The sequence below is a fragment of the Mytilus californianus genome, unplaced genomic scaffold (assembly GCF_021869535.1).
Source record: "Mytilus californianus isolate M0D057914Y unplaced genomic scaffold, xbMytCali1.0.p SCAF_3, whole genome shotgun sequence".
Lineage (NCBI taxonomy): Eukaryota > Metazoa > Mollusca > Bivalvia > Mytilida > Mytilidae > Mytilus > Mytilus californianus.
The window spans coordinates 111,452,377-111,524,465 of record NW_026262679.1 but is presented as its reverse complement, the minus strand read 5'-3'; the positions used below and the strand labels follow the sequence as shown (position 1 = coordinate 111,524,465).

General features: G+C 33.2%; 3 protein-coding genes across 4 annotated transcripts in view; 2 read left to right on the top strand and 1 right to left on the bottom strand.

Annotated features, from left to right (window-relative positions):
* LOC127735841 (eukaryotic translation initiation factor 3 subunit J-like) overlaps window positions 1-9,972 on the bottom strand; it is a 17,438-nt gene extending 7,466 nt beyond the window's left edge. The window contains exons 1-5 of the mRNA XM_052246233.1: window positions 9,829-9,972; window positions 9,662-9,738; window positions 5,447-5,501; window positions 4,310-4,395; window positions 3,233-3,341 (exon numbers count right to left, since the gene is read on the bottom strand). Coding sequence (XP_052102193.1) covers window positions 3,233-3,341; window positions 4,310-4,395; window positions 5,447-5,501; window positions 9,662-9,738; window positions 9,829-9,844 — 343 coding nt within the window. The 5' untranslated portion in view covers window positions 9,845-9,972. The remainder of the gene's footprint in view (window positions 1-3,232; window positions 3,342-4,309; window positions 4,396-5,446; window positions 5,502-9,661; window positions 9,739-9,828) is intronic.
* A 104-nt stretch (window positions 9,973-10,076) lies between these two features.
* LOC127735836 (protein FAM221B-like) lies at window positions 10,077-20,663 on the top strand. Its single transcript, XM_052246224.1, has 8 exons — window positions 10,077-10,173; window positions 12,247-12,330; window positions 13,918-14,044; window positions 14,767-14,907; window positions 15,178-15,288; window positions 15,922-16,125; window positions 19,029-19,148; window positions 19,528-20,663. The coding sequence occupies exons 2-8, from the start codon at window positions 12,283-12,285 to the stop codon at window positions 19,722-19,724; spliced, it is 948 nt and encodes a 315-aa protein (XP_052102184.1). The 5' UTR covers window positions 10,077-10,173; window positions 12,247-12,282; the 3' UTR covers window positions 19,725-20,663.
* Window positions 20,664-35,750: 15,087 nt separating this feature from the next.
* Window positions 35,751-71,823, top strand: LOC127735829 (aldehyde dehydrogenase, mitochondrial-like). 2 transcript variants are annotated; one of them, XM_052246214.1, is made up of 14 exons: window positions 35,751-35,936; window positions 43,663-43,767; window positions 44,380-44,520; window positions 47,244-47,323; window positions 51,615-51,664; window positions 55,277-55,338; window positions 57,496-57,624; window positions 58,732-58,845; window positions 62,697-62,799; window positions 63,415-63,599; window positions 63,858-64,022; window positions 66,161-66,318; window positions 67,904-68,018; window positions 71,326-71,823. In XM_052246214.1, the coding sequence occupies exons 1-14, from the start codon at window positions 35,814-35,816 to the stop codon at window positions 71,356-71,358; spliced, it is 1,563 nt and encodes a 520-aa protein (XP_052102174.1). In that variant the 5' UTR covers window positions 35,751-35,813; the 3' UTR covers window positions 71,359-71,823. The 2 variants fall into 2 exon arrangements, with proteins under 2 accessions (XP_052102174.1, XP_052102176.1); XM_052246216.1 differs by lacking the exons at window positions 35,751-35,936; window positions 43,663-43,767 and adding an exon at window positions 43,829-43,835.
* The last annotated feature ends 266 nt before the right edge of the window (window positions 71,824-72,089 follow it).

Genomic DNA, 72,089 nt, shown 5'->3' with positions numbered 1-72,089 from the left:
GAACCCCCTTATGATTCATCGCCCCCACACTCAATCCCAGCTTTCCCTTTGTGGTATGGTACCTTGCAGTACAATTTTAGAGAGATCCATTCACTTGAACACAAGTTATTGTCTGGAAACTAGAAAAATGTTTGTTTTTTTGTCCCTTTTTGGCCCCTAAATCCTAAACGTTTAGGGCAATTACCCCCAAACTCCAACCCAGCTTTCCCTTTGTGATATGGAACCTTGAAGTACAATTTCATAAAGATCCATACACTTACAAACAAGTTATTGTCCTGAAACTAGAAAAATGCATTTTTTGCCCCTTTTTGGCCCCTAATTCCCAAAATTTGGAGGAAATTACCCCCAAAAATCAATCCCAGTATTCCCTTTGAGATATGGAACCTTGTGATACAATGTCAGAGAGATCCATACACTTACACACAAGTTATTGTCATGAAACTAGAAAAATGCTTGTTTTTTGCCCCTTTTTGGCCCCTAATTCCTAAAATTTGGAGGCAATTACCCCCAAAATCAATCCCAGCATTCCCTTTGTGATATGGAACCTTGTGGTACAATGTCAGAGAGATCCATATACTTACACACAAGTTATGTCTGGAAGTTACAAAAATGCTTATTTTTGGCCCCTTTTTGGCCCCTAATTCCTTAACTGTTAGTACCATAACCCCCAAAATCAATCCCCACCTTCCTTTTGTGGTATTGAACCTTATGGTAAAATTTCATTGAGATCCATTTACTTAAACTAAAGTTAGAGTGCGAAAACTAATGTGTATTCGGACGACGACGCCGGATGACGACGACGACGCCAACGTCATACCAATATACGACCACAAAAATTTTTTTGCGGTCGTATAAAAACCACATGATTTATTTAATTTAATGTTTTATATAATAATCTGTGACGTTTAGCGGTAGTCCGAAGCCCAGTCAAAAAAAAATCTCATCTGACTTTTGCAGAAGCACTGGTGATTGCCCCATAGGTCAAGTGAACATCTGAAATCGTTTGCGAAATTGTAGCCGATATTTTATTGAATCTATGTTGTAGACTCTGAGAACAAGTTACAAAATTGTCGTCGACCTTGTTTCATCTGTTAACTGACGAAATCAAGAACGAGGCTCGACCATGTGCTTTCAATAAACACAATCTTCAAATGCTAATGTATTTTTTTCTAACGGCACGTAATAGTCAAAGTTGTGACTGAGAGCAAAAACGAAAATAGATGGATCTGTGCCATTTTCAGTCAATGCTTACAAATGACCTACAATTGGCTGATGCAATAAAGCGCTGATAAGATCAAGCTTAAATCTAAAAGGCGCTTGAAATACAGTATAAATTTGTGTTACTGTCAAGCGCTCAGACGATTTTTTAAAACCCGACTCTGATCAGGGCAAATTTCCGAAAATTTCTGGTCGCCAGACCTTCAATATTCTAATACCGTAATCGGGCTTGTATAGTTCACACTGGTACATAGTCCGCACCCCCTTCTCCCCACGAAATTTCAGGTAAAAAAAACTTTTTGTAACTGTTAGAAAAGGTTTAATGAAACTCCGGTAATTTTAAATCGTGTGTGGTCGTTTGCGGTATTTTCTTGGAAAAACCTATTTTCCAGCACCAAACAGAAGCTGAAACTGCTTGTAAATGGTTCTAAAACAGTTCACGCTGGTTAAAATAAGTCTAAATCACACAAAAAAACAATTTAGAAACTTGTGCATGTTTAAACCGGAAGTTTGAAAAGCACGTGTAAAAGATGAAAAAATCTGGTGAGAGTTGAAATCCGTACATAATAGATATCACTATAATACGACTTAAAAAGTAAAACAGTTCCCTCCTTATGTAAAACAGTGTTTAATATATCTTTCACATTAATGTTTGAAGGGTCTTAAGCTAATACAAAACATATCTGCCAATAGGAAACACCAAAACGGAACGAATAATAACCGATTACGTTTTGTAGTTTACACATCGTAAGCTGCTTTACGGTTGTCTTTTTTTACTTTTTTTGTACGATTTCATTCAAGCAGATACCAGTTTATATTTAGCAATGCATTGAAAAGAAACAAGAATTTTGTAATGAAGCATTTAATTTTTAAATTTATCAGTATTAAAATGATATTGAATAAAAATAACTTTTTAATATGGATTGGGTAAAATTTTTGGTTTGAAAAATGATCGCCCTCTACAATGTCAATAACAAATATGGCGGAACGTAAACAAACCATATCGCGAAATTGAAGTTTTCTCTCTTATTTCTTGCTTATTGTACTCTATAGTCCGCACCCCTGCTGTCAGGGTCAATTTTTGAGAATAAAACCGCGGACTATACAAGCCTTTTAACGGTAGCCCAAATGGCGACCATATATGAATTTTTGGTCGCCAATCAGCTTTTAAAGTCGCCCAGGCGACCATTTCAGAAGACTACATTGAGGGCTGAATAATAAGCCAAAGTAGAAGTTTTATCATGAAATCAAACATTTTGAAGAATTTCATAACAAGTATTCTTCTTTTGTAACTGTTACCTTTGACCTCAAAATCAATAAGCTTTGTCCCTTTCCTTCTATCTACTATTGTATAAAACTTATTAAAATCAAACATGTTTCACATCATATTTCTATATTTTCAGTATATTTTTTGCATCTGTGACCTTGACAATTGACATTCTGATCTGAAAATCAATGGGGCTCTTCCTTTCCCTATAATTTCTGTCTACAAAAGTTTCGTTTTAATCCAACAATGGAACTTGTTATCGGAAATAAATTTCTATTTTTAATAACAGCAACCTTGATCTTTGACATAGCAAACCATCTATAGGCTTCTTCTCCTTTCTAATATCTCCCATCAATATAAGTTCCATTCCAATCCATCAAGGGATAATGTGGTAAGCATTTGTTTCAGAACCCACAGAGGGAAGGATGATAGACGACAATGTGCTCCTGAATTTTTTTTTAGGAGCACAATAAAGCTGATGAATGGAAATCTTTTCTTTACATACATAGCCTTGAATGCCTTTTTGTTTTTTTATTAAATCAGATGTTTGCTATACTTGAGGAGTCAGTGGCGGTTCCAGGGGGGGTTCTGGGAGTTGGATCCTTTTAAAAATGGCTGGATCCACCCCTTGGAGTAGAAGCAGAAATGATGAAAGTGTCAATGATCACCTACAAAAACTGATTTGGGGAAAAAGTATTATCTTTTAGACTTTTTATTTCAAACCCTGCTAGCCCTTAATATAATTACCAAAAGCTTCTTTGGCTAACTGTAAATCTGATTCTTCTTGTAATCTCTGCTTTTTCAATTTGTCTGCAATTTCCTCTTCTGGTGTTAATTTCCTATTTTTTTCTTGTTCCTGAAAAAAACATGTTCACTTAAAATTATCACAACATACAGTGATTTTAGACTATTAAGTCTGAGGAAATTGAAAACCTAAGTTTATCTAAACATTTTATATTTGTCAACTATAACATATTACACTGTAAGATTTATCCCAAGATTAAATTTCCAGAGTTTATGGTTTTTATATTACATACAAAGGTGATTCTGTTTATAAACTTTATTCTTGTGTTGAGCAAAACAATTTGAAAAGGTTAACTGCAGGCAAGGTTGACAACAGTCTGATTTACAACCCTGTCATATTAATTAAACCTATTAAATAAAGGAAGATATTTCAGAGTGAGTCGACAGAAGTCAGTGTGAAAAACAAATCACCAAGAGAGATTTTCAACTGAAACATGTTGTGTGTTGGAAAGAAAATGGAACAGACAAAAAATGCATGTAGACCTAAACTACCCTCCTTTTGAGAGGGGTATAATTGTTTTAGTCTCTCTTTTTTTTTTCATCATTCAACGGAAAAAGCTATAACTGCACCTCGAGATACATTTTCCCCTCACAATATCTCACATTCTAGTGAAAGTTTCGAAAAAACTTTTGTTTTTTAAATGACCATATTACGCAATGGCATGCCAATACAATTTTTTTTTTCGGTCATGTTTGACATTTGAAATTGTGTCTTTACTGTTGTAGAAGTTATAAGAATGCACCTGTTGTCGTGCTATGCACATGTTGTTGTGCTATGCACTTGTTGTCGTGCTATGCATAACAGTTGTAATTCAAAGTATCAGAAGGAAAGAAATATGTCTGATAAATCTGAAAAACTAACACACATTGTTGAGCTGTTGACCAAATATGAAGTCTTTTTGTTGAACAGTTTCTGAGGAAAGTGTGACAAAATATCTTAAGATCATTCAACATATCTACACTTGTCTGCTAAAAAATATAAGCGAATCTTTATACAAGGAGAAAAAAAGTCATAATTACAGCCTCTTCCGCAGCAAGTTTAGCAGCTTGTTTTTCTGCTATTCTGTCTGCTAATTTCTTTTTTTTTCTCTGGAAAAGCTTTCCTTCTGAAAGAAATTATGTATTTTATCAGAAGAATTCTTAAATTCTAGTCTATGTAGGAGTCTAATAGTGCAAATGCTTGGTTATAAAACAATATTTACTTACTTTCACAGAACAGCATCCATGCATGGTGGGCCAAACACTTGTAGCAATGGTAAATCATGTTTACACCAAAAAAAAAGCTTTTAAAAAAATCCTGTGGAGAGCACCGCATTGAAATTAAAAGCATATGGAATCATGGTAATTGGTGGACCAACACCTTTGAACACTTATCTTAATATCGGCCAAAATGGAAAGTATCAGATATATATATGGTTTATTGATTTTGTTGATACTGCAACAAATACACCAATTCATCACTTACATAATGTATTCAATTTTTTATAAAACAAATTTAAGTGACATAAAAAGTCATGCATTCGTGTGACTATTGTAGAATCATTTTATTTCACTAGATCTACAAAGGTTTGTGATGAAAAACTTCTTTTGTCCTCATTCATAATGGACTTTTCTATGCGGTATGAGTTTTGCTCATTGTTGAAGGCCTCCATCAACATATACATGTTGTAGTTTGAAGCTTCTTGATCATTTGATCTCTGGTGGAGAGTTGTCTCATTAGCAATGATACCACGTCTTCTTTTTTTTTTTTTAATACATGTACACATAAGCTTGCCATCACATTGGTAGCTGCACTGTGCTGGTTTTTTATTATGACAAGTTTTATGACATATGGTCTGGATAGGGAAAGGTTGTGGTTTTTGAACATGTCAAAACTGGTTCAATTTTGTGCCAATACCAAGATCAGGGTATCTGGATCATGTGTTGTTTTGGTCTATTTTTTCTTCAATCAGGCACTAGTGGTTGATGTGGTATGTTGTACTGTCTAGTATTTTTGTGTTTTGTGATCTCTGTTATCCTTTTATGTTATATATTATAATTAGTTAATTTTCTCATAGCCATTGTCCCAGTATTTTAATGGACATGGTGCAATTCAAAGAGGCTGTACAATGTAGTGTGTGTTTCATTTGAATTTTTGTTTAAGGACAATCAACATACCCCCATCTTTTTGTTCTGACTTCTTTTCTTCATCATCGTCATCCTCCCAATTATCCTGTAAACAAAAGTTTAAACTTGTATTAAGCACATTAAAACTTACCAGATGCAGAACATATTTATTGGCAAATCAGTGGTGGTGAAATATTTGTTGTAAATTTTACTTGTCCTGAAAAAAAGTTACTTGCCCTGAATTTCCCAATAATATTGAAGTATTCTATTGATGATGATGATGATGGATGGATGCTTAACGTCCTGCAGCAAATTAATATGCATATTCAGGACGAGAACATGTTAATGAAATATGAATATTTACCATGCTTTGTACTAGACTGACATGCTGAGCCAGATTTTAACGTGCTAGTTCACAAGGTAACAGTCCTCAGAAAGACATGTCACCTTACCTGGACACATTATTCTGACTCCGAGCCGACCAGTCTTTGCTCTTACTCCTTAATGCTGCATGCTTAGCGGAGAAGCAGCAAATACCAATTTTACCCGGCCGGGTTCGAACCCACGACCTCCCGCATTTGAGGCGAACACGCTACGACGAGACGGTAAGTTCTCTACTGTAAGCTTGTATGATTCTAAAACTGTTTTGTATCGCAATATAAATGATATTTGTGATATTTGTTTATGTGTATAGTATGGGGTTAACATCAATGAAACAGAAACCCAAAAGCAAAACAACCAAAACAAATCTAGAAGGCAACTAATGTTTGTCCATTTCCCCAGACACCTGTTTAATTTTACTGTTTTCTTTCAATTGACAAGCTTGGTGTATTGCAGAACATTAATGGCCCACCAAAGTGTCCCTTCTAATTATTAATTTGCCAACAATTGAGTAAGACTTGATCAGCAAGTTGTTGGTGTTTCCTACAAATTAATTTATTCTTCAGAGGTTTTATCACTGGAAAGCCTGGTGAAATTTGTAACCCACGACGTCTGGATTTCTCGTTGCCGTATTCCTCGTCTTTCTCTGCCTGTGTTTTCCATTTTTTTCTTCATTTTGTCATTTTCATTCTTTTCGTCTTGATTACGCAGTCAAGGTGTTTTTATCACGTATTTATCCATCTCGATAAAACTCAATCATGAAAAATTAAAATAACACTTCCGTTAGATGGCGGATAAAACCTAATCACCGATCCCTGGTCCATGGAGAAAAATAATATTATCATGGTTATGTTTGTAAGACCCAGATTCGCATACTTATCTTTATAGATCTATTTCCGGGTTTCTCAATACTTGTTGTCATGAACATTGATGTTTTGACTTAAAATTATGTTTTTCTTATGTTGATCATTGGTTTCTTTTACATAAAGTAATACATCTTAATAAGTTGTGAAAATAATTCTATATTTTTGATTAAATTGAACTGTGTCCAGTGTATTTTTTCACTTGTTCACGGGCAACCTAGATCAAAATATTTACTTGTTCGGTAGTTCAAATGTACATGTCGGGCGAGTCGGGCATAGAATTTCTACATCCCTGGGCAAATTGTTTCTAACCAAGATAAACTAATTTTTCCTTCCAAAAATTTCATTTGTCACATTTGGTTTGAAGGCACTTTCAAATTTATGTAGGAAATGTAGGGTTACTCTCCTGGACTTTTAGTGATTTCAAACTTTAACCCTTTAAATTACTGTGAAAGTACTTTTATTCGTGGGGTACCAATTTTCGTGGTTTTCGCTTATGGCTTCCGCCTTTATCCACTATTTAAGTGTCCAATGAAATATAACAGTTGTTGTCCAAATCAAGACATTGAAAGATCCCCATGTAGATTTGACTACATGGATATGGACTTGTAATCCAGAGAATACATCGAATATCAGCAAACCGATATGAACTATATATACAACTTCAGATTCTATTGGCCTGTAGAGATGATTTTTACAAGACTGGGCTGGTGGGCCTGTGGTTAAGCACGATGACTGCAATTACACTTGTGCAACAATAAAAATATTTTCTTTGCAATTTCCTTCAGTCAGACAATTTGTAAGCATGCATAGATGAATCAGCTCATTTCTGAAAGCAATTATTTTATTAACAATTTGATGAATGTTGTCAGTAATTAAAGAAGGACAAGTAAGTGAAAATGAACACCTTATTTTGCAATGTGCCACAAATCATTATAAAACAACATATGATTATTTTCAAGAATCTTTGTTTCTGATGGCCTCAACTTACTCGATTTTTTTTCAGGAAACTGAAATCCACGAATTTAAGAACCCACAAACATGTAACTTTTGCTCAAACCACGAAAATTGATACCCACGAATAAAAGTACTTTTACAGTATGTTTATTGATAATAATATAAACGAATTAAAAGCATCAATGTAAAAGGATGTTCTTTATATGATTTTGATTTTCTTGGCAAATACATGTACCAACAAAATATATTGAAATCTATTAACTACAAATGTGTAGTTATAAAATCTTTGGTAATATAGTATAACTATATTTAGTTATTTTAGAGGAGATTGAACAAACAGCTGATAAATCTTCAATCAGATAGAATCCCTAAAGAAAATACCTCAGGTATGCAATACACCTTATCGTTATTTAGTCCAATCCATGAAAAACAGTTATTTAGACAACTTCCTGTTGAGGTCAAGCGGAAAAAAACAAAGGTCATCAGCAATGAGCTGAGGGAGGAAAAAGTTTGGAAAGCGGACATTTTAAAATTTTGAGGTTTAAGAAGCAATTTTTAAAAGACAAATTAAAGTCATTGAAAATGCTTTGTTTGATGTGTTTCTGATGGTTTAAACATGTCTCTATGAAAAGTTTAATGCACAATACATTGTTTGAACAAGGCCCCATATAGCTCCAACAGGTTTGAAAAGTTGTGTAATTTTAGAACTTATCTGGATAAGCAATATGCTTTTATTTAAAAATAAATGGGGAATGTGTCCATGGGACACAAATGATGCCCCCGCTTGCATATAACGTTATAAAGGGACATAACTCAAGAATGATAAAAGTGACGCTACCCAAATTTATGCTTGATCTGAGTTTTGTGGTAATAAGCATTGTGTATTAGTTTCATAACATTTGGTTGAGGCAATCTTAAGTTAGAGAACGGAAATGAAAAAATTCAGCAATTTTTCCATTTGTAAAGAGGCATAACTCTAGAAAGGTAAAAGAGACGCCACTCAAATTCAAACTTGATCTGTGTTTTGTAGTACATGTAATAAGGATTGTGTATAAGATTCATAACATTTGGTTGAGGCAAACTAAAGTTAGAGAACTTAACCAATTTCGGGACGTACGTACAAACGAACAAGGATAAAACTTAATGCCCCCTCCGCTACGGCGGGGGCATAAAAAAAAAAAAAAAAAAAAAACACTCTGTCACATTCACATGTGGAACAAGAGGTAAACATATACAAAATACAATCACATACATAAAACAACTCTAAAATGGAATATATTAATAATTACTATACTTTATAATACTTTAATTAACTTTGAAACAAATAAAGACACATTTTTTAGGACCTTTAAATTACCCAATGATAGTAATCCTTTCATTTCTGCTGTGCTCGGATATTTAACATAGTACTGATCATGAGAAATGTGTAGATTTCTGATATTTTTTTACTAAGATGGAATTGCATTCAAATAATTAATGGTATTCATTACCAATAGCATTTGAACATATTTATTAAAATATCCTGAATACAGTTAATAGGGCTAAACAAGTGAATCTGTGAGCTACTGCTCACTAATGATACCCCTGTCCCGCTAAAAGTAAAAGGTAAACAGGAAGTGTTGAATCTGAAAATGCATCACACGGTATAGCTGACTCATATAAACCCTGAAACCACATTTCAGAAATCCTTGAAATGTAGTTCCTGAGAAGGATGCGACGAAAAATATTCATGGGATGGACGGACGGACAGACGGATGGACTGACAGACAGGTAAAACAGTATTCCCAAACTTTTTTAAAGCAAGGTATAATAAGAAATACCAAGGGCAGCACAGTCAAAAATTCGCTCTGGACACCCAGTCCCAAAAGGATTACAAAAGGGTTTAAAATTTTATAAACAAATCTAACAGCTGTCACATGTAAAGAAAGCTCCCAATAAGGATGATCAATTGTTATGCCAAGTCTGTTTAATAAAAATTCCAAATCATGCATTTATGTTTAATTATCTTCTCAACACCAAATGTAGAAAAACATGTAATTTGAAACGTGTAAAAAAAATTATAAACCTTGACATCATCTTCATCCTCCCCTTCCCACTGATCTGTAGTCTTCACAGGTAATTCCGGCTCAAAATCTTCGGCATCTACAAAATATAAAATTATCCAATAATAAAATTCATTTAAAATGTAAAAAAGATTTTTGTAACACATAAATATGTTCTCCACATGTTTACCCCATTCGTCAGACATCTTGAAGTTCTAAAAATAGTGATTATTTGCGCGGGAATGCAATTTCTTTGGATGGTTGTATAAAATTTCTAATGAGTTACAGTATTATTCAATATTTTTCGTATAATCTAAGAAATACTCAATACAGTAATTTGGAAAATATTTATTTAATTATTTTAGACTGGTTTTAAGAATATAAGATTATAAAAGGACAAATAACTTCAAGCTGGCAGGAAACCAGAATTTCCAAGGTGCGTGACTGCTTTGTTTACAAATGGATGACGGAGTGAAATGACTCAGTCGTAAAATATTTAAATTTCTGTTTAAAAACTTGTACAGAATCAAAAAGAGTATGACAAATTTTGATTTTACTTTCGCAATACGTTGATTCTAATTGCTATCATCCCGTCAAACTATTTGATTTTAGAATCTACAGTCTGTACAGATATAAAAATGATAAAAACAAAAACAAAAATTTGATAATCACCAAAAGTTGATGGATAATTAACCAATATAGAGTTGATTTTTTCTGAATGAGTTACACCAATTGGCGTAAACGGTTTCTATTATTAGCAAGAAGTGACAAGAAGAAAAAAATTAGCGACAAGAAGAAAAAGTTAGCGACAAGAAGACAAATTAAGTGCAAGAAAGTTTATAAACTATCAAAACAATAAATTTATAAAAAAAGTCAATTAATTACAGGTTATTATAATTGTTTCATAAACTTTAAAATTTTGTTGCATTTAGTAGCTTGTACATCTTGTAGTGAATTTTGAGTAAAAAAAAAATATTTTAAAGAATTTATGAATCTGAACATTTTGTTACAATCCTAGAATCATGATGGTGTCCTTGATCTGTATAATAAAAATACACGTATATTAAAAAACACACTTTAATGAATATTTCTATATTTATTTGAAATAATATTTAGATTTCTTGATGCTAAATTTGTTTTCTTGTCACTAAATTATTCTTCTTGTCGCTAAATTATTCTTCTTGTGGCTTCTTGACACTTCTTGTTGCTAATTAGTGAGACCCAGCATAAATGACAGGAAAAAGCATGAATTTGAAAGTTGTCTATTGTATATCAAAAGAAAATGGAGAATTTCATGCTATTCACATCACAGGCCCTTGGGACATAGACCCCATATTTTTCTGGTGTCTAACTCTTTGGAATAAAGGTTCTTTAATATTTCAACTTATTTAATGAGTTCTTGATCTTATCCATACAATATATATTTTTATATATGCTGCCCCTCTATAGACCAAATTCAAGTTCCTTTTTATGAATGAGTTATATGTCGGTTGTCCTGAGGTCAATTGGCTTACATATAAATGACATCATTGAACAAGTGACTCTTACTCTGACCTAATAACATTAGCATGCCTCGGAGACATCAGAAATGTACAGGAAAAAGCAGGATAATGTGCTAGTCTTCTTTTATTATCTTCCAGAATATGTAACACCATAACTGTTATTATAATATCATGTAGATAAGGGAAAGAACATATTAAATAAGTTGAAATATTAAAGAATAAAGACTAAATAAAAGATATAAAGAAGGGCATATTACAGCTTGATCTTCTACATTAATATTTCAATATTTTCTATATTTAGCTCAATAAAGGACCATATAAGGCTTTTACCATCCATAGACTTTTTGTATTAGGTTTTGCTATCCAGCGGTGTGTTTTGGTCTGTTTTTCAAATACTATAAGCAGTAGGTCAACTATATGTGGTGTATGGAAGGATTGTATGTTGTACATGTCTGTCTGGCAGGTATAATCCAACCTTGACCTCATTTTCATGGTTCATTGGTCAATGTTAAGTTTTTGTGTTTTGGTCTGTTTTTCAATTACCATAAGCAAAATGTCAACTATATTTGGTATATTGAATAATAATATAATTGTAAGGTGTACATATCTGTCTGACAGGATTATCTGACCTTGACTTCATTGCCATGGATATTTAAAAATGTTAAGTTTTTGTGATACTTGTAGTAAAACCTTTATCTTTAAGACTTTCTATATGAAATAAATGGTCAGTAAAGCAGGCGAGACATTTCAGTGTGTGCACTCCTGTATTTTATTTTTTATTTCACCTAGAATTCTTTTCCATTTTGAAATATTTCATTTTCTAAGTTCCAGAGTGAAAAAAAATCTCGACTCCTTCATGTCCTTTAAAGCTATGTTATCTTGTTGATTAAATCTTCATAATAAAATATTTGTTTTAATTTAGTCAAACACACTAGCCCAGGCCAGTGATAATGGACTTGGGCCAGTAACCAGTTTCTTGAAAAGGAGTTACAAGCCTCATAAATATAAATTGATATTTTGAAAAAAGTTGTTTTAGAGACAATAGGCCAACAAGTTTTTTGTGAGTCTGGGTTTTTTTCATATTCTGACTTCAAATTTGTTTTCAGGTTGTATTATTTTGCTGTAATTAACAGAAGGACAGTATGAGTAAACAACCGGTTCCCAAACCAACTGGTACTAAACCAAAACAGGTAATACATAGAAATTATTTGTTATATCCATCAATACAAATTCATGATAGTCACCAGGAGTTCCTGGATAACTTGGTTACCACAGACCTTTGTCATGTTTGTTAAGTATTTGACAAACTCTATCACTTACTGGTATATTAAACAGTTATTATAAAGGAGATTTAGGTAATACATCAATGAAAAAGCAACAATGCAAGACAAAACACCCTAGATATCAATGTATGGCCTTCTGATTACAAGAACAGCAATAGACTAGTGTCCATGCCATATATTACATATTTATTGAGTGTAGACTACCAAACTATATATCGCCCTGAGTGTAGACTACCAAACTATATATCGCCCTGAGTGTAGACTACCAAACTATATATCGCCCTGAGTGTAGACTACCAAACTATATATCGCCCTGAGTGTAGACTACCAAACTATATATTGCCCTGAGTGTAGACTACCAAACTATATATCACCATGAGTGTAGACTACCAAACTATATATCGCCCTGTGTGTAGACTACCAAAGATCTGCCATCAGCACCAAATTCATTATTAAAGGGGCCAAAGAAAAAGAGCACAGACTGAGACAGGGTTCCAGACTTTTGACAAGCGCAGGGTCAATTAGTTTTTTAAGTAATCAACCCCTCTGTTTTTTATCTATAATAGATGGAATAAGAAAAGGGTTCATAGAAGACAGTACAATTTAAATGGGCAAGCACATGTTTACTTGCCCATTTTTAACAATGACTAGAGTAACTTGTGTACAACCCATACTGTGGTGGTATTTGTGCACTGACCAGATCTCATGTACTTGGGGATCGCAATACTGGAATAAAAATGTTGTGAAAACCTTTAAGGGACCCTCAGATTTTGTCATAAAGAGATGCACCTTCAAAATTTTTTGAGGCAAACATTTAATTGATTGATGCAATAGATATCAGAATAGCAAATTGAGCAAAGCTTTGTCAGAACCTTGTAAGCCTAATGTAGGCACAGGAATTGCATTTCAATCAGATGCTGAAGAAAATCGTAGTATTATATCACATTTATTAATGCCATTGAAACTTCATTTTCCAGTCAAAGGTCAACATACAAAAATCAAAATTGATTGCGCTTTCAGTCATTAGTTGACAGGTTAAGATTGAGTGAGGTTTATTGTCCTTGATGACATATCGCGCACATTGAGCCATATGAAATAATCAGTAGGAAATCTGTTAATTCATTGATTGATAAATTTGAATTTGTGATATTTTATGTCTTCCAATTACTGGTATGATAATATTGGTTGACTCTGTATTTTGAATGGAATTTGATGGATCAGTTTAACTTGGAGGCAGAATGTCTTGATGCAATAGAGTGGATATTTGAAACAGATCAAAGAAATGCTCATTTGTCAGTTTGAATAAATAATCCACAAAATTCTTCATTTCTGTAAAGAAACATATAAAAATGTTAAATTGCTGTTTAAAAAAAAAAAAAAAAAGCAGAAACTTTAAATTATAAAAGTTTGAAACCTTTGAAATTCATAATAAACAGTATCAAAATGTATATTAAAATCATCTCCCTTTTAAGACATGCTGTTCTTATATTACAGACTACTGGTGCAGGTAGAGGTTCTCCTGCAGGAAGGGGAGCTCCGTCAGGTAGAGGAAAAGCAGTATTACCACGAGGCATGCAACCTATTGCCATGAAAAAACAAGATGGAATGTTAGTTCCTGAAGGTAAATTTGTTTGTTTGATGGGAATTTACATTATATCTTGTAAAAAAAACAATGCATAGTATGAAGTACAAATTCCAATGAATTATATATTGAATTTTTTTAGTATCCAATGATCTGTTGATTGTTTAGTATCATTTTGACACCATATTTATATGAGAAACTACAAAGAAAAGATGATTGTCAGAATAATTCTCCACTTTTGATGAAAGTAATTAATAGCTTTGAAAATCTCTGTATTTTGAAGATATACATGTATAGACCATATTTATATAAAGGCCTAAAGTTGTTATATTCAATCATTAGTAAAAAGAATTAATATAAGCTGAAAATTTGTTTCCAGGTCAAATAATGATTCAACTATTATAATATTTTCAAGCCAATTTATGTATATGTATAAATTGAATTAATTTAAAATAAAATATGCTTACACTAATTATTTGTTAAGATTTGAGCTTTCTTATCAATGTTATCCATATCAATTTATCTGTTTTTGGTACTTTATTATACTAACCAAGAAATTCAACAAACAGACGACAATAATAAGAAAAAAAATATTAAAAGAAAAACATATAATAGAGGCTTTTATAAATATAGCTGTGACTATGAAATTGTCTCCCCTAATTGATTTAATTAATTCAGGGGAAAACTTACTTATGTCAGTTGGTGTATAACAAACCATTCTTACATCATGTTTAATACCAACCACTCTTGATTATTTTTAGGATACACCATGAGAAAAATTGAACCAGCCAAGAATTATGATGTTGTGTCATTTGCCAGAGCCATGAATCAAGATTTTGCTCCAAGACTTAAGAAGTTATTTGATCCAGAAGTTGAGGCTGCCTTAACTGCTCAGAAAACAGGTCAACTCAGAATTATCTCCCCTTATTTTTTTTTTTTTGTATGGATTATTGCTGAGTCTTTATCTCATTGTGGTGAATCTGATTTAGAATTTTAATTGTTAAAGAAATGTATAAAAATACTGCCACATATATAGGTATTTTCATTCTCTCAGATAATTTTTAAACTGCATAAACTTTAAAAAAAAAAAAAAAAGTTTTTTTTGTTTTATTCATATAATCCTTAAAATAAAGCGATTAAGTGATTTTTTATTTATATTTGATGTTATTTAGGAATCTATATTGGATGGAGGTGCCCTGAGTTTAAACATGACTGTCAAAGGGTTAATGATTATTCCAAATGTTTCTGTGGTCATTTGTTGAATGGGCATGCAAATTACACAGGTATGATGTATATGTATTTACAGTTAGGGATGATATAGGACACTGAAGTCAAGTTCCTCCATGTTTAAATGTATGATTATCATGAATTATTTCTTAAATTTGATTATTTGAAGAATATACAAATGAAATGCTATAAATAAATAGTTATCAAATATGGAAACTTGATTTAATTTAGAAAACCTGAAAATGAAAGAATGCTTTTTTTCTAACAACAGGAGAAAAGCCCAATCATTTATTAGGTAAATGGAAATGTCCATTTGACAACCAATAGAATTTACAAAAGAGTAGGTTTATGGGTTTTTAAAATTTCCTTTTTTTAATCTGGCCAAAACACTACAAATTTTACATAGAAATAGTTGATATTACTGTTAATAGAAAATAACTTATTTTTGTTACATCACATTATAACCTACAAAGTTATGACCACATAATTATGACTTATTTTATGATAAAGTCAAAATCCAAGGCCATATTTTTCCAAAAGTGAATCTGGTCTTTTTGCACTCTATTGTCACTGTTCATATTTACATTAGCATAAAACATGACAGTGACCTATATGTATACCAACAGTGACCTATATGTATACCAATAGTGACCTACATGTATACCATAGCTTCTTACTCTTCATTTTAGGAAAGAGTGTACAGGTACCATGTCGACAAGGGGGATGTAAATGTAAAGGTTTTGCTTGGACTCCGTCCCGTCCTGAAGATGTAGGGGAATTCTGGCATCAACGAAGAAGGGATTTTGATCCTAGTACATGGAGAGCTAAATGTCGTTGTAAACACACACATGAAGAACATGAACCTACAGGGATGAGAAGGTGTAAATCTAGAGGTTTGTTCCATACTGACTGATGATTTAAGATTTTAATGTCAACTAAAAGTGATTTATGTTTTTAATGTACCTGAAGAAAGATGGGAACAACTCTGTATGTGTTGAGCAGATGGGTATATGTTTAACCCCGCCACATTCTTTATGTGCCTGTCCGAAGTCAGGAGCCTGTAGTTCAGTGGTTGTCGTTGGTTCATGTCTGTCATATTTGTTTTTCATTAATTGTTTTGTTATAAATTAGGCTGTCAGTTTTCTCAATTGAATTGTTTCATATTTTTCATGTCAGGGCCTTTTATAGCTGACTATATGGTATGGGTTTTTCTCATTGTTGAAGGCCGTACGGTTGCCTATAATTGCTTACATCCACTTTATTTGAACTTTGGTGGATAGTTGTCGCATTGGCAATCATACCTCATTTCCTTATTTTTATATATAAATCTTTCATGATTCAAACTTCTGTGTCATTTGGTCTCTGGTGGAGAGTTTTCTCATTGGCAATCATACCACATTTTCTTATTTTTATATATAAATCTTTCATGGTTCATCCATACATCTGAACTTCTGTCTATACACTGGTATTTGTATTTTTTTATAACCTTCTCTTAAGAAGGTGGGTATACTGATTTTTTGTCTGTCTGTCAGATTTTCCATTTGTATCACACATTTCGCTTTGTAACTACAAACCGAGCTTCCTAATATTTGGTAGCAAGCTTCATTTGAGCATGCTTTACCAAGTGGTGCATTTGCAGATTTATTACTCATTAATTTCCTGTTCAAAAAATAATTATATACTCTTTCATGTATGATAATGGCTGTGTATGAGATTTATAATGAAATTTTAGCAGTAACTACAAATCAGGGCTCTCTGAATTTCAAAATAAGCCTTGTGTGAGCAAGTATTATAACTGAGTTGATGTTACCATATTTTTTTCATTTTTAGCTCACCTGGCCCGAAGGGCCAAGTGAGCTTTTCTCATCACTTGGCGTCCGTCGTCCGGCGTCGTCCGGCGTCGTCCGTCGTCGTCCGTCGTCGGCGTTAACTTTTTACATTTTGAACTTCTTCTAGAGAACCACTGAATGGAATGAAACCAAACATGGCATGAATGTTCCTTATGAGGTGCTCACCAAGTGTTGTTACTTTGTAGCCGATCCATCATCCAAGATGGCCGCCAGCGGGGGACTTAGTTTAACATAGGACCCTATGGGAAATGCATACAATTGACTTCTTTTAGAGAACCACTGAATGGAATGAAACCAAACATGACATGAATGTTCCTTATGAGGTGCTAACCAAGTGTTGTTACTTTGTAGCCGATCCATCATCCAAGATGGCCGCCAGCGGGGGACTTATTTTAACATAGGACCCTATGGGAAATGCGTACAAATGACTTCTTTTAGAGAACCACTGAATGGAATAAAACCAAACATGGCATGAATGTTCCTTATGAGGTGCTGACCATGTGTTGTTACTTTGTAGCCGATCCATCATCCAAGATGGCCGCCATCGGGGAACTTAGTTTAACATAGGACCCTATGGGAAATACATACAAATGTCTTCTTTTAGAGAACCACTGAATGGAATGAAACCAAACATGGCATGAATGTCCCTTATGAGGTTCTGACCAAGTGTTGTTACTTTGTAGCCGATCCATCATCCAAGATGGCCGCCAGCGGGGGACTTAGTTTAACATAGGACCCTATGGGAAATACATACAAATGTCTTCTTTTAGAGAACCACTGAATGGAATGAAACCAAACATGGCATGAATGTTCCTTATGAGGTGCTGACCAAGTGTTGTTACTTTGCAGTCGGTCCATCATCCAAGATGGCCGACAGCAGGGGACTTAGTTTAACAAAGGACCTATGGGAAATACATACAAATGTCTTCTTTTAGCGAACCACTGAATGGAATGAAACCAAACATGGCATGAATGTTCCTTTTGAGGTACTGACCATGTGTTGTTACTTTGCAGTCGGTCTATCATCCAAGATGGCCGACAGCAGGGGACTTAGTTTAACAAAGGACCTATGGGAAATACATACAATTGTCTTCTTTTAGAGAACCACTGAATGGAATTGAACCAAACATGGCATGAATGTTCCTTATGAGTTGCTGACCAAGTGTTGTTACTTTGCAGTCGATCCATCATCCAAGATGGCCGCTAGGGGGGGGGGGCCTTAGTTTAACATAGGACCCTATGGGAAATACATACAAATGTCTTCTTTTAGAGTAGCACTGAATGGAATGAAACCAAACATGGCATGAATGTTCCTTATGAAGTGCTGACCAAGTGTTGCTACTTTGTTGCAGATTTACTGTTCAAGATGGCCACCAGGATATTTTATTAAATAACGGGACCAATATTAATCAAAATTTGGCCTCAATCATTATTTGGGTATCTGTTATGATTTTTATCTATCTTTACATGATTTCTAAAACCAAAGTAGAGTCAGGTGAGCGACACAGGCTCTTGAGAGCCTCTAGTTAGTTGAGCCTTCTTCATAATTCAAGTATACATATTCCTTATCATTTTTTGGGGTGAACTGTAATGCTTATAACTGTTATAAATATATATAGAAATTCCTATAGGTAGTAGTTAGGGAATATGAACAACCACTGTAGTTATAATTGTTTAAGAGTAATAAATAAATTTTTTGTTCAAGGTGTCAGAAAACAAAGCACCTTTTAGGAATTTACAATTCAGTGAACAAGTTTTGGATTCTGTTGTCCACTAAAACTCCACTTTTTCCCCCAAATAATAATAAATTATCATATATTTGTATGGTGGCAAGTTTCAAACCATACAATAATTATAAGTCTATTGACTAGTGTGATTTGTATATCTACTAACCAACTGTGCAGTATAATCATATTTTTAAGATTTTAAACACACTGCCTTTTCAGGATGTTCTTGTGGCCATTTTGATTCTAACTTTCTGTGTGCTGCTTGTGATAACCATTGGGAAAGACATGACACTTTCTTTGAAACAGAAGATGTCAGAAGACAAAATGGACTTCCTGTTGGTTAGTATTCTTTTTAAGACTTATACTACAAACCAACTAATTTTCATTTGCAATTTATTTAAGCCAAGTTTGCATTTAAAAAGATAATGCAAATATAAACTGTAGTGAATATGTCAAACTTGGATCTCCTCTTATATGAGATAGAAAATTGCAAAAATACATTGTAACAAAGTCTGTAAAAGGGGCTAGTCACTAACAAAATGTCAACGAAAAAAACTTGGTTTACAGTAAATAAATACATGTATCATCAAAATTTCTAATTTTTCAATATCATGGCATACCAGTCTGTAAAACAGAAATATGAAGACAATGTTTATTTTTATTCTGAGCCATAAGTATCATTTTTGTCACTCTCTATTATGATTATATATGTTTACAGGAACTGACTATATACCATTTGCTGAAATGCCAGATCTGAGAAACATAGCTTTGACAGGAGATGAAAATGATGATTCTAAATATTTGGCCTTGACCCAAGGTGAAGGGTCAATACCACAATCCAAAGGACCAATGGGAAATGATACTCCAGTGAACTTTGGCGGAAGTAAGAGTGGATTTAAACCTGTCTATGATTGATTTATATTTAGATTAGTTGCAAACTGTTTTTGTTGCCTATATGACAAGTAACAGATAACTGTCAAATCTCAAAAATGACAAAAATCATTAATACTATAAAAGCTAAAGAACTGAAACCTTGCTAATGGTATTGATTCCTTCGTGACAGGAAGTAAGGAGTGTGACAATTTTCAATGTTATCCTCCATAAAATTTATGATTTTAAGAACCAAAATCATTTTTTCATTTGGGATACACAATAGAAAAAATGGACTTTGACAAAGTGATTTGTCTATGATGTCTTTGCAGAACAATACAACATTATTGGGCCAGAGTATTAACCAGGTAACATATGCTTGATAAAATATTTAATATTTCTCCTTAAGTAAATCGTTAATAGAAAGTTCAGAAAATTTCAGTGAAATTATTATAGATCTTTCTTGTTTTAGATTTGTAGTTGTATATTGTGCACTGTTATATCTTTTAAGTACTTTACAATTATGTTTGCCAGGTATATACATTTAATCATGCACCTGCTTTCAATGTATTCATTTTTAAAATGTACTATGCTATTATTTCCCTTGTTAAATCTTTGTTAAGTGCAATTCTGAGATTTTACATTAAAAACCGATTTTACCTTATTTTTTATCCAGATCACAATCATACAAATTATTTCCAGTTAAGGTTGCATCTTACCCTTACTTTGTCAACCTCCTGAATTTGTATTTTCAAACTTTGAAGACCATCTGAGGAATATTTCATGCAGAAAAAATACTGAAATTCAGATTCTTGTTTTTTAAAGTCTGAAACAATGCACATAGAGCTTTGTAACTTTTGTGTTAAATACATTTAATATTTGTTCACTGCAAAAACACTGCTTTATTATCTTTATACAGATTTTACATTGTTATTATTAAAGTAGTTATTTATATTATTTTTTATTAAAATCTTTGAAAAATAATTGTAAATCTACTTTTATTTTTACACCATGTTGTTTGTAATCAGTGGTATATTATTGGTTCGTTGTGTCTTACTGTTTTGAACCATTCTCTGTATAATCAGTTGAATAGCAAGTAAGTAAAAAAGTTAATTGAAGGAAAGCCAACCATTGGTTTATCTTCAATTACAATTGATTGATTGATTGGTGTTTAATGCCACTTTCAACACTATTGTGCTATTTCGTGGAGGTCAGTTGTTATTGGTGGAGGAAGCCAGAGTGCCCCGAGAGAACCACCGACCTTTGGTAGGAAAACTGACAATCCTAGTCAATTAAGATTGAAGTCAAGTGCACCTGCCCCGTGCGGGATTCGAACTCACAACCTCAGTGTTGACTGGCTAGTGATACAGTAGTTAGACTACTTAGACCACTCGGCCACCGAGGCCCCTCTTCAGTTACAACAGATCATATATAACAAATAAAAAATAAACAACTGCAGAAACAAAACATTGCATAATAAAATAAGAAAATTTGTATTGTTGATACTACAAAAGACACTAACAGAGTTATCTTTCTTGTTCAAAATTTTAAATCATTAAAGAAAACAGCAGTTATCTCCCTTATTACATATCAGTGAAAATGAATTCAAACTAAGTATTTAAATATATTCATATTAAGTCAATAATAAATATTATGTCATCAAAATAAAGAGATGTGGGCATGGTATGATTACCAATAAGAGTTCAAATGACGTAGATGTAGCCATTTCTGGTCAAAGTAAGATTTTTACACCATATATGTAACAAATGGAAAATGAAAAACTACAATTAACAACTCTTATTATTACTGCTGATAGGATGGTTGATGCTAATAGAGTTATGTCCCTTGTTAGATATATTAAAGTATCAAAGAAAACACAAGCTATCTCCCTTATCACCTATCTCTGAAAATGTTTCCAACCTATGTATATATTATAATATTCATACTAAGTAAATAATAAACACTTATTGACTATTTATAAGGGTAATAACAAGTTTGTTGTCCCTGACATAACAACAATTGCTGAGGTCAATAATTGCTAATTGAGGGACAACAAACTTGCTTTATTACACAAACAACACACCTTTTAAAGAAATCCAAAAACACCACCTGGCAGTATAAAGTAGTCACGTATACATGCACATGATGTACCGGTATGGAAAGAAATTTTAGTCCTTGTGTTATTTGAAAATATTAAGCCTACATGCAGTGTTCAAAAGCAGAGATCCTTGTGTTAAAATTTCACTGCATATGTCCGGTAACTAAAATTGATATCACCTTTCAACAAAGTACTAACAAGTATCACCATTTAACAGGGCCTTAAATTGACTTGTATCACAGCATGGCAGGGTTTTAACTTGACTTGTATCATCATGTAACAGGGCCTTTATTTGACTTGTAATACCATGTACCAGAGCTTTTAATTTGACTTTTATCACCATGTAACAGGGCTTTAATTTAACTTGTATGACAAAGTAACAGGGCCTTTGCATCACAGCATGGCAGTGTTGTAATTTGACTTGTATAATCATGTAACAGGGCCTTTTATTTGACTTGTATCACCATCTTACCGGCCTTTTAATTTGACCTGTATCACAGCATGAGAGGGTCGTAATTTAACATGTATTACACCATGACAGAGTTGTAATTTGGCTTGTATCACCATGTAATCAGGCCTTTGATTTGACTTGTATCACAATGTAACAGGGCTTTAATTTGACTTGTATCACAATGTAACAGGGCTTTAATTTGACTTGTATTACCATGTAACAGGGCTTTCTTTTATATGTATAACCATGTAACATGACTTTTTCACTTTTATCACAATCTAATTAAAATGTAGACCTCTGATTTCATTATCCTCATATACGAAAACACAAGTTAATATGGATCAGAATTTTGATTAGATTGACTTGTATCACCATGTAATAAGGCCTTTAATATGAATTGTATCACCATGAAACAGGGCCTTTAATTTGACTTGTATCACCATGTAACACCTTTAATTTGACTTGTATCACCATGTAACAAGGCCTTTAATTTGAATTGCATCACCTTGTAACAGGGCCTTTAATTTGACTTGTATCACCATGTAAAAGGGCCTTTAATTTGAATTGTATCACCATGTAACAGGGCCTTTAATTTTACTTGTATCACCATGTAACAGGGCCTTTAATTTGAATTGTATCACCATGTAACAGGACCTATAATTTGACTTGTATCACCATGTAACAGGGCCTTTAATTTTAATTGTATGACTATCACCATGTAACAGGACCTTTGATTTGACTTGTATCACCATGTAACAGGGCCTTTAATTTGAATTGTATCACCATGTAACAGGACCTTTGATTTGACTTGTATCACCATGTAACAGGGTCTATAATTTGAATTGTATTGCCATGTAACATGGTTTTTAATTTGGCTTGTATCACCATGTAACAGGACCTTTAATTTGACTTGTATAACAGCATGACAGGGTAGTAATTTGACATGTATCACAGCATGACAGGGTCGTAATTTGACTCATATCACTATGTTACAGGGCCTTCAATTGACCCCCGCGTGATGCATTGCGGGGGAACATAGAAATACCAGGCATTTGTTTGTCCATCCGTCTGGTCTTGTTAGCGCTCTCACATGTACAATTCTTGCCAGATTTTTATAATAATTATATCATAGATTTATATCAGCAATGTCTCGGACAAGTTTGAAAATCAGTGCCGATCAACTATTCTAAGAGTTATGCTCCTCAGAAACATTAATCATATGGAAAATTGCTCTCATTTGTACAATTCTTGCCAAATTTTTATGAAATTTATATTGAAGGTTTTGATATATATCAGCAATGTCTCCAACAGTTGGAAATTCAGTGCTGATCAATCATTTTCAAAATAGTTTATGGTGAACCACAAGTGGTAGGTCCATGATATTTGGTATGCAGTTGTATTAGTATTGTCACATCTCATTTCCATGGAGATTATTTGGCCCTGCCCCCTCAGTCATGGTTTATTGACTTTGAAACTTTTGCTTAGTTTACATGTATTAGTTTGTGATCAGGTCAGTTTAAAAAGTTTTAAAGAACAACAATTTTTTTTTAAGTTATTGCCCTTGGACAGATAAAATATGTGCAATGCCAGGGACATTGGAACTCTGTTCTTTTATTTGACTTGTATCACCATGTAACAGGCCTTTAATTTGACTTGTATCACCATTTAACAGGGCCTTTAATTTGGCTAGTATCACCATGTAACAAGACCTTTAATTTGACTTGTATCACAGCATGACAGGGTAGAAATTTGACTTGTATCACAGCATGACAGGGTCGTAATTTGACTTGTATCACTGTGTAACAGGGCCTTTAATTTGACTTGTATCACCATGTAACAGGGCCTTTGATTTGACGTGTATCAACATGTAACAGGGCCTTTATTTTGATGGTGGAGTTCGGTCTAAGTCTTCAATTTTCTATGTAGTTTATTTTCGTTTTTTGTCATGGAGTTGATAGTTTCCCACTCCTTATGAGTTTTAAATCTCCCCTTGGTATCTTACATGTTTTTTGCTAAACACCATTCCTGTCCTACTTCCATGACAAATATTTTGTTGTCCCAGCAGACAAAGCCCCTTACAACATCGTTTTGTTTGTAAATCACATTACATAAACTGCTTGAAAATGAAATTAAAGGTATTGACAATTCACTTTGAAACTTAGCACGGCACTTACCAAAGAGGAGATCTTTAACAATCATTGGTCTGTTCTATGTTACTTTGGAATTTCTACCAAAGATCAAGAACTGGGCCATCTTTCACTGTACTGGATACCAAACTTACATATATTAACATTAGCAACACGACAGTTGCCACATGTGGAGCAGGATCTGCTTACCCTTCCGGAGCACCTGAGATCACCCCCAGTTTTTAGTGGGGTTCGTGTTGCTTAGTTTTTAGTTTTCTATGTTGTGTTTTGTGTACTATTGTTTGTCTGTTTGTCTTTTCTTTTTTAGCCATGGCATTGTTAGTTTATTTTCGATTTATGAGTTTGAATTTCCCTCTGGTATCTTTCGCCCCTCTTTTATAACAGTGTGGCAGGGCCTTACTTTGACGTATATCACTGCGTGACAGGGTAATAATTTTATTTGCATCACCGTTTGACTTTAAAGACTTTAATTTGAATTGTTATTCTGTGGAATATGCCAACAATTTAGCATATCTGTGTTCCCACGGCCTGTATCACTCTGCTTAGAGCTTCATACAATTGCACATCACGGCTTTGTGACGTCAAATACGTTGACCTGGCCTTAATCACTTTGACACGGATAGCCCGGCAGATTACGTCAATATTCAGTAAATTGTTCAGTTTGTTGTACAATCATAAAAATTTGCATGGGTACTCCCCTTAGGATACTTGTTTAAAAAAAACCTGTTAGCTATCTTTTTTTTATCAAAATGGTGGCCATTTTCAAGATGACCGTCAATCCTGGTTTAAAATAAATCTTAATATAAAAGTAGTATTAACAGATTAATGTTATTATTTACGAAAAGACACATCTTCCTCTGCCTCATTTTTATTGTAAATACGTGAATTTTCAGTTATATTCTAAGTAACTTTTTTATTTGCCACAAACTTACTGTTTACAATTCATAAGGCAATACAATTTGAAATTGTATAAAGTTCAAGATTTGTATCCTTTCAATTTTGTCAGGAAACCGCCATTAACATAACCAGCTTTTAGTTTAAAGTGGCAAGAGGATAAAATAATTATAGCATTCTATTGAAATTGTGAAGATAAATTTGATAAGGATGTCAAGTGTGACCCAATTGAAATCCAAATATCAAGCTCATTGGAACAAATGTTGCCTTTGTCAGACAGACAAAAAAGGTGAAGATCTTAAATCTCTACCAACTCACTATTCATGCAGCAAAGAAAATGATGGCTACTACATGATCGCAACAAATATTCCACTCTTTCAAGCCATAAACCAACTTCTGATTATTTTAAATCTCATCAGATAAGATGAAGGAGATGGTATTGAAGACACAACGAGTCGGAACAAAGCCAAATATATCACCAGGACCGTAGGTTATTGTTCAATGATACCAAGCTAGACAGGGCAAGGAAGAGGTCAGCTATAAGTATGATCTCTCCAGACGATAGACAAAGCAAGGTTAGAAGCATTGAATGTAGTGTGTGTTTTTTATGCGATGAGGTAAATCCAACATCTGAGCTGCGACAAGCCATGACAATGCAGCTTGATAAAATGTGCCCGAAAATTCATGATTTAAAGCTTATGACTGTACTTATTGGAGGAGATGTTGTTGTACAAGAGCTGACGTATCACTATAATTCTTGTCTGACAGCTTTGTACAACAAAAAGAAGGATTACCTTTTAACAATTGAAAATCAGAATGACAGCGAACTGTCTGAAGAAATGAGAGGCGAAGGATACCAAAGGGACATTCAAACTCATATAAAAAATTATCCACTTGTGTTTTCAGAGCTCCTCACCTACATAGTGGAGACACAACCAAGTAGTGATAATCCTGCTGTATCCCGTATTGCAGATCTAGTCAGTCTCTACACACAACGACTTGAACAAATAGGAAAGAAAACACCTGGGCTCTCGGTCATAAAACTTTACTCAGTACTCGGAGTACAAAATTTGTGCTCGAAACACCCAATCCATGATTTTGATTGGTTGATTTCTGAGTCTGAGTACGAAAATCGTGCACGAAAGTTGAAACTTTTACAACATAATAGCTATGCTAAGTACAGATAAGGAGCAGCAACTCGCAGGCATTAAAAAGACCGCGAAACCCAATTTGCTGTGTTTTTGGGGATGTATGTCTATGCCAAAACTAGAAAAAGGCTCTTTGTAGAAATGCTGCACGAACATGGCCATAGCATTCCATATGATCGAGTGCTTGAAGTATCAGCACAACTAGGAGATGCAGCAGTAAGTAAATACATGGAGGAAGGAGTAGTTTGTCCGACAGTCATGAGGAAAAGGTTGTTTACCACAGCTGCTATGGACAACATTGACCATAATCCTACTGCAACGACAGCAACTTCTTTCCATGGAACAAGCATTTCACTCTTCCAGCATCCATCAGCTTACGATGCAGTTGAAAAGCACGAGTCAATTTACATTAAAGACAGCAAGGTAAAGAGAGTATTTTTAACTTCCTGATTCTTTCACCAATATCTACCCTGCCGAATAGAGGCATCTGATGAAGACGACAACATAACATGGTCGGCGCACCATGCCTCTAAGAAAAGAGGTCCAGTATCTGATGTGAGTATAACATCTCTGTTACCTCTCCTCCATGACCAAACCCATTAAGTGGCCACAATACGGCATGTCATGCACAAGATTAAAGACACGGTTGCATATCTGAGTCCATTTCAGACTCCTGTTATTGCTGCTGATCATACAGTGACATTGGTCCGAAATGTATGGCGAAGATAAGTTTGTCATTATGTTTGGGGTCTGCATATTGAAATGGCAGCATTTAAGTCCACTGGAAACCTCCTCTAAAATAGTGGATGGGCAGGAGCCATTGTTGAGGTAGGGAATGCTTCCTCGGGGACAGCAGAATCCTTTCTTTTTTTGCTTCAAGTGTCACTAGGACACGGCAAATGCACCAGATTACAGTTAGCACACTCTACAACCTACTTAATGAAGCCTACAAGTGTTACTGTTCAGACTCAGAGGCCAGTGAACAAACACAGGATGTGCTAAGTATCGTAGACTAGTGCGTAAGACGCAAAAACTGAAGTCCACAATTTCAGTTCTGGAATCTGGTGTTGACAATGGAATTAACAATTTTGTCCCTGGTCCGATCATCTCGAGAAGCAGACTTTTCTTTATACCGTTAATCATTGTGCGAGTTGTTAGCATTCTTTTTTGCCAACAACAATGTGAACTATGCACAATGGCTTTCCATTCACCTCAGAGACATGATGTTACTTGAGCATACACATCCTCAGCTGGCTGCAGAGTTCCATGACGGAAAATTTGTTTTCTCAAATTTTATCGTGAATTTTCAGCGTTGGCTATTGACAAAGCACATGAGCAAGCGAATGCTTAAAATATCAAAGGTGATGGTGGTGCCATTGATGTGGCAGAAGACCCATCTGCACTACGACGTTGGATGGTAGCCGGACCTGAAGTCATTCACTCGGTTGCTCAGTATGAATCGGTATCTGAAGCCAAGGATGTCAATGAAAGTACCTGATATCACGAACAGACAGAACACACACACAAAACTTTCCTCGAAGCTGTAAACTGTAATGAAAGTTATGGGCAATCCATTTATGGAAGAGACCGCTGAACTTTTTACACTAGATACAAAAAGTGTTGCCTATCCTCGTGCCGCTCAAATGGTTGCTTCTCATTTTGATAATGGTAAAACTCGCTTCAATTAGTTCATGAAAGGGCTGGATACAGAGGAGTGTTCATTTTATCAGCCAATCAAGAAGAACAAGACAGATTTCTTTCGGCAAAAGCCAGAACAGAAAGCAGGGGATTCAAAGTAAAAAAAACTTAAAGGATGACTGTCGTCTGTTCTCTACACTTTTCATATCCTGTCAGTCTAGAGAATGTGACCTGATGGAATTTTTTCAGCATTAGAATCAGTCTTTTCCCGCTGCACTGAATGATAATGGTAATCTTCACAGCTGTCAGAAACCGCAGCTTGCGAAAATACTGGATACTCACTTTACTCCTCCTGATACTGAGCCAGAAGCTGGTGTCATCATTTTGGACGGATCGGCTTTAATCAATGCATTGCCTCCAAGGATATCGAAGACTTTTAAGGAATATGCAGCATTAGAGATAGTTCCAAAAGTACAAACATATAGTTGTACTTACACAAGAACAGATATTGTGTTTGGTGTATACTGGTCCTCTAGTTTAAACCTGAAACACGATCAAAGCGAGGCATAGGCGCTAGACGCAGAGTGACTGATAAAGGGAAAATCCCACAAAATTTGCGAAGCTTAATGAGAGACAACAGCAGCAAGACTGAGCTATTTAACTTTCTGGCGGATATCATTGTGAAGATGTGTTAACAAAATAATACAGTCATAGTCACTCAAGAAGAGAGTGTTGTCTGCAATTAGTCAATAAGTCTTGGAGGACTGAACACTGCAATCACTAGGAAGTAGACAAACGAATCTTGCAGCCGATGGTAACATAATCATTTTGATTAAAGCCAGCGACACAGATGTCATTGTCATTGCGGTCAGTGTTCTGCCAATTCTGCAGGTCTTGGTCTAGAAGAGCTGTAGGTAGCATTTGGTCAAGAACAAAACTTGAGGTGGATTTCCATACATGATACAATTATGTCAGTTGGCTCAGAAAAGTCCAAGGGCCTTCTATTTTTCCACGCTTTCACTGGCTGTGATGTCATATCTGCATTCCGTGGTAAACGAAAAAGGAGTGCATGTCTTCAACAATGAGGAAAGCCCATACCGCATAGTAAGCTATAAAAGGCCCCGAAATGACAAATTTATGTAAAACAATTCAAATGAGAAAACTAACGGCCTAATTTATGTACAAAATAATGAACGAAAAACAAATATGTTACACAGTAACAAACAACAACCACTAAATTACAGGCTCCTGACTTGGGACACTGAGGCACATACATAATGTGGCGGGGTTAAACTAGTTTGAAGGCGTCACCCCCCCCCCCCCCCCCCTAACCTGGGACAGCGCTGTAACAGCATAAGAACAAACTATAAAAATCAGTTGAAAAAGGCTTAACTCATCAGATGGATACAAATAGAAATATATCTAACAAAAACACAGAGTGGGCGTGGCAGGGTACTTATACATCCCCACAGCAAAAATACACTAAGTACAGATCTGAGAGTACTCGCAGTTACTGACAGCTAGTTCAAAGCGAATAACAACTAATTAAAAAATCATGCATCTAAGACTGATATATCAATCAGTACAATCAGAGTTTGATTTCCATGCATAGTCGTGTTAATTGATGTGTTCGAGTATTTGGTTTTGCCAGTTGTTTATTGACTTTTCTTTTTTGAATTTTTCTTGGATTTCGGTATTTTTGTTATTCTACTGTTTTACTTTAATTTGAAAGAAAGTAGATTGTAAAAAAAAAAATTTTTAAAATGAATATAACCCATAAAATTACAAAAAACCCAATTATTAACTAATAAATACAATTGTTTTCATTTATGTTGATATACATACAATGATCATGTTTAATATCTGAACAAAAACCGTTTAGTTAGTCATGCATGTCAATTTGAATGGAAAAAATAGTTATTATTATTACCTAGAATGGCGGCCGTCTTGAAAAATGGCCGCCATTTAAAATTTCAAGTGGCTAACGGGATTTTCCGATTAAGTAGACTCAAAGGAGTCTCCATGTCAAATGTGGTTCTTGTACAACAAAGTAAACTATTTCTTCACTAATCTGCCGGGCTAGAACATATCATCGACGTCGTTATGAATGAACCGACGTTGATAAGTTTGACCCGAACTTGTCACGTCATCTTCCGGTTTGCTGGTGAAACAAAGAAAACACTTGTTTCATCGTGCAAATACATAAATACAATCCGATAAATCGATTATCAGGTTAATTGTCTGCATATTGATATTGTAAAATATCAGCTGTTCGACACAATATGAAGCATTTTTCAACAACTTCTGTCACGAAGCTGAAAGTTTTTTCTGGATGATAAATATAGGCATATAAAAGCTCTCTAGAATTTTAGATAGAAATCCTTGGGATTCTAGATTGAGATTAAAAAAATAACAGAGAGAAAAAAAAACTTAAACAACTTGTACGTAAAAAAAACAAAATACTAAACAAAATACTTGACCGTATATCTGAGAACAATTCTTCGGAATTTTGGAAATCTGCAGGACGAAGCGAAGGAAGGCTCCAAAATTTCAAATGATGAATGGTTGGTGTACTTTAAAAGTTTAATGAACTTACACCATTGGAATAATTTCGAGGAAACGTTAGTAGCATTGATTGTAATAATGATTGTTGAAATGGTAGTATTACTGCGGAGGAGGTGTTAAAAGTTGTAGAAAACTTAAAGTTAAAAAAATCTGCTGGTTGTGAAAGTATAAAGAACGAAATGATTAGAGTGTCATGTGGTAAATTAGTTAATGCGTATGTGTTAGTCTTTAATTTGCTATTGAAAAGGGGCATCGTTCCTTCTATATGGAGAGAAACTATCATAAAGGATGGTGTTATACTTGTCCTTCCAACTACAGGGGTATAGATCTTTCTATTTGTTTAGGTAAAAAAATTGAAAATATTATCTTCCAGATTAGAGAATTTTCTTTGAAATAATAGCTAGTAACAAATAAGTTTAGGAAAAATGGCAGACCAATGGAATAGAGAATGGAAACGGATAATGTGTCAAAGAGACAACAACCCGACCAAAGAGCCTTAGTAATCACATTTTAACATTAAAACTCTAATTTACAAGACCTTTAAAAATCTAAACCTCTCAACACTTGTTTTGTAGATATAAGAAAAACGTTTCAACTTTGACGCAACCAATAGAGATGGCCTTTCTCATCAGTTACTAAAATATAATATAAAAGGGCGAGACAAAAGTATTGCTTTTCCAGCGGCGACGGCGGCGAATGCGTCAACAATTGTTAAGTTTCCTGCTTAAGTTAGTTTGATAGGAACTACTTGTGAAAGATCAATGGCATTTTCTATAAAGTTGCATTACTATCAGTACATATCAGTTTGACGACTATTTCGAGGCCACACCCCCTAGGTGATGGTCCAGCAACTTTTAATTTATAAGCAATTTTCATTGTTAAGTTTTATGTTTAAGTTAGTTTGAAAGGAACTTCTTGCGATAGATCAATGATAAGTTGTATAAAGTTGCATTACAATCAGTACATTTCAGTTTGACGAGGCCCTACTCTCTAGGTAATGGTCCAGTGACTTTAAAATAGCCATCAATTTTCAATGTTAAGTTTTCTGCTTTATTTAGTTTGATAGGATCTACTTGTAAAAGATCAATGATATTTTGTATTAAGTTGCATTATTATCAGGTCATATCAGTTTGACGACTATTTCGAGGTCCTACCCCCTAGGTCATGGTCCAGTGACTTTGAATTAATTAGCAATTTTCAATGTTAAGTGTTTTGCCTACGTCAGTTCGTTAGGAACTATTTGTGAAAGATCAATGCTATTTTCTATAAAGTTGCATTACTATCAGTACATATCAGTTTGACGAGTAATTCGAGGCCCTACTCCCTTGGTCATGGTCCAACGATTTTGAATTAATTAGCAATGTTGCTGTCCATCAGATTGTCTTTTTTCAAATTTTCTGCCGACAGGCGAGACATAGCTCTGTGTCAACAGTTTTTTTGTATTGTAAATGATAAGTACAAAGATGTCTCTTTCTCAGTAAGATTAAAACAGGGACAAACACAAAATGTTCCTTAAATGTATGATTAAAACAGGGTTGTATATGAAGCCCTACATTATTCTCATTGTATATTAATGAACTGATTGAAATGTTTGACAACATATGTGATCGAGCATGGCTAGATGATAATCAAGTGTCTTGTCTTCTTTATTCAGACGATTTAATAGTTATACCAGAATCTGCATGATGCCTTCAAAATGCTTTAGATAAATTTAAATATATTTTGTGATTAATGGAATCTATCTGTTACTCCAAAACCAAGATTATAATATTAAATAGAATAGGGAAAATAATCTAAAAACACGAATTCTACTACAATTATAAACTACAAGATGAATATAAGTGTTAAAACCATCTGGATCTTTTACTTCCGCAATTGATCAGCTATCTAAGTCTAGCAATAAAAGCTATATTTTGTATCAGAAATTATTATTTTCTGAAAAGATGAATTTTCAACCACATTTAAAGCTTTTTTATTCTTGAGTTCAACCTATTTCATTATATATCAGTGGGGTTTGGACTACTGTTAGTTGAGTGAAACAAAATACTACCATCTAGTCAAACTGTACTTACTTTATTACAAATAAGATTCAAATCAAAATTTGCTAAATTGTCAGTCCTTAAAAATACAATTAATTAGTGAGAGTATGGTAAAAAATTAAGCATACAGTGAAAACTTTATCCTGTCTAATGATGATGGATGGCTGCCTAACGTCCAGCGGCAAATTAATATGCATATTTTCAGGACGAGAACATGTTAATGTAATATGAATATTTACCCGGCTTTGTACTAGACCGACACGCTGAGCCGGATTTTTAACGTGCTAGTTCACAAGGTAACAGTCCGCAGGAAGACATGTCACCTTACCCGGACACATTATTCTGACTCCGAGCCGACCAGTCTTTGCTCTTACTCCTTAATGCCGCGTGCTTAGCGGAGAAGCAGCAAATACCAATTTTAAAATCTTTGGTTTGACCCGGCCGGGGTTCGAACCCACGACCTCCCGCACTCGAGGCGAACACGCTACCATGAGACCACCGAGGCGGTTATCCTGTCTAATGGTTTTTGTAGTAAAATAAAAGTGTCATTAGGTAAGTTTGGTTTTCGGCATGTTTGGGGAAAAACAAAATACCATGTCAAAGACAAAAATTATTTTTTTTAATTCAAAAGAAGTTAGAGGAGGAAATCACAAGATCCTGGAAAGAAGCTCTCTTTGTGACTCTGATAATGATAGTCATAGTAATAAACTAAGAACGTATCGCAAAGTTAAAATTAATTTTGAAATAGAAAAATATCTTCTAGAAAGTGTTATTTCTAAAATGGTAAAGATTAGAATTAGTAATAGTAATTTACTAATAGAAGTTGGCAGATATACTTGAACGCCTTAACACCACTTTGCAGAGATGGAATTGAAGATGAACTCCCGTGATTTCCTCATTAAATGTAAAGCGTTGAAATTAAATAGAAGTATACTTTTTTGTACTTTAAGAGATATAGTTCCATCGTTTGTTAATATGGACGAACAAGAAAAAAAAATGTTTCATTTTGAAAAGTAATGATACTGACATTTGTACTGTATGTGTAGTTTTGATAAAAGAATTTAAAGTCTCGAAGAAAAAGGAAAAAAAAAGCAGCAACAAACAAATAAAAAAAGAGGATTGAATGAACGTTTCGTTAAAAAATTGATATAAAAAATCGAAACAAAAATCAGTCTGGAAATTGTGGGGAAAAAACATAAGTGTTATTAAGTTACGCACTAAAGCATGTATGCTCTGGGAATAGTATACTGGCAATATATTATGTCCCTGGTATGCTTAAGCACAGGTACTTGGGAACAGAGCAATTTTGTTTGTCCTCTCGCTTTTTTTTCCAAAATCTGCTATTTTTCGTGTTCTCAGTTTTAATTAAAACAAAAACATTGTCTTGTCTCAAAGTACCTGTGTGCTGGAGCTGAAAAAAAACCATAAACACTGAACCACTCAGTAATTTTTAATTTGATGTAAGTAAGTAAATTTAATTAATAGATTCGGCGCATATATACCGGCAGCTAAGAATAAACATAAGCTAAAGTTGTTAGACAATTAGAAGAACAAATAGTAATTTTCCATTAAAGGGCTCCGAGCGATAAGGACACAAGAGAGGCTGCCGGTCAAGATTTTGCCCTTTTAACTTAATGTAATCCTATTTTTATACCATTTAATTTGTTATTAAATTGTCTTTAAAAATCATGTTCAAGATTTTGACCGGGCTTTATACTTTTTTGTGAATTTTAGTTCAAAGTTGAAATTTTGACTTCTTCATTTATATACAAGAGAGGTTTCCGGTCCAGATTTTGCCCTTTTCATCTAATGTATTGCTAATTATTTTTATAGCATATTATTTGTTATTAAATTGTCTATAGAAACCGTTTTTAAGATTTTGACCGGGTTATATGTTTTTTCGTGAATTTAAGTTTAAATGTTCGAAATTGGATTACCAGCGTCACGCCTAACAAGGCTTCCAGTCAACTTTTTGGTAATAATGATTATCAAAAACTTATTTTTTTTTTATTTTAACTTATGGAATATCATATAAGCTTTCAAAATCCGTTTCAAATGTTAAATTATCTTAAGTAGTTCCAGAGAAATCACTTATAAAATATCAATTTTACCCTTCCGTGTTTTCCCAATTTTTATACCTTCCCGCCTATTAATATCTTTTGTTGTTATATAACATATAAATAAAACGTGATGTGGTACAGATTGCAGTCTTGTAATTGACAGCTCCATAGGCTTACATGCAAAACAGCTGATCTTCAAAAATTTGTATTTAAAAATGCTACATAGAAAAAAATTTCATGCACATATCATGCATTTAGTAATGTTATACTATGATTTCATGCAAAAAAGGGCAAATAAAATGTTAATCAACCTCGAAGTCAAAACTTCATTTTTCTACTTTCTGTTTGCTGTTTTCATCCGACCGCACCACTTCTAATTCTCCTTTTTAAATATGACTAATGAAGCAAGCTTTAAATTTTTATATACCTGTGGTGCCGAGACTGATATAATTAAAATTATTGTAAAATTCATAAGCACCATGTATAATTCTAGAAATGCTTTATTGAGTACTTAATAACTTTGTGGTACCACCTCCTCAGCAGAGATTATATACATTCATTTATTATTGTAACAATATTTTCTTTTAATAATGGAGGGGATACACAGTTATATATATAATGTTTATAAATGTGGTCAGATTATGTTTGTGTGTTTATGTATAGTCAATGTTTATTGTCTTGGCAACAATCCTATAATTTTGGATTTTGAACCAATAAAATTATCTTATCTTATCTTATCTTATCTTATCTTATCTAGTAAACATGAGATCCTTCCACCTTCCTGGTTTAATTTCTGAAAAAAATATGCAATATTTTTGTTACATTTAAACTGAAGTAGTAATACAAGACTGGTACTTACATGTTAACAAATTAATTTAACGTGAAAACAATCATTCTCATTGCATCCACATACAATAAACATGTGTAATTCCACTTTCACACGTTCCGACGACATTTTTTCGGTTTGAATTAACGCGGACGTCGGAGGAAACACCCATAACTTTATAGCACTTGAGTGCTTTGAAACATTTAATATTACCTTGACCCCAAAAGGTCGTGTTGTTCTGTTTTTTGCTTTGCAGGATTTAAACGACATGGCAGTACTTTTACGAACAAGATTTGCACGTCGGTTGGTGAACTGTGCACTTAAGTATCAGTCAGCATGTATGTCAAGTGTTCCAGATCCGATAACGAAGCCCGACATTAAGTATGCAGGGGTAAGTAAAAAATATGCTGTGCTGCAATTTTTTGCGGAAGATAGATAAAACTTTTTTTTTAGAACGCAATTTAAACGAATTTATATTAATCATGATTATAAACTGGATACCAGTGATTACTTGGAATTCTTTAAAATAAATAACGTAAAACATGGAAAGGTTGACACCGCAAATATTGTCAGTCCGGTCAAAGTCTGACTTCTTATTTTATATTTAACTTAATTATTAGCGAATTAATATATCAGAGTGTGATGTCTCTAAGCATTGAAAGCTATTCCCACTCTCATTTTTTTTTTTGTGTAAATGCAATTTAATTGTTAAAAAATGTATTTTAAAACTCTACACAATTCATCTTTTATCATGATTTTTTTAGGGGAGGAAAAGGGGGGTCATAATTTCCTTCAAAGTAAGACAGTAAAAGTATTAAAAAAAATGCATTTATTAATTTTGTTAAGTTTTATTTGAGTAATCAAGCAATTGGCATTGCACAATGTCATGGTTTTCCTAGACTGTTTTATTACATTTTTACACCACCTGTTCTGATTGATATTTTTAATAGACTTGGAAGCATGATTTATTAGTTGTAATTGGCTTTAAACCTTATATCAGTAGTTTTTGTCTTTAGTCTTTTTGTAATATGTCAACTGTTTGTATGATAACTCAAATTTGGTTTAACCAATTATCATAAAATTTAAACAACATAACTGTTAAATAGAATTGATGGACCAGCAACAAACAGCTGTTTAACAACTAATGAGTAAACTAATCTATAAACAAGACCAGTCCTTGCCTTCCGTTGTACATTATGAGTAGTACATATGTTTTTCTTTACTTTCTTTTCTTTAACAAATTTTGCAAGGAACAAATTGCATTTATATTGTCAGTCATCTCTGGGACATAATATATTGAAGTATAATAGTCCAAGGTCATCTTTATCAATTTAGTTGTAGTCAATTATTTGCTTTATTTTTTATGAATATTATTGTAAATAATTGAAGAAAAAAACAAATATTAACAAGTGTGTTGTAAGTCAGTTAGTTAGATATTATGTCATATTTGTTTTTCTTTTATTATTATGTAATAAATCTGTTGGTTTTCACATTTGAATTGCCTCACATTTTTTCATGTCGAACCTTTTACAGCTCACCATCCCTTATCCATTTTTGTGCTCATTGTTTAAGGCCATTCAGTGACCTTTAGTTGCTTACATCCACATCATTAGAACTCTTGTGGATAGTTGTCTAATTGGCAATTATAACACAGAACTCCTTATTTTTAATTTTAAAGGGCCCACTGTATTGAGCTACATATACATGTAAGGTTAATGCATATGACTTTTTACAAGTCCCACTCCTAATGTTGTATTGATCCCCCCATCCCCTCTCTTCTAAAGTTCTGGATCTGCTTCTGGATAAAAAAGTAAATTTTATTGTGTATGGTACTTGGGATTTAGATTGCTTAGCTATTTTTTTTAGATAAAATAATGTTGTGGGATTTTAACTGTATGACAAAGTGATGTATTTATAAGCAAACATGTAGTATTGTTAACAATATTGATTTCTTTGCTTTTGTCTCCTCCTACTTTATTTCATTTATTGTTATAACCTTTTCCAATGTTTGAATATGAAGAACAAGGCCAAGAACATTCTATCTGCTTTTGAAGTTTTTTTTTTACCAAAATACACTGTGACAAAGAAACTATGTTTGTTTTGTTCCAAGTCAATATTATTTGCTTTGTTTATAATTACAACTTTAAATAGTATCTCATGTTAACAAAAGCTTATTATATTAGTAGTTTTTGAAAATTTAAATTTTGGAAAAGTATACCATCTATTCATCCTTACTGTTTTATTAAGATTGATATTAACACTTTATAGATTCAGTGCATGAGAAGCACTTTTCTGGATTTTAATACCTTAATAGATTGATGCATTTTTTTTCTTATTTTTTATCCCAGTGCATAAAATTTGTTTTGTAGAAAAGGTGTATTCACTAATTTTTGTCCATCTGTGAGTCCATCAGTAGCACATATTTATGGAGCTTGTGTCTCTAATACATATATATAAATAAGAGCACAAACATTTGATTTTAAGGTGAGAGGTTAGAATAGAAAATCAAAGAATGGCATGATAAACTTTGCAGATGTCAGCAGAACTTTTGAATATATCCTATATCATCAGTCATTGATACACACTATTTATTGAGGTCTCAGGATAGTATGGGAGAACGAAGCTTAAACACTGTGAACCTATTACCCAATAGTTATTAGTAACCCACTTTCATTGCTTCAGATGCAATAGGACCTGCGCTCCCTATTGCCAATCAAAACAATTGATTTGATATTGTGTACAAGAGATTTTTTATGCCCCACCTACGATAGTAGAGGGGCATTATGTTTTTCGGTCTGTGCGTCCGTTTGTTTGTCCGTATGTCTGTCCATTCGTCTGTCATTCCGTTCGTCCGCCTGTCCCGCTTCAGGTTAAAGTTTTTTGTCAAGTTAGTTTTTGATGAAGTTGAAGTCCAATCAACTTGAAACTTAGTACACATGTTCCCTATGATATGATCTTTCTATTTTTAATGCCAAATGAGAGTTTTGACCCCAATTTCACGGTCCCCTGAACATAGAAAATGATAGTGGGAGTGGGGCATCCGTGTACTATGGACACATTCTTGTTGTCTGCTGTTCTGATTCCCATTGTAATACAAAGGATTTTTCCATTTGTGAACAGCAGATTTTTGTCTGCTGTTCTGATTCCCATTGTAATACAAAGGATTTTTCCATTTGTGTACAGCAGATTTTTGTCTGCTGTTCTGATTCCCATTGTAATACAAAGGATTTTTCCATTTGTGTACAGTAGATTTTTGTCTGCTGTTCTGATTCCCATTGTAATACAAAGGATTTTTCCATTTGTGTACAGAAGATTTTTGTCTGCTGTTCTGATTCCCATTGTAATACAAAGGATTTTTCCATTTGTGTACAGCAGATTTTTGTCTGCTGTTCTGATTCCCATTGTAATACAAAGGATTTTTCCATTTGTGTACAGCAGATTTTTGTCTGCTGTTCTGATTCCCATTGTAATACAAAGGATTTTTCCATTTGTGTACAGCAGATGTTGGTCTGTGTTATCTTTTGCAGTTGCATTGCCAATAGTAGGTGTCATATGGTGTTTTAAACTTTTTGAATGCTTAATTCAATTTTGTAACATATCAAGATGATTAATAAAGTAGATTGTGGGTGATCTAAATTGTTTTGATGATAAACAATAACATGAAGGGTGCTTTCTTTTGTTGTGTCCCTATTCTTTTTCATGTTTGTACCCATAGCCTACTTTCTACTGGAAAGGCTGATGATTACCTTAAGCATAACTTAATATAATTTTTGTCAAAGATGCTGTTTTTTTTGTACTGAATTTGAGTTTTGATGGAGCTAGCGGACAACAGATTTTCTGATGCAGTAGAAGTTTCAACAGTATAGTTGTCTCTGTTTATGAAATATTGTTATTGTTCTACATGTATTATGAATTTGGTGTTGTTTGCAGATTTTTTGTAATGTCAGATTTATTTACAATTTGTTAGGAATCTGGACAATTCAGAGCATGACATATGTTGACCAGGGGTCTTTTTTGTCGTATTGTTTTTGGTTGCTATCTCATTGCTGTATACTTGAACTTATCATCTCCTTTCATCAAATAAAAAATACAAAAACAAATTTAAAAAAAAGAATCTGAAGTAGACTTTTCTGCTGTAGACATGGTATAGATTAAGCAATTTTTTTACAATTTGAGAAGTTAGGACTCATTGTTTTGGAAAAGAATACACTGTTTCTTTAAATAATCTTTATCAGATAGTTTAAACCACCACAGTCATTTAATTGTGAAGTACTTGGTTTATTTAAAAAAAAATATATACAATATATCTAAAATTTGTTTAGATTTGTGATCTATTGAATAATTAAACAGTAAGGTCATTTATTTTTAATAGAAAGATATAGGTGACAATGAAATAATCTTAAGTACAAATAGTGAATGATGATTGACCAGTAAAAAGTGAAAAATCATGCTTGCCAGTCAAGCATAAAATGTTGGTTAATCATGTTAATAGGTTATGGCTCGAGACACAATTATTTTGTGATGAATTTCTTTAGAACAATAAACTGAATAAAGGCTAATTTTTGAAAGCCCAGCTGCGTTTTCTTAATTAGATTTTTACCCTGTAATGTACTAATTTTTGGACAAATATCAAAATTATAGAAGAGTGTACTAGCTTTAGCTCAAAATATGCACAATTTTATGTTAAGGGGGTCTTAATTTAATTCAGTTTGATAGTGTCAGACATAATAGTTTTGACCTTTTTCAATGGACCAAATCACTACCTTCCCTTAAAATTCATGACCCAAATTTATTGACATGTAATTTCATCCTGACCTACTTACTATTTTATGCATAATACTGTGGCTTCATTTATTTTTCGTGGATTGAGAAAATGTTGTATATTCGTGAATATTTGAATTCAATGTTTTTCAAAAGTCGGCATACAAGCCTTTATACTATGGGTACCTCGTTGAACATTTAAATTTGTGGTTTACCTTTACACACGAAATCAATGAAAATTGGTATTCCACAAATAATAATGAATCCACAGTATATGAAGAAATAAATTTGGAATACAAGTTATATATACACACTAGGGACTATTACTGTAGACAAGGTAATTAAAAAGAAGATAACAGTGTGTTCCTGAACCTTATGTTGTGTTTACTTATTTTGTAACTATGTCAATGCATGGGTGCACTACATTACTTTCATTAGGGGATTCATTTTTTTTTTAAATAGAGCGCAAAGTTTTATTGCATTTGCACATATTAATTTTACATGTAACACAGGTAGAATATTTAATATTTTTATATTTGATTAATTGTATCCAGTAAGTGTAGTACTGGTATAACCAGTATATTTTAGATGCAAGAATGTTAAAATGTGGAATTCAAATAATTCTTATAATTCATTATTAGTTAAAGATATTTAGCACTAGCTTAAGAAATAATTTACTTGATAAATAATTAATATAAATCTTCACAATTTTAGATAAGTGTAAAGCAAATTATTATGTAATCCCCTGAGGGTTAAATGACAATAGAGAATTAAGGATTAGAGAAGCGTTATATATACAAAAGGGATTTCTTACTTTTTAAGATAATTTAGGTTATGTCACAAAGACTTGATATTTGGGAAAATAGATAAACTAGCATTATTATGTTTAGCACATACTTACAACTTCTCGTCCAATCAAATTGCTTATATTTGCCTTCTAATTTTCATAGTACATACTTTTCCTGTGTACTAAGTAACTACGCATGAATGACCACAAGGGTAAGATTTCATTGTATCGTAATCAAGATATTTAAAACAAAAATTGCCACTGGCTATTTTGAAATAAAATGCTGTGTTCCAAATTAAATTAAATAGTTTGTAATTAGTTTTCACGTTGATTTTTAAATATCCTGCTATTAAAATCTTTGGATCTAAAAAATGTTTTTATTGACAATTGCAAATTTTATCATTTAAATAAAGGGTAATACATATGGTTCTTTATACCTTGATTAGAGTACAACGATATCATAAAATTATGATAATGTATCATCCATGCAATTACTTTGTACACAGAAAAGTGTGTACTATGAAACCTTGTGAAGGAAAATTAAAGCAACTTGGTGATAATTTTTTAAACTTTCTTAAGGAAGGTGATCTATTTCGTCATGAATTGATTGATTTATTGATTATTGGTTGCTTATTGTCCAGTGGCAAATATTTCATACATGTTTAGGACGATGTCATGAATTGAAAAACTGTGATTATGTCTGAAGATAATGTGCCACCTATATATATATATATATATATATATATATATATAAACATATTCTGGTAAATCTTTTAGTTTTTACTTTGAAATAATAAAAAAAAACCAACAAAAAACACAAAACCTATAATCTCTGATCTATTGGTAGTTGCTTTTTAATGCCTATCTGCTAGACTATATCTATGGGGACAAACTATCTATATGTTTCAAATTTATTATAGCTTTAGTTTTACTGTGAAATTAAAAAATGTTTTCAAAACATGTAAAGCTTCCACTGCAATTTAATTATTGCCTGCTTTTGGTCAATTTATTTGGTCATCTTACCATGTAAGAAGAACATGTATAGTAAAACACCGCTTTATATCAGTATACATACTTACACCGGCAGCTACCATCTTTTCATTCTGGAGTGAAGGGCCTTTTGAAATCACATATTTTACAATGATACTAGTGAGTAGATTTACAAAACTTCGTTAATGAGCTCCGTTTTACAAACACATGTGATACAAGTAGTCAGCCAAAATAAACTATCAATAGACCAATTAAAAGATTACTTGAGTTGTAAATATGTGCTAAATTGGATAGTCTATGGAAAGGTATATACTATGAAATTAAGAGCTCGGGGCAAGCCCCTCGCTCTAAATTTCATAGTATATACCTTTCCATAGACTAACCTAGACAAAGTAAATATATTGAGTATTAATGTTATGTAAATTGAATAATGAAAAATAATATATATTAGTTGACCATGTAGTTTGGGACAGTTTTGTTTTACACTTGTGTTTTAGACTTTGATTTAGACAGTTGTTTAAGACAGTTATTGGATTGATATTAGACATGTTATTATATTACGTCTCATGAACTTATATGCTATTGTGATTGCTGAATACTGAATGCTGATTTAATAAACATTTATATATAGAACTTGAATCTGTGTTACGTTAACATGTATTCATATAATAGATACCAGCTAGTTCCCCCAACCTAGCAAGATGAGTAACCAGGTCAGGAACGAGCAGAGTACTGGCCTTGGTTATACTGTTGTTACAGAATAGATGTTCCTTCATAAAATAAGTTCCAAGTGGAAGAAATATTCTGTAATATTGTTTCCATTGGAACAAATATTACAGTATTTGTTCCTTACGGAATAAAGGGTATAGAATATTTGTTCCAACAGGAACAGATATTATGACATTGTTTATAACAAAGTTTCCAGGGGAACTTCTGTTAGGCGGAACAAATATATGTTGACACTGTTAGATATTTAAGACGCATGAACATGTAAATAACTTTTCGTATGAGTTGTGATACAACAAGTTATTCTATCATGTTAAAAATATGTTTATAAAACTATATTCATCATGATTTTTTTTTTATTTACTCATATAACAATGCGTGCTAATGTAGTGATTTTTATGCACATATATAATGGACGGATGTGGGAATTTTATGAATTAAAAATTGATAATAACACTCTGATTTGTTGTAAAACTTATAACAGCTAATTAAACAAGCAACATATTCACACCCATGCTCAGTAAATTTTTAATTAGTGCTCAGTATCACAAGAAAACTTCATGAGTTTTGGTCTTCTTTTACTTTAGGATTCCCTGTATTTTAGAGTTAGGGTTTATTTATGGTAGGTTTAAGGTTTGTTCTATGTTAGTGATAGGTATGGGTAAGAGTTAGGGTTAGTTGTTTTGTATAGCTCTATATGGATTGGGACCCTTAAAGCATGTAAAGTAAAAGACGGCCCATTTTTTGTCTGAAGATTAATATGTTCAATGTACTTTATATGCATTTATTCATTACAGAAGGTGAAGTGCATTTAACAGAAATCCAATCTTGAAACAAAATAATATATTTTCAGATTTTCATCAACAATGAGTTTGTAGATTCTGTAAGTGGGAAAACCTTTCAATCAATCAATCCATCAACTGGGGAGGTAATCTGTGAAGTGGCTGAAGGAGACAAGGTAATAACAGGTTCTGAGGAGTCTAGATTATTGAGAGAAGGTAATCACAAAGGTTTGAAGGAGACAAGGTAATTAAAGTTGCTGAGGAGTCAATGTTATTGAGAGAATAAAATCATAAAGGTTTGAAAGAGACAAGATAATAACAGGTTCTGACGAGTCAAGGTTATTGAGAAGAGGTAATTACAATGCCGCGTGCTTAGCGGAGAAACAGCAAATACCAATTTAAAAGTCTTTGGTTTGACCCGGCCCAAAACCTCCCGCGCTCGAGGTGAACACGGTACTATGCGACCACTGAGGCTGTCAATGGGAAAGAGCCTGACATCAAATCAACACAATTTACATGCAAAATCTACCAAGAAAAAAACAAAAGACACTCATACTTTTTTCTAAATTATTTTGCAGCATGTGCATGATCCATTTTAGAAACAATTTATTTACTGACTTTTGTCAAATCATATACTTCTATTATAAGCATTAATTAAAAAAGAATGAGCTGGCTAAAGATATCTAGTGCAGGTTCAAAATAAAGATAAATACCTTCTATGGAAGAAGAAAGGATGAAAAAAGATATAAAAAGTAAATTGTATGATATAATTTGGTCTTTTATAACAGGCTGATGTAGATAAAGCAGTGAATGCAGCAAAACAGGCCTTTAGACTGGGATCACCATGGAGACGGATGGATGCTGCTCACAGAGGACTTCTAATGAACCGACTAGCAGACTTAATGGAGAGAGATCAAGGTTACCTAGCTGTAAGTGAAAATCAGATCCATAAGACTAATCTTTGACCATTAATGGTAGTTTAAGTATATATGGATTTGATTTCAATGTTTTACTACATTTGCAATAGACAACTCGATAACAGAAACAGTCTTGCCACTTTACTACTTGTATAACTTTGTAATTTTTTTTTATAGGTCAAATGAAATATATTCTATAAATTAGGGTAGAGATAAGTTTATAATATATAGAATTTAGTATATATTTGACTGTCAAGTGTAATGCATATTTACTTGTTTTGTGATAAGTGCTAGAATAAGACACATTGATAGGGGGAGAATGTGTACACATGATATAGAAATGAAAGCAAAAAATACCAATAAAGATTATTAAAGTATAGATTACGATCATCAAAGTTTCACTATTCAAGTTAGAACTTTATGACCCCCAAAAACCCTTTAGAGACATTCTGACCACAGGCCTGATTGCAATGAGATGTGGAGTATAAGCACTCTTACTTTGCTATTTTCTGTCATGAATTATTACATCATATCCTTTCTTACATTATTACTAAATAGGAATAGAAAATAACTAGTATAATCAAACATCATGGATTATGTAAAATTGTGACAAGGAACTTATTAACCACATTTTCTTATTTTTATATCATAAAGTTAGACTTTTATTGCCATGATAGTCATGATAGGGCCAATGATTTATTTTCTGATTCGTTGCAAATCTTTACAGTATCTGTGTACTTGTTATAATATAAAATACAAAATAAATACTAAAAGCTATTCATTTCAACAGAAATTTAAATTTTATTGTACACAATGTAATGGTTTTTGGTTTTGAATAGTTTAATGGATTGTATTTAGCACTTAGCAGTCACAATCAAAAGTACTTAGGATAGATTCATGTATCTGTAACTGTCTGATGAACACAAGTACATTAAAACTGATTGTTACATAATGGGGTGATAAAAGCTAATATAATAGGTAATCTGAATTCATATGACAAGATATTTACAGTGCACCACAGGAATGGTTCTTAGAAGTCATGCTTCCATCTGTATATTGTAAATTATAACATATAAAAAAAAGTACAGATCCATGTTATTAACCATATGTATTTTAGATGGCCTAGTAAAAGCCTCTAACCATTAAGCATCATATGGACCTCTAATTCTTATTTTAGTTCCTCGTGTTTGATTTTACACGCTACCTTTAAACTTATTTTATCCTAATGGTTGTTTTTAAAGCAATTGCTTTAATGCTGTGGGATATAGCCACTTTTGTGACCCAGATCAAGCCAAAGTTTTTAAGCAAATTCCCCGTCTGTTATTCTAAAAATCCTATGTATGTTTTCTAGTGACATACATTATGAAAAACAGTTGAAAAATGACAGTGGGTTTGTGAAGTTTCAACATATTTTCTTGTAGATGTTTTTTTTGTATTGAAGGTGACAACTGTTTGACTATCAAAGATCGTAAAAGTCTGAGTGAAAAAGTGCATTTTTAAATCTGCGATTTTGTTCTTGAGATGTTTCAACAAGATATCCAATCATGTCAGTTGTTGAATTAATATTGAAAATTTGACTGAATTATCCCTTATACAGTTTTATGTTGTTTAATTCTTCTTTCTCTTTTTGAAAGAGGTCAATTTGCTCTTGTTCATTCATAAAATTATGGTTTCATTCATAAAATTATCGTAAAATCACTATGCACTTTATAGTAATATAATCTAATATCACACTATTTGTTTTAAAAGTAGCACAATTTACGCGTTCTGTTAACACCATGTTTTTCATACTTCCATGAAATTACATACCCTGTTGTTATTTTTTAAGGTCTTCCTTAATTGCTGGTGGTACTGATAGACACCACTCTGTAAACAAATTATATAAATATGAACTGCTGGTCATCAACTGAACAAGGTTACTTCTCGAGACAGTGTCAAATGTCATAATGACCCTCTAGGCAATTGAAAATAATTACCTGTAATTCTCAGGAATTAAAAAGTTTTGTGTTTTATATTCTGAAGTTTAAAAAATCATAACATTTACTGAAAGAGTGTTTCTGATTGTCGTAATTAGACTCAAATAATCTTTTCATTTACTTTTATAATGTTTCATCATGTCTCCAGTTTTGCATAATGCACGATCAGTGTGTTTTCGTTGGATGGTTTAAAATAGATAACTATTTTTGACTATGCAGAAAATCAGTTGTGTTATATAATTTATGAGACTATGTCAATAGTAATGAAAAGTGTAAAAACTGAGCCAGTTCACAGGTTAACCGACTGTTAACGTGGATTTCATGAAAATTTCAGAAGCTGGTCCGATCTTCAAATCTTTAATGACATGATTTTTTCAGGAATTTTACGTTTCCACAAAATATATTTACCTCAACCGTAAGCCGGTTAAACGTGTAGTTTTTTATTGATTTAAAGTTAAAACATACTTACTTCTCACTACATAGACTCCTGTCAAGTTTAATTCTTTTACATGTGGATGAAAGATAAAAGTCACAAAAACATTAACTGGAGAGCAATTGCTTTAACAGCCTTTCAGGCTTTGATTATAAAAAATGTACTGTGGATTATGCTACATGATATCTTACTTCAAACCTGATATCATTTTGATGACCAGAAATTTGTACAATTACATGTATATGAGTATAATTCATGTTTCTGACAAAACCATCGTCTTTAAATCATTCTTAAGAGATCATTTTTTTACTTGTTTATATTTTCAGTCTTTGGAAACTCTTGACAATGGGAAGCCTTATCAAGTGGCCTTTGCTGCTGACCTTGAACTCTCCATCAAATGCCTCAGGTAGTGTATGATTATAGTACAATATAACATTTTCAATCTAAGATATTGTGAGGGACAACTATTCTACAGTTATAGAATTTTTCACATTTGATAAGATGATACACCAATGTTTTTCAAGTTGAAACTTTTCTCTGAGCTCCGTTCATGAAATAAATCAGGTTGGACAACCAGGGCATGCAAATTTTCCTTGCCTACAGAAACTGGCAGAAAATATTAAATCAGTGATGAAGGTGTTAAAATTTCCCTGTTTACTGATTTTTTCGGTGGAAGAAGACTTCAAGTCTTCTGAAAGCCTTTACTGCCGGCTGTAAAATCATTGAACCGTTAACAGGACGTATGCCGTATCCCTTTCTGTGCTTTACAATTTCATAACAACTTCTGTGCCATATCTTGACACCGATGATTACATATGATCTAAGCATCTGCATCATTTAATTTATTAGTTAGGCTTGAAAAACGATCACTATCGTTAGTGTTATAATTTCTCATGTTTTAATGTATTAATATCAACCCTTTTATTTATGTAAATTATTAGATTTGATCTCATCTTACATGAACGTTATTTGTTTACTTGTAACCGGATGTCTTTAAAGTAGAATTTGTAGTACGCATGCATGAATTTGGTATCGGGTCGGTTCGCCCTGAATTCGTCCTCATAGAGTACGTTCACTCTGGGTTCCTTCTCCTTACTTTTATCATGGAAGTATTATATTGACTGCTTTTATCAAGGACGTTTTATACGTCCTTGCAATTATTAAAAAATAATAATATTATGAGTATTAAAGTTTAATAAACTTATTCAGATATTTATATGGTATAAATTCTTGAAATTCATGAACACACATGAAAAAAAAATTAATTAAAAGTTGATGGCTTGTTTTGGAGCATTAATAGGTCATGATAATAATTCTCACTGATTGTTGTAATAATTGTCTTTGGTAGATTAATAATTGGAATTATCGGAATAAAACAACTGGATTATTCGGGTTAATTTGAACCACATTGGTTACGTATCTGCGCATGTGCACAAATGGGAAATTTAATTGTGCATCTGAAAGTTTCAAAATAATGATAAACAGAATTGTCATATATTCATACAATCCATTTTGAGTTAAAGTCAAGTATATACGTGGAGAGTACGACTTCAAATCAATGATGCTTGAAAAAATACACAGATTTAGTTGTTCCGTCTGCGTTCAGATCTTTAATGCAATCAATTAAGTCATATTCCAGTTTTAGACAACATGTGTTTATTAAAACGAAAGTTAGAATATTTAAGTATGTTATTGCGATAATAAAGAGTCAAGCGCACACGTGAACCTGCTGGTGTTTTACACATCAAACGATGCACCGTCTGTTGACAGAAATATCAATGTACAAACTAATGTCTGTTGACGGATTCCATTTCGAAAGTACGTAGTTTTCATGTCGGTCATTGTCGGAATGTCCCCAATGATTGCCTTTATTGCCTTAATACGTTTCAAAGTTTTAGAAGTGATAAAAAACGAGATTTAACAACTGAATAGTCCAGCTATTTACCGTTAATCGTCATTAAGGTACACACATTATCGAGGCTCGTGTACGGAACCAGTAATTCGTTGCTGTCAATAGTTTTATTTTCATGAAAAATTTCAGAAAAGGGCTGTGTGACTCCTGACGGAAAATGCCATTCCCACCCTCATACTTTTGTGTAAAAATATTAGATGAAAAACAAATATGATATATGGATCAAGCACTTTAAATGAATGGGTTTGAAATGCTAAAAGAGTCAAGCGCACACGTGATTCTGTCAACTGACTGAGCATTGTTTGATGTGTAAAACACCAGCAGATTCACGTGTGCGCTTGACTCTAAATTATCGCAATAACATAGCAAGGTCATCATCTGACATGACCGGTCAATCCTTGGCCTGACACATATCTGCATTGGATATATTTAGAATTTTTCAATATATGTTTATAATGAAAAACCCTAGTTTAAGCAAACTTGACTAAAATCTTGGTGGCCAGTTTTTATACGACCGCAAAAATTGGTCGTATATTGGTATGACGTTGGCGTTGTCGGCGTCGTCGTCCGAAGACACATTGGTTTTCGCACTCTAACTTTAGTTTAAGTGAATGGATCTCTATGAAATTTTACCTTAAGGTTCAATACCACAAAAGGAAGGTGGGGATTGATTTTGGGGGTTATGGTACCAACAGTTAAGGAATTAGGGGCCAAAAAGGGGCCACAAATAAGCATTTTTGTAACTTCCAGACATAACTTGTGTGTTAGTGTATGGATCACTCTGACATTGTACCACAAGGTTCCATATCACAAAGGGAAAGCTGCAATTTAGTTTGGGGGTAATTGCCCAAAACGTTTAGGAATTAGGGGCCAAAAAGGGGCAAAAAACTAGTATATTTCTTGTTTCAGGACAATAACTTGTGTGTAAGTGTATGGATCTTTATGAAATTGTACTACAAGGTTCCATATCACAAAGGGAAAGCTGGGTTTGAGTTTGGGGGTAATTGCCCTAAACGTTTAGGAATTTGGGGTCAAAAAGGGGCCAAAAAACAAGCATTTTTCTAGTTTCCAGACAATAAATGGTGTTCAAGTGTATGGATCTCTCTGAAATTGTACTGCAAGATACCAGACCACAAAGGGAAGGCTGGGATTGAGTTTAAGTGTGATAAATCATAAGGGGGTTCAAAAAATTTGGGGATGGGGGAATTTTTTTTTTCCTTTTTTTCTTTTTTTTTCTTTAAAATTTTCCATTTTAAATTGGTTATTTCTGATTTATATATAAAAGCAAATAATAATGATATGGCTTCAATAGGTAAATTAAAAAATTTTAAGTTCTTAGACCACATTCATTCTGTGTCAGAAACCTATGCTGTGTCAAATATTTAATCACAATCCAAATTCAGTGCTGTATCAAGCTTGAATGTTGTGTCCATACTTGCCCCAACTGTTCAGGGTACGACCTCTGCGGTTGTATCAAGCTGCGCCCAGCGGAGCATTTTATTTTTTAAAGTTAACTATCTGCCTTTGACAGAAAACTTTCAAGTGAAACCAAATCAATTACTGTTATAATTGCTTGGCGAAATTGCATTGCATCAAGTTGACCATGCTGAGACGAATGTATGGAATTTAGTTATAGAAAATTTAATTTGAATCAACAGTATTTGCAGATTTTGATGTTAAGTATAGTGAGTTTTGGTTGAGTTATGAGTATTATTATTTTTGGAAGAAAAAAATACGTCGCAAGCAATAATGGGACGAAGCAGACTGGGTTGGTGGTGGCTGCTTTTATGGTAATTCAAGTTACCTTTTATGCATCTTCTTCCACCTCAGAACAGTCAGCTCTTTGATTATTTTAGTGGCATCACTGACAAATATGAAAAAGTAAAGTAGATAGGGAGAGGGATGAATGTCAATGAAACAGCAACCCAACAGAAAAAAAGTTATCTGGAAGTGAAGATATAGTCTTCAACAATAAATAGGTATCTTTACCATATGTTAAATTCTAAATTACCCTAATTCTATAGAAATTATGACTGAATTTAGAAATGAGCACACTTCTGCCATCAACACAATATTCTTTCAAGGACAACTAAGATTATAAAACCAGTGATGGTGTATCTGACTTGGTTCAGGCACATTAAAATATGGTGGTTTAAGATTAGTCTTGATAGCTGTTAGACAGATGAGTTTGACTGACAATAAGTGATTACCAGTGTTTGGTCATTGGCAGAGTTTGCCTGACATCAAAGATTACCAATTAAGTAAATACTCAGAATAGTTATAATTTGCAGGCTACTCCTTTCTTGACTGCAATATTTAAAATAACAAAAGTTACCTTACTTAGATGTTTTTATGCCCCGGCCGTAGCAGAGGGGGCATTAAAGTTTTAGTCTTGTCCGTCTGTACGTCCGTACATCCCAAAATTGGTTTCCATTCTCTAACTTTAGTTTGCCTCAACCAAATGTTATGAAACTTCTACACAATGCTTATTACCACAAAACACAGATCAAGTTTGAATTTTAGGTGGCGTCACTTTTACCGTTCTAGAGTTGTGCCCCTCTACAAATTGAAAAATTGCTTAATTTTTCGTTTCCGTTCTCTAACTTTAGTTTGCCTCAACCAAATGTTATGAAACTTATGCACAATGCTAATTATCACAAAACACAGATCAAGTTCGAATTTTGATGGCGTCACTTTTACCGTTCTAGAGTTATGCCCCTTTACAAATGGAAAAATTGCTGGATTTTTCGTTTCCATTCTTTAATTTTCTTCTTTTTTAACACAGGTACTATGCAGGATGGGCAGACAAAAACCACGGAAAAGTTATTCCTATCTGTAAGTCAATTGGCATTTATGTTTTTTTTTACATTAAAGGAAGAGGTATGTATGATAAGAGCCATAATTTGGCCCCTGAAATTGAAAAAATAGTAAATTCCTCAATTCTTTCAAAAATATGTTAGTTCTTATGTATAGTGAATAGGGTGCTGGGTGATATGATCTTGATATATCAGTTCAGAATAAACTCATCATAGATAACAGAAAAACAGCTGTGATGTGATCTCATGAAATTGTTGAAATTTGCATATTTGACCCGAAAAGGTGATTTTCATCCATAGTTTTTGGTAAAATTAGTTCTGAGCAAAGGCCTTACCCAAAAATATATTTTACCAACAGAAACGTCTTCGTATAAACCCTTTTGTAGCAAAATATCTTTTTGAGTAAAGCTTTGGATCATATCTAAATATGCATGACAACATCTAAATTCTAATATCTGAAACTATGGATTCATTTTTGTACGCTGAATACCAATTTTCTTTGATTTTGTGGGTAATGGTTAACAACAAACTAAATGTTCAATGAAGTATACATTTCCTATAGGCTGGTATGCAGACTTTGACAAAAACGAAATCAAATATTCACCTTAATACAATTTTTCATTAATCAACGAAATTTGATATCTTATAGGTAGAATGATGTCTTTTTGAACATCTGAAGGATATTATTAGTCCCCTACCGACGAAGTCGAAGGGGACTTTAGGTTTGCATTCCGTCCGTCTGTCTGTCTGTCTGTCCATCCGTCAGTCCAGCAAATAAGTTTTCCACACTTTTTTTCTTCGTGCTTGAAGATATTGATTTGAAATTTGGTATATAGTTTCATCTTGAAAAGTTACAGATCAAGTTCGTACTATGTTCCGTTCTAATGATTTTGTGCAGAGTTATGGTCCTTGGACTTAGAAAATTCACTCAAATAATCAGTTTTCCGCACTTTTTTTTGTCGTGCTTGAAGATATTGATTTAATAATTGGTATATATTTTTTTTTTCATGACAAGTTACAGATCAAGTTCGAATTTTGTTCCGGTCTGATGATTTTGTGCAGAGTTATGGTCCTTGGACTAAGAAAATTCACTCAAATACTCAGTTTTCCGTACTTTTTTTCATCATGTTGACTTGATATTTGTTATATAGTTTACGCCATGACAAGTTATAGATTAAGTTAACATTTTGTTCCAGTACAATGAATTCTTAACCGGTAGGAGACTATGTATTGACATGCAATACTCTCAGAATGCTTGTTTGATATATATTCATAGCTTTTTATTGTCCAATTCAAAGTGCGAAAATAGTAGCCCTATTAAACCTTGTCCTTTCTGTAAAAAAAGGTTGTTTAAAAAGTGATCAGTGGTCAGTGTCAGCTTACTGTGTTTGACTTTCTTCCTGATTAATATATCCTAAATTTTCATTTGTTTGGGGGTAAACACTATTGAAATTTCCACAGCTTTGAACAGGCTAGAACTTGAGTCTTTCCACCAAGTTTTTTATTAAATTTAACATTTGGATATAACTGAACTTTAGCCTTTCCAGCTAGGTATGTGAAATTTAACATATATGTCACCTTCCTCGATATAAAAATTTTGGAAGAACCAAATAATATTGTTTGATGATGAATATGATCATTTTTAGTTTACAAACACGGCTTTTTCATGAAATATTTAATATTTTTGTAATACATTTTTTAACATTTCAGAGACCAGACAGTTATATGTAGTGATTTAAAAGAGTAAACTTATAAACTAAACGTCCCTTTGAACAATGTTTCTTGTACCCACTGAAAATATATATGTGTGCGTATTGCTATGTGTTTGTTTATTCTACATTGGCTAGAGGTATAGGGGGAGGGTTGAGATCTCACAAAATATGTTTAACCCCACCACATTTTTGAGCCTGTCCCAAGTCAGGAGCCTCTGGACTTTGTTAGTCTTGTATGTTTTTTAATTTTAGTTCATTTATATTTTTTGGAGTTTAGTGTGACATCTATTTTCATTGAACCAGTACACATTTTTGTTTAGGGGCCAGCTGAATCCCGCCTCCGGGTGCAGGATTTTCTCGCTGTGTTGATGACCCATTAGTGGCCTTCGGCTGTTTTCTGCTCTTTGGTCGGGTTGTTATATTTTTGACACATTACCCATTTCCATTCTCAATTTTAATGTATAAATAAGATAGTAGATATTTTTTTTTCTCAATAATTACAATGGAAACTAATATTTATGCTGAGTATTATATTATATTATACTTATTTTTACGATGACGTTGATTATAGAGTCTAGATTTTAGTGTTGGAAAAGATGTTTCTTTTCATAAATTGATATTGGGCTTTGAACTTCAGTAACTAAGAGAACTCTAAGATCTGTACTTTTGTCTCTTGTTTTTGTTATTATACCACCAATAAACAAGGTTTTTGGGGGTACAAGTAATCACCATGTACGTTTGTCTGTTCATCTCTCTGTTTGTCTGTCCATGTGCCTTTTAAGCACAACTCCTTCTGCACAGCTAAAAGAGAGTGATAAAACTTTACACACAAACAATACCTGAGGATGTGCATAAAGGAATACAATCCAAGTCCAACATGTTAGAGGGGAGATAATCAATTTACTCCCTTTAATATATTAATAATATTGCGCGATGGTGGTATCCTTTATTAGTTCACTCACAGTTCTAGTTTGTTTTGTGAAAAGTACATATATGATTAGTCAGGCCCTTTCCAGGTTTTCTGTTTCGAATTGTTTCACATTTTGTAATCCATTGATCTTTTATGATTTACATACACTATGGGTTTTGCTTTTTGTTAAGGGCCTTTGTGACATGTAGTTGTTCACATCCTAACCATTTGGTCTTTGGTGGATAGTTATTTAATTGGCAATCATACCGGCCCATGTCCCTATCTTTATACAGGCTACTACTACTACTAATGTCCTTTGTTTCCATATATGTTTCTATGTGGGCTAGACTATCATAACAGGGATATTCTTGTAATCTCTAGTGGTTTTTTTCAGTCCCCAGGCTAGCTTCTTTACATAAACAGAACATCTCATCATGTTCTTAATTTACCTTATCATTTTTACGGAGATTGATGAAATGGTTTGTTTTTGTTTTTTTTTCCAAACATTTCATTTCCCTAATCAAGGAAAATATGTACTCATAGAGCATAAACATTATATTTTAAGCATTAATTTATATAATTGTTGGACTTGTTTCTAAATGATCCAAATTTAAAAAATCTTATATTGATTTTAAAAGGCATTCGATTATTTCAAAATTTGAATGTGTCATATAATATTGTAAGATTAAAATATTTTTTTCTGTTTATTGTTTTTTCATGTCAGATTTTTAATCTAATATCAGAATAGAATTTTATCTAAATATAAGTAATATTGTTGTTGTCTCACTGACATTTGTTCTTGTTTCATAGGTTTCTCCCTTGGTATCTTAACTATTGAGTATATTGTATGAAAGGTTTTCATCCTTTCAGCAAATAATTGTTCACATTATATAATGATTCTTGATATTACTATAACAGAAATAAACCCTTCCAGGTTTTAGAAGTTTAGTGTTAAATTTGACATAGAAATGTTAGTTTTATTAGATGTAAAGATGTCTTTTAATTGTAGGTGGTGATTTCTACAGCTACACTAGACATGAACCTGTAGGCATCTGTGGACAAATTATTCCTGTAAGTTAATTTGAAAATTATTCTCAGTACATTAGATTACCTGCCCTATTAGCCATGTGACCTATTGCCATCACTTAGTGTCCCTTGTCATCATAAACCTTTTCAAAAATCTTCTCTGAAACCACTGGATCTACTTCAGCCAAACTGAAACTGAATTATCCTTAGGGTATCCACAGGGGGTCTCAACGTGGGATTTTTGGTACAGATTTCAAAAACATCCCCCTCCCCTATTCATATATTGAAGGTTTTTGACGATGACCCATTCATGATATATTTCTCAATTATCTCATACACAATTTTTTATATCCTAATTTGATTTATAGGGAAAAAACAGCATATATGCAGATATCTAATTGAAAAATGAAAATACCTTACCCATTGTTGACATTTATTTTGCAAACCATTAATATATTTGACAAACACAGTCCCAATCCAGCGGCATGTCTTTATATACATTTATATAGGAAGATTACCCCCAAAATGGGGTATCTTGTATAAAGTTTTTGTTTTTTGTTCCTGCCAATCAATCAACATGGCATCCATGGCTAAAAATAGGAAAAGAGGTAAAATGCGTTAATTGTCTTATGATGTATTAACCACTATTTTATCTAGTTTTTGCTGGTGTATATTTATACCCCACGCAACGAGTTGCGGAGGGTATAATGTTTTTGACCTGTCCGTCTGTCCGTCCGTCCGTCCGTCCGTCCGTCCGTCCGTCCGTCCGTCCGTCCGTCTGTCTGTCTGTCTGTCCGTCTGTCCGTCAGTCCGTCAGTCCTATTTCTTGTCATCGCAACTCCTCTCAAACCACACAACAGAATTTCACGAAACCTTTTTAGATAATAAGGACATACTATGTAGTTGTGCATATCGACAGGAAATTACGATTTAATTTTTTTTCTAGGAGTTACGCCCTTTGAACTTATTTACTTTAATGTACTACTGCAACCTTTTGTCATCGCAACTCCTCTCAAACCACACAACAGAATTTCATGAAACCTTTTCAGATAATAAGGACATACAAAGTAGATGTGCATATCGACAGGAAATTACGATTCAATTTTTTTTCCAGGAGTTACGCCCCTTTGAACTTATTTGCCAAATATACTACTGCAACTTGTTGTCATCGCAACTCCTCTCAAACCACACAACAGAATTTCATGAAACCTTTTCAGATAATAAGGACATACTACGTAGATGTGCATATCGACAGGAAATTACGATTCAATTTTTTTTCCAGCAGTTACGCCCCTTTGAACTTATTTGCCCAATATACTACTGCAACCTTTTGTCATTGCAACTCCTCTCAAACCACACAACAGAATTTCATGAAACCTTTTCAGATAATAAGGACATACTACGTAGATGTGCATATCGACAGGAAATTATGATTCAATTTTTTTTCCAGGAGTTACGCCCCTTTGAACTTATTTTCCCAATATACTACTGCAACCTTTTGTCATCGCAACTCCTCTCAAACCACACAACAGAATTTCATGAAACTTGTGTAGATAATAAGGACATACTATGTAGATGTGCATATTGACAGGAAATTATGATTCAATTTTTTTTTCTGATACAATTTTTTTTTTCTGACACTTATTTTATTTCTCCAAAGACAATGTGGGGACGTGGGGTATGTGAGCGCACTCACTAAGGTTCTTTAATTTTGTATACCTTGTCCTGAAGACGCCAATCTAATCTGCAGCATGTTTACCAATAAAAGTTACAATATACTTAGATGTTGTCAATTTAGTGGTACTTATATATATTTTCCAGAAGGTTCTGTTAGAATGGGGACATTCTAAGGAGTGCAATACTCTTAATGTCAAGGATTTTCCACTATTCATTTACTATGTAACTAACGTCACAAACTTTACCTATTGTTTACGTTACCTATTGTATACTTAACGTTGCCTTGTGCACAACTACTCATTACATGAATACAATTTGTATGAACACAAGCCTTATCAATTCAAAGAATGTACTAGCCACAACCTTCACGATACTTAAGAATGATATGTTTACAAGGGAGATACCTTGCTTTTGTACACACAAATTCAAATCAGTGGAGACAAAAGAATTCCATATTGTCCATATATAATGAAATTTCAAAATGTCTTCAGTATTCATTGTTAAGAATGTTTGATTTTTTTTCAGTGGAATTTCCCCTTGCTGATGCAGGCTTGGAAATTAGGACCTGCATTATCAATGGGTAACTGTGTCGTGATGAAGACAGCAGAACAGACACCACTGACAGCTTTATATGTTGCTCAGTTAGCAGCAGAGGTAATAATATAAATGGTACAAATTTTACTGCACCAGATGCACATTTCCACAATTAATGTCTCTTCAGTGATGCTAGAGGCCAAAACATTTGAAAATCCAAAGCAGTTAAAATAAAACCTAATTACACACAAAATGTTAAGTGTCAGATTGTTTTATTGATATGCTGTGTGGAAATTTTTACGAGGAACTTAATTTTTTTGCTTATTTCATGAAAATATTCCTTCATGTAAGGTTGATATTCATGGAGAATTAGAATAAGGCACAAGAAAAAAGTCTAATATCCCCTAGAACAGGTTTTGCCCTACAAATCACAAAATTTAAACTCTTGTATATTCTTTTTATGATTCTTGTATCCTAGCATTTATTTTTGACAATTAGTCAGTCTTTGATAAAAATCTACACTTGAAGATTAAACAAAAATGTAGTTGTTGAAGAGATAGAACACTGGAACAAAGTATACATAACAGAACAAAATATGGGATGGATTGTCTGACTTGGTTCAAGCATGAAATACTGGATAGATAACCTGACTTAGAACATATACAATGTGTGGCATAGATTACCTGGCTTGGTTAAAGATTAAGGTGTATTTAAAGACATCTCTTACTGATCAAGACCCAATGCAGCACAGTAAAAAATATGTAACCATTAACATATAGGAAATAAGAGAATGTATGTATAATTTGGAAATCACAGGTTAAAACAGGCCTTATAATAAGGTAGCAAAAGTATTTAAACTAGTCATGGCTGTTGGTTTAAGCCATTGTAGCTATTCAAGAAAGAAATAGATCAGAGTCAACAATTCACATAGGTTCCTTGGAGAGTGATTTAAAATTGTTATTTTCTGAATAATCAGAGCTTGCAATCTTTTGGAAAGAAAATAGAAAACAATTAAAATAAGAAGCCAAATGTGATGCATCATTCATTCTTCTATTCTATACAGTAATACAGAAAAACTGTGTAGAGTAGAATGAATGATTTAAAGGAGTTATGAATTTGAAATATCAATTAAGACATGTTTATTATTATTAAAGCACTGTTCCTTAAATACATTGGAATGCTATCTTCTGTTACATTATAATCAGTTTTAATTAACTACTTTTACAGGCAGGATTTCCCCCAGGAGTATTGAACATTGTACCAGGTTATGGCCCAACTGCTGGTGCTGCTATTGCCAACCACCCAGATGTAGACAAAGTGGCCTTTACTGGATCTACAGAGGTTTGTATCAGGGATTTTCCAACCCTTATTTTGGGTCCGAATTTGGGCCCCAACCCCAAAGAGAAATATGCCCTTTCTTTCCCAATTTTCAGCTCTAAAATTCCCAATCATATATAGACATTGTTGCAAGATTTTTTTTGGTGTCGTATCTTGGTTTTTAGTCCCCTACCGACGAAGTCGAAGGGGACTTTAGGTTTGCACTCCGTCCGTCTGTCTGTCAGTCTGTCTGTCTGTCTGTCTGTCTGTCTGTCTGTTCATCTGTCAGTCCGGCAAATCAGTTTTCCAGACTTTTTTCTTTGTGCTTGAAGATATTGATTTGATATTTGGTTTATTGATTTATCATGACAAGTTACAGGTCAAGTTCAATTTTCACGATTTTAGCGTTTCTCTTTGTTCAGTTAAAGCCCTTTCCCTAGAATTAAATTTTTGATGAAATACTTATTAATTAGTTGATTTCTGTTCAAAGGGAAATAACTAATTTTTTAAAAGACTTTTAAAAGACAAAATTACATTTTGGATTTTTTTCCTTTTCTTTGGTAAATTGTTTGAGGAATTTAGTGGTAGGTTTGTTTGTCATTCTTGAAGATATTGATTTGATAATTAGTATATAGTTTTATCATGACAAGTTACAGATCAAGTTGGAATTTTGTTCCAGTCTGATAATTTTGTGCAGAGTTATAGTCTTTGGACATAGAAAATTCACTTAAATAATCAGTTTTAAACAGTTTTTTTCGTCATGCTTGAAGATTTTGATTTGATATTTTTATGTAGTTTACATCATGACAAGTTATAGATCAAGTTAGAATTTCTTTCCATTACAATGAATTTGTAACTGGTAGGGGACTATGTATTGCGATGCAATACTCACAGAATGCTTGTTTGTTTACAAATCTCTTGAATCTTGTTTGCAATTCATGCAGTTAACGGACTAATATATTTTCCCCAAAGCCAACATTTCACGAACATTTATTCCCAATTGCATGGACCATGGGCCCTTCCCCTAAGCACTAGGAAAATCACTGTGTATTAACTAGGGGAGTAGAGTTAGCAGAGGTGGACTCTTATAACTGGCACTGCTTTATCTCAGCATCCAAAATAAAATAAATTGGTTCTTACTCAGATTTCAGTAGGTTTTCAATGATGCTGGGTCCTGTACAAGGAAGCAGGGTGGAGTATGTTAAAGCTTAGCAGCAGAACCATAGCTCTTATAGTCCTTGTGATATTTTTTTTATAATATGCTATTCTCCAGCTAGCCTTAGCTAGGACTATATGATATAATGAAACATTCAGAACCAAATTGAACAAAGTATACAGAGATATGATTGTGTTAGAGAGATTGCCTTTCGAGGTAGATAGGGATAGTGAAATCAGACATGGGTCCTACTCCTTGTACTGCTATGTCAGTTGACCTGTAGAAGGATTGCATATATGTATAAATTTAGTGAGAGGGAGCAGAGGGAGAGGAGCTTGGTTTGAGACTGTGATCCTACGGCTTGAGACTTTGCTCCTTCACGAACAGGTGAAAAATATAAATAAAAAAATTTACATGGAATACATTGTAAATACATTATCTATATTCTATGTACACTCTAAGTCAGCCGGACCTGAAAAATATTTCGAGATACCCGTAGTTCGACTCAAACGAAAACCGGAAGTTTGACAGACCAAGGGACACCACTCTTGTTTAGCATGGTAAGGCTAAAATAAATCTGGATGAATATGGGAAGGTGATCGATATTCTGGTCTCAGATCGAAGTATTTGTAAGTTATGGTCTTTAATTGTTTTCACTTGTTTATGTCTTTGGACAGTCACAATTTTTCTCTGTGGCTTTTAGCCCTGAGAGTAATTATCAATCGATCTCAGCATTATTTAAGTCATTTAAAGTTGACTAAATTGTTCATTCCCGTATACAACAGATTTTAGAAATTCAGATATCTTTTTATTTACTTTTATCTCAATCTTTCTTTGCAAGAGAAAATACAAAAAGATTAAAGACGCCGATTGAGTAGTTTTTGTGTGATCACCATCAGAAGTCTTAATTAATCCCCACTTTATGCACACCCAAGCTCATTAGTGTTAATCACTATTAATTGATTTTAAAACATTTTGAATAAGTTTTCATAAATTTTAACAGTGTATCACTAATTATTTATCGTGGTGATAAGAAATAATCTAAGGTAAACTCTCTTGAAAAAAGCATGTCATAGATCAATTCATTGGTCAGAGACCGGAAATTTAATTACACGTGTATTGTCAGATTAACTCTTCAATCAATTCAAATCCCCGAGGTCATATTTTGACATATGTGTATTAGTTCGAGATAAATAATGAATTTTGAATGCTTTTGTCAACCTTGGGGCTGTAAATTTAGTTCGACTCATCAGGAGTCGAAATACATATATTTATATGGAACAAAGTCCTGGACCACGAGAAAACTTCGACTCAATCGAAATTTCGAGTCAAGCAAGTTCGAGACAACGAGAGTTAACTGTATATCTTTTTGTCCCCTGTGTAACGCATTTCATGAGGGGGGGGGATGTACATAAAAATACCGGGCGTCAGTCCTTCCATCCTGTCTTGTTAGCACTCTTACAGGTACAATTCTTTCCAGATTTTTGAAAAACTTATATTATAGGTTGATATCAGAAATGCCTCAGACAAGTTCGAAAATCAGTGCTGATTAATTATTTTTTAAAAGAGTTATGCCCCTTGGAAATATTAATTTTATGGAAAATTTCCTTGTTAGAACTCTCATGTGTACAATTCTTGCCAGATTTTTATGAAACTTATATCATAGGTTTATATCAGCAATGCCTTGGACAATTTCGATAATCAGTGCCGATCAATTATTTTTAAAAGAGTTATTTCCCTTGGAAATATTTATTTTATGGAAAATTACATTGTTAGCGCTCTCATGCGTACAATTTTTGCCAAATTTTAATCAAAGGTTTATATAAGCAATGTTTTGGACAAGTACGAATATCAGTGCCGATCAAATATTTTAAAAATAGTTATATCCCTTGGAAATATTAATTATGTTGGAAATTGCATTGTATTTGCTCTCAAGCCTTCATTTCTCTAAGATATTTGTAAAAAGTTTTAAAGAACCAAAAAAATTTTTTTTAGTTATTGCCCTTGGATAGATAAAATATGTGCAACGCAGGGAAATTGGAACTCTGTTCTTTTATTATTTAAGTCATATGAAACAAGGCTGACAAAATAATTAAGGTACTCTTAGGATTTGTAGATATTCCTGGGTTAGATAACAACTGGTAGTTTGGAAAAATCATGATCAATTCTTCCTCTCAATGAAAAATGCCTTGACTGGGCATACAGGAGTAAATCAGAACTGTGTAATGTCATATGATCTGTATATTTCTATTATAGCAGTTATTTTTATTACCTTCCTACATTTTAAAAAATTTTAGTCATCACAAAACCTGAATTTACCCCATATTTCAACAATGTATGTAGTATTTATCTAGTTGAAATGATGTTCAGGATATGGGGTAAACAACACTAGGTAAGCAACCCATCACATATAAGGTCAACATATAACCTTCAATGATAAAAAGGTGTCCACGCTTTTTAACAAGCTGGTTATCAAATCACCAGCATACTTAACAAGTTTTAACATATTTTAGTTCATATAAATGATAAAAGATGTAGGTATATATCACATGGTATACGTCAACGAGATAGATACCCAAGATATCAACGAGATAGATACCCAAGAACACAAATAATAAAAAGACATCTTTGTTTGATTTCCTCTAAAATGAAATACCCAAGATATTAGTATATGAAGTAAAGGTACAAAATTTTATACGTGAACATTTATTTACTTAAGGTTGGAAAAATAGTTGCCAAATCTGCAGCTGAGTCTAACTTGAAGAGAGTGTCCCTGGAATTAGGAGGAAAGAGTCCAAATATCATACTCTCTGATGTTAATAGTATGTAATTAAAAATATATTGTTGATACACAGCTCTTTAGAACATATATATAAGTGACAAGTATGATAAAATGGAAAAAGAAAGCAGATTATTTTATTGCAGGACAGAATTAGATGCATCTAAACGAGACTGACTTTGGAGCTATAGTATCACAGAAACTAGAAACAGTACTAGAAACTAACAAAAAATAATGTTCGTGTGGAAATTTGCTATAAACAACATCATTTTTTTTTCAGAAAATATCAACTCTTGATTCCAAAGTAAAACTCTATCAATTTAAAAATGTATTGAAATTTTATAATTGGGGTTATATTAAAATAATGTGATAACCTTGTCTGTCTATCCATTGGTTCATCTGACAATAATTTCTGTCACACCTTTATTCAAGGATCTGTCGGAAACCATTCTTTTGTTCAGTACTTTGAATTATGATCGTGGTTATATTTAGCACAACGACACAACTTATTGTTGGGTACACTTTGCACAACAACACATGCAACTTATTGTTGGGTATACTTAGCACTACAACACAACTTATTGTAATTACCGGTACTCAAAAAGAGCCAGTTTTGTGGTCAGATTAAAATGCTAAAAGTTGTAAATTTATTTACTAGTTGAGAAAGCTGTTGAGGATGCCCATTTTGCCTTGTTTTTCAACATGGGTCAGTGTTGCTGTGCAGGAACTAGAGTGTACGTAGAAGAAAAGATATATGATGAATTTGTAGAACGTAGTACAGAGAGAGCAAAGAAAAGGACTGTTGGGGATCCATACTTAAAATCAACTGAACAAGGACCACAGGTTTGTCCAAGGAGGGTCTTAGCTAATTATTTAGATCACTAAGTAGTAACTTACAATACACAAATTCTAGAGTTTCAATGTTTTATGAAAAGCAAAAAGAAATAGCAGTCACGATTTGATTTAATACCTTATCCTTAGGTAAATTGTAATAAATTAAGATATTAATATACATATGAAACATTAAAAAATCAGAAAACAGAACTGGTAGTAAGGTACTTATACAATGACTTGACCTTGTATAAATATTTCTATTAACAGATTGACCAGGATCAGTTTAACACTGTACTGAAGTATATTGATATTGGTAAGAAAGAGGGAGCAAAGTTGACAACAGGTGGAGCTAGTATCGGGGACAAGGGATACTTCATACAACCCACAGTTTTTGCTGATGTCAAAGATGATATGGCTATTGCTAATGAAGAGGTATGATTTATGTTATGAAAAAAAACCCAACCATATTAAATAATTATTGTTTCTTACTTCATGCTACATGTGTGTATATGATGTATAATAGGCATTGTTTTGAGTAAGCTACAAAGCTTGAGGTTTGAATGACCCAACCCTGATCTTCCCACCATTGTTGATTTTGACAACAACTAGTTTGGGATGTCATGCTTTAAAGGGACACCTATCTAATTTTGTATGAAGATTACTTGAATGTCCAATCCCTCCCAAAACAATATAGTGAGTTGAACATTCTTTAGATCCAATCCATCCCAAAACAATATAGTGAGGTGAACATTCTTTAGATCCAATCCATCCCAAAACAATATAGTGAGGTGAACATTCTTTAGATCCTATCCATCCCAAAACAATATAGTGAGGTGAACATTCTTTAGATCCTATCCATCCCAACATAATATAGTGAGGTGAATATTCTTTAGATCCTATCCCTCCCAAAACAATATAGTGAGGTGAACATTCTTTAGATCCTATCCATCCCAAAACAATATAGTGAGGTGAACATTCTTTAGATCCTATCCATCCCAACATAATATAGTGAGGTGAATATTCTTTAGATCCTATCCCTCCCAAAACAATATAGTGAAGTGAACATTCTTTAGATCCTATCCCTCCAAAAACAATATAGTGAAGTGAACATTCTTTAGATCCTATCCATCCCAACATAATATAGTGAGGTGAATATTCTTTAGATCCTATCCCTCCCAAAACAATATAGTGAGGTGAACATTCTTTAGATCCTATCCATCCCAAAACAATATAGTGAGGTGAACATTCTTTAGATCCTATCCATCCCAAAACAATATAGTGAGGTGAACATTCTTTAGATCCTATCCATCCCAAAACAATATAGTGAGGTGAACATTCTTTAGATCCTATCCCTCCAAAAACAATATAGTGAAGTGAACATTCTTTAGATCCTATCCATCCCAACATAATATAGTGAGGTGAACATTCTTTAGATCCTATCCCTCCCAAAACAATATAGTGAGGTGAACATTCTTTAGATCCTATCCATCCCAACATAATATAGTGAGGTGAACATTCTTTAGATCCTATCCCTCCCAAAACATTATAGTGAGGTGAACATTCTTTAGATCCTATCCCTCCCAAAACAATATAGTGAGGTGAACATTCTTTAGATCCTATCCATCCCAAAACAATATAGTGAGGTGAACATTCTTTAGATCCTATCCCTCCCAAAACAATATAGTGAAGTGAACATTCTTTAGATCCTATCCATCCCAAAACAATATAGTGAGGTGAACATTCTTTAGATCCTATCCATCCCAAAACAATATAGTGAGGTGAACATTCTTTAGATCCTATCCCTCCCAAAACATTATAGTGAGGTGAACATTCTTTAGATCCTATCCCTCCCAAAACATTATAGTGAGGTGAACATTCTTTAGATCCTATCCCTCCAAAAACATTATAGTGAGGTGAACATTCTTTAGATCCTATCCCTCCAAAAACAATATAGTGAGGTGAACATTCTTTAGATCCTATCCCTCATATATCATGCAATTTATTAATAATATATACTCAGATATTCATGAACAAATTGATGTGTATGTATATAACCATTAAAACTATTTTTATAAAAAAGTGGTGCAAGGTGTAAGAATCTGTCTGTTCTTAAAAAAAAATAGGTTCAACTAAAAGTGTACAACCTTTACCTTGCAGTGCTCATCAGCACTTTGATGTATAGTACTAATGTGTTGTTTAAATAAAGACTTTTGCCTACTAGTGGTAATACATTCCAATTCAATAATATTTTGGTCTACAGTACCTTTAAATTACATTCTTATTTGACTAATTGTGATTAAATATTGCACTTATTTTAAGTTGGTGTGGTACAGATGTTTAATATTTAAGTCTAATTTTCTTTATCTAGTTGGTGCTGAATAATAAAAGTTATGTGAATTGTAAATTAATCAGAATGTAATTGTTAAGAAAAAAATAATAGATTCTTGTAAATGTAGAAACGTTATGGAAGTCTTGACAAATGAAAAAGAAAGACAATAGTCTTGCACATTATTTTGATCACTGTGTAGTAATGCTTAATAATGTGATTATTGTATATGGTATTTTTATAGATCTTTGGTCCAGTGATGCCAATTATGAAGTTTAAGAATATTGAAGAGCTGATAGAGAGAGCAAATACTAACAGTTATGGTTTGGCAGCAGCTGTTCACACCAAAGACTTGGATAAAGCTAATTACCTCATCAACAGTCTCCGAGCTGGAACTGTATGGTAAGTCTATTGGTAACCATATACCAATTAATCATAAATAAAGCTAATTACCTCATCAACAATCTCTGAGCTGGAACTGTCTGGTAAGTCTATTGGCAACTATATGCCAATCAAACATAGATAAAGCTGATTACCTTATCAACAGGCTCAGAGCTGGAACTGTCTGGTAAGTCTATTGGTAGCCATATGCCAATCAAACATAGATAAAGCTAATTACCTTATCAACAGTCTCCGAGCTGGAACTGTCTGGTAAGTCTATTAGCAACTATATGCCAATTATACATAGATAAAGCTTATTACCTCATCAACAGTGTCTGAGCTGGAACTGTCTGGTAAGTCTATTGGCACTTATATGCCAATTAAACATAGATAAAGCTAATTACCTTATCAACAGTCTCTGACCAGTAACTGGGTGGTGAATCTATTGGTAACCATATGCCAGTAGACTATTTTCATATTACCGACTTTTACTCCGGAGTTTATATTTTTTCGACAGGTTACCTTCTCTGTGGTAGGAAATCTTGGTACTTGGTCAAGTAAGATCAACTTGAAGAAGTAAAATCAAGCTTACAATCTGTACAATTTGTGGGGGAAATTAACTGTTCTATGTTTTCTATACATGACAAAATCATCAGAAAACAGTAAACTTGCCCCCCAAATTGCACCGATTATATGTTTGATTTTACTTCTTTTGGTTGCTCTTACCTGACTGAGTACCAGGATGTCCTACCACAGAGTAGGTAACCTGTCGAAAAAATTTAAAACCTGGAGTCAAAAGTTGGTAATACGAACATTGGCGTAGCTTACGCCTCGATAAAAAAATATGAAAAAAAATAAAAATAAAAACTTTTCTTTATAATTTTTAAACGTTTTTCATAAAATGTAGCAGACTCGCTACTAAACGCTAAGGCCTACTTCGATTCGTCCAACTCGGGTTAGTAGAGTCTGTCAAGGTTTACTAGACTGACAATTGAACCCCCCGAGTTTGACCTTTTGAACATACTCGAGTTAACTCGACATCAACCTTGGGTTTGGGCAGGTTTAGTATAGTTTTAAAATGGCGTCAAGCAGCTCCAGCAAAGAAAAGTATGATACAAATAACTAAAATTTTACAAAATACAGCCAGAGAAAGGGGCTGTTAGTGAAATTATATATTTTTGCAACTCAGATGTCTTGTTATGAACTTTGAGGCTTTTACTGAAATTACAAATTTTCTGAAATATTTTTTACTAAGATCACAACACTGCTTAAAAAACTGACTATATTGAAATTACAATTGGATTGAAATACAGATCTTGTGTCAATGCTTTGGTTACAAAGATCTGACAACACTCCATTCTATTTTATGTTCTGGTAATAATTACATCTGCCAATGAAATTCCTGCATCAAATTTTTGAAAGTGTTTATCACTAGAACAAAACCAGAGGATCTGGAAATATCTTTAACGCAGAAAGAAAAACAGATCACTGTTAGATCCTTTGAAAGAGAAGCATGGACACGGGATCTGTATTTGAATCTGACTGTGTAAAATAACGATTGTATACAGGGTAAATTAATTTTTTCTGACTTTACTTTTGTCAATAGGGTGAACTGTTATGATGTGTTTGATGCTGCAGCACCATTTGGTGGATATAAGATGTCAGGACAAGGCAGAGAGTTGGGAGAATATGGACTGCACGCATATACAGAAGTTAAAAATGTAAGTATAAAAAATTTTAAAAGCATTTTGATATTGATTCTTTTTTAGGGCCAAGTGAGCTTTTCTCATCACTTGGCGTCCGTCGTCCGTCGTCCGTCGTCCGTCGTCGTTAGCTTTTACAAAAATCTTCTCCTCTTAAACTACTTGGCCAAATTAAACCAAACTTGGCCACAATCATCATTGGGGTATCTAGTTTAAAAAATGTGTCCGGTGACCCGGCCAACCAACCAAGATGGCCGCCATGGCTAAAAATAGAACATAGGGGTAAAATGTAGATTTTGGCTTATATCTCTGAAACCAAAGCATTTAGAGCAAATCTGACGTGGGTAAAATTGTTTATCAGGTCAAGATCTATCTGCCTTGAAATTTTCAGATGAATCTGACAACCCGTTGTTGGGTTGCTCCCCCTGAATTGGTCATTTTAAGGAAATTTTGCCGTTTTTTGTTATTATCTTGAATATTATTATAGATAGAGATAAACTGTACACAGCAATAATGTTCAGCAAAGTAAGATCTACAAATAAGTCAACTTGACCAAAATGGTCAGTTGACCCCTTAAGGAGTTATTGCCCTTTATAGTCAATTTTTAACCATTTTTCGTAAATTTTTGTAATCTTTTACAAAAATCTTCTCCTCTGAAACTACTAAGACAAATTTAACCAAACTTGTCCACAATCATCATTAGGGTATCTTGTTTAAAGAATGTGTGCGATGACCCCGCCCACGAAACAAGATGGCCGACATGGCAAAAAAATAGTACATAGGGAAAAAGGCAGTTTTTGGCTCATATCTCTGAAACCAAAGCCTTTAGAGCAAATCTGACAAGGATAAAATTGTTCATTAGTTCAAGATCTATCTGCCCTGAAATTTTCAGACCAATCAGGCAACACGTTGTTGGGTTACTGCCCCTGAATTGGTAATTTTAAGAAAATTTTGCAGCTTTTGGTTATTATCTTGAATATTATTATAGAGATAAACTGTAAACAGCAATAATGTACAGCAAAGTAAGATCTACAAATATGTCAACTTGACCAAAATTATCAATTGACCCCTTAAGGAGTTATTGCCCTTTATAGTCAATTTTTTACAATTTTCATAAATTTTATTAATTTTTGTAAATTTTTACAAAATATTTTCCACTGTAACTACTGGGCCAAGTTCATAGAGATAGTTGTAAGCAGCAAGAATGTTCAGTAAAGTAAGATCTACAAACACATAACCATCACCAAAACACAATTTTGTCATGAATCCATCTGTGTCCTTTGTTTAATATGCACATAGACCAAGGTGAGCGACACAGGCTCTTTAGAGCCTCTAGTTTCATTTGGCGTTAATTTGGAGGCAGCAGAAAGAAAAAAATAGTTTAATTAGTCCTAAAGTAAGAAAAATATTGATATATGTATATGAAACAGTGTTTATCTTGCAATGCAAACATCATTATTGTCCCCAGCTTGACGCATGGCTGGGGACATTGAAATACCTGGTGTCCATCTGTCCGTGCTTCTGTCCATCTGGTCTTGAAAGCTCTCTCAAGCGTACAATTCTTGACGGATTTTTTTTTGAAATTTATATCGGTGGTTTACATCAGCAATGTTTCTTACAAATTTGAAAGTCAATGTCGATCAGCTATTTTTAAAAGAGTTTTGCCCCTTGGAAATATTAATTATATGGAAAATTGCATAGTAAGAGTCATTCTCTGTAAGAATTTAAGTATTCAAAGAAAATGAGATGTAAACTCCAGGATTTCCTTTATTTTCATATCAGGGGTTTGTTATGGTGCACTGACAACAAAAATAATATTCATTCCGAAAGTTGAAGCGTTGTTTGCTATGGAAGCAAATAACTATGAATATGCTTGTAAAGTCCTCATTAATGCACAGTGTACAATTTGTGGCAGATTCTTATTAGATTTATATCAAAGGTTTATATTAGCTATATCTCAGAGATGTTTGAAGAGTTATGCCCCTTTGAAATATTATTTATTTAAAAAATTGCGTTGTATGTGCTTTTAAGGCTATATTTCTTCGAGGTTTGTTATAAAATTGACATCAAAGGTTTATAAGAGCAATGTCTGGGACATGTTTGAAAATCAGTGCTGATTAATTATTTTTAAAAGAGTTATACCCTTGAAAATATTAATTAGATAGAAAATTGCATTGTAATCACTCTCAAGCCTACATTTCTTCCATGGATTGGTATGAAAGTCATATCAAAGGTTTATATCAGCAAGTTAGGAAATCAGTGTGGATCAACTATTTTTAAGAGTTATGCCCCTTGATGATTTTAATTATATGAAAAATTGCATTGTATGTGCTCTAACATAGATAATTACATTTCTCTAAGATATTTATAAAAAAAAATTTTTTAGTTATTGCCCTTGGATTGATAAAATATATGCAACATGGGAGACACCAGAACTCTTCTTTTATTTCATATTTCAGAAAAATTTTGTCTTTGCTAACTTTTACGATGTATACATACCCAAATTGGTTTCCTTTCTCTAACTTTATTTTGCCTCAACCAAATATTATGTAACTTATACACAATGCTTATTACCACAAAATGCAGATCAAGTTTGAATTTGGGTTGTGTCATTTTTACCTTTCTAGAGTTATGCCACTTTACAAATGAAAAAAATTGCTGAATTTTTCGTTTCCATTCATAAACTTAAGTTTGCCGAAACCAAATGTTATGAAACTTATACACAATGGGCATTACCACAAAACTCAGATCAAGTTCGAATTTAGGTGGCGTCACTCTTACTGTTCTTGAGTTATATCCCTTTATAACATGACATGCAAGCGAGGGCATCATCTGTGTCCCATGGACACATTCTCCATTTATAATGCACATATATTACTGTAATAATTTTAATGTTTGAAGACAAAATAGAATACTCCAGTTCTGTCCCCATTAGTGAAAAAAACCTGTCTTTGTACCCTTTTAATTTCAAAATTATTTTTTTTTGAAACCATTAGCATTTTTACCATATCAGCTGACTTGGTATAGGAATAGAGAACTTTCCTGATTCATTGAAACGTTTTAAGCGGTCTATGAAATCCTGATTTGGAAGAGAAAGTGAAAAAAAAACTATTTTCCAGCAACACTTTTTTGATCTGTAAAACAGTAGTTCCTGATTTGGGACACAAAAAACTATAAATCTAAACTGCTTCACAGGGACATTTGTAATCAGTCTGAAACAGAACAATTCCTGACTTGGTACAGGCAATTGAAAAGTTCCATGTGGTAAATAATAGTACACATTTAATTACCTAATTTATGTTTTATTTATAAATTATATTTACAGGTAACCGTTGCACTTACACAGAAGAATTCTTAAAGAAGACATCAGCATGAAGACAAACAATATTACCATTACTATTTAACATGCTGTTTTTATTGCACTCTGAACTTTTGACACTTGATTAGTGTCCTTAATATTAAAGTATTTGTATTATTAATATTTTTAATATTTTCACATACATTTTACGTGTATAATGCAATCTAATACTGTTTTTTAACTATTTATACAATCATGTTGAACTGTGATGAATTTTACATCTTGTTGTTTACAATTTAATTTTGGGACTTTGTTATATTTTATGAAAGTATTATAACCGTCTGATTTCATGGAATGGAATTGAATTGACGATTCACATAGAAGCTATAATATAAGGTTGTATATGTCTTGAGTTAAGAATGACTTTCATAAATGGTTTATTATAACCAAATGAAGAAAGTGCCTTTATATCAATTGTAAATATCAGATATATTGATCCAAATAAAATATATATTTAGAAATTGATTATTGTTTGTAGTTATTGATCTCAAAATGTGAATAAAAACGTGTTGCATGAAACATTGACTCAACAACACAAGCAAAGAATGAAGACAAAATTATTACTCAACTTCCCAAGAACATGAAAAAGCTATATAGCAGTGATTGATCGATTGTTGGTGTTTAACGCCACTTTCAGTACTCTTGGCTATGTCATGGTGGCCAGTTCTTATTGGGCAAGGAAACCTGGGGTATCTAGAGAACTACTGACCTTTAGCACGAAAACTGGCAAT

What these genes read in the sequence shown, in the direction of transcription:
- LOC127735836 (XM_052246224.1), top strand. Translation starts at nt 12,283, where the DNA reads ATGAGTAAACAACCGGTTCCCAAACCAACTGGTACTAAACCAAAACAG. An exon ending in CTTAACTGCTCAGAAAACAG is followed by an intron (nt 14,908 to 15,177) that starts GTCAACTCAGAA and finishes GATGTTATTTAG; the next exon opens with GAATCTATATTGGATGGAGG. An exon ending in ACAAAATGGACTTCCTGTTG is followed by an intron (nt 19,149 to 19,527) that starts GTTAGTATTCTT and finishes ATATGTTTACAG; the next exon opens with GAACTGACTATATACCATTT.
- LOC127735829 (XM_052246214.1), top strand. Translation starts at nt 35,814, where the DNA reads ATGGCAGTACTTTTACGAACAAGATTTGCACGTCGGTTGGTGAACTGT. An exon ending in CCGACATTAAGTATGCAGGG is followed by an intron (nt 35,937 to 43,662) that starts GTAAGTAAAAAA and finishes ATATATTTTCAG; the next exon opens with ATTTTCATCAACAATGAGTT. An exon ending in TCTGTGGACAAATTATTCCT is followed by an intron (nt 55,339 to 57,495) that starts GTAAGTTAATTT and finishes ATTTTTTTTCAG; the next exon opens with TGGAATTTCCCCTTGCTGAT.